This window comes from Nuphar pumila, chromosome 5 (assembly GCF_984573655.1).
Source record: "Nuphar pumila chromosome 5, dmNupPumi1.hap1.1, whole genome shotgun sequence".
Classification (NCBI taxonomy): domain Eukaryota; kingdom Viridiplantae; phylum Streptophyta; class Magnoliopsida; order Nymphaeales; family Nymphaeaceae; genus Nuphar; species Nuphar pumila.
In genome coordinates, this window is record NC_143253.1 from 72,925,402 (window position 1) to 72,997,490 (window position 72,089).

Consider the following 72,089-nt stretch of genomic DNA (forward strand, 5'->3'; position numbering starts at 1 on the left):
TGGGATAAAGAATTAAATTAAATATTTGAAATTGAAAATAAAATTCAAAGTTGGAATGTAAAAATAGAAGTTTAGAAATATAATTGAAAATTGGAAATTGAAAATAGGCACTTAAAATAGGATTTAAAGTTAAAGGGAATTGAAAATGAAATTGAAAATCAGTTTGAATTTATGAAGTAAAACAATGACTTTGAATTTAGGAATGAAAGACATTTTCGAAAATTATTTCAAAATTCACTTTGAAATTTGAAAAATGATTTGAAAAAGATGGAAAATGATGATGCAATTCTATCTTAAGTGATGAATGCATTTAAAGGATTTGAAAATTTCGAATTGAAAAGCATATTTCATTCTTTAGGGGAATCAAAATAAGATTGAAGATATAATACATTCCTAACTATGGTTATAAAATGTATTATAAAATAATCTGTATTTAAATTCAGATAAAGAATAAAACACATTTTGGTGCCTTTATAGGGTTTGAAATGAAATTAACTCTCAATGTATCCTGACTATGGCCATTGATATATATTTTGAGTTAATTTCAAGTTAAACTCTAATAAAGGAAGAAAATTTCAAAAAATATAATGATTTTTGAACGAGATCCAATGTTATTCTATAAAAGATGAAAATCCTAAGTTTTGTTCACATTTTGACTATGGCCATAAATGCAAATCGTCAACTTAGGATTTAATCACCTTTTATTAGAATGGTGCACGTGCTATTCGTGTTCCACCATAGTGTTATTGAAAATGAAAATAAAAATGCAACATATTGATTATAAAAAATGAAAAGTTAAACTACATGCTCGTTCATTTTAAACTAAGCATAAAGTAAACTTCTCATTAATTGATTTGTTACAATCCTTGAATTGATACAATAATTGAAATATTAACAAAGGAAGAATCCTGCAAAATGAACAAACTTGTTAGAAATAAATGTAGTTTTTTTTATGGATTTTTCCTTAATTATTGAAAATTTGAAGAATATAATCCAAAACTAGCCTTTTATGCCTCAGAAATAAAGAAAATTAAACAAAATAAACACATATGATGCATGATTTTGTGAAAGCATTTGAAAGGGCATTTTTGGAGTTTTAGACTTTCAAAATTGGGGTTTGAAATATATAAATCCTTTTTAAAACTTGACTTTAAAATGAACTTAACCTTGAAATTGAGACTTTTGTGAAAATATATTAAAAATGATCAAGATAAAAACAAATGAACTCCAAAGCTTGTTTGAAATGAGGTTAAGGCATTCTAACTTGATAAAATTCATTTTTTATTTATGAAAGACATGAATTAGGTTTAAAAATTGAGTTTAACAATGATAAAATGCCCAATTTAACTTTATTTTAACAAGGCAATGTTTTTTTTATGAAATCGGTTTTTAAAGATGCAATGAATGAATGGTCAATGACCTTAGAAATTTCTAGAAATGATATATAGATGCCTAAAAATCTTATGAATGTCATGGAATTGACAATCCTAAGCAATTATTTGAGAAAAATCTGAATTTGGGTTCTTTTATCCAGATAAGACAGGATTTTACAGAATCAGGACTTTGTAGGCGAACCTGTTAGAGCATTCCGAACAGATGAAAGAACTAAATAACTTGGTTTTAGCTCAAATTGAATCCATGGATTCACAACACATCAGGAAAGCATTCCCTTTTTACAGAATATCAAAATTACTCTTGAAACTAGAGTTATGATCAAAACATCAGAATATTAATTTCAGAAACAGGAAATTGGATTTTAACAGATAGGTTTTAGTAATTTTGAGTGTTTCAGAGGCTAAATAGACCCAATTTCTCCCAAATTTGAGGGATAAGATTTTTAATTTAATCAGAAAACTAACCCAATTTACAGATTTTAAAAATCTATTTTGGTTTGAAAATGGTGACTTCGGGAAGTCATTGTTTCCAAACAGGAAATGAACCTGTTACAGAATTTGAAGTTTTGTAACCAGTCCCGATTTGTAACATGTTTAAAATATCAAATGAATATAAAAAGTTACAAATATTTCTAGATATAAACTAGATAAATAAAGAAAGAAAACCCTTTTTACAGATTTAGAAAATGATCTCACGTTAGGGAGATATGACTCTTGCAAAATGAGCTAAAAACCTGAGTAACTCAAATGATATAGAGTGTGATAGGATCTTAGTTTTCGACCAAAAATTGGTATGAAATGACCATAGAAATTTCTGAAAATTGGCATAACAAAGTAGACTCAATAACAAAGACACTAATTTTTACGGATTGGAAATCCGATCTTTGGTTAGGGAGATACGCCCCCGACAAGTTGGTCTTGATTCAAATAGCGATTTACTCGTAACGACTTACTGAATAACACTACAAATCGTTATAGTGATTTGTGAAAGGCATTACAAATCACTATAGTGACTCGGTAGAGACTCGACAACACTATAAATTGTTATAGGGGCTCATTTGAGACCCAACAACACTATAAATCGCTGTAGGGACTCGTTGGAGACCCGACAACACTATAAATCGCTGTAGAGACTTGTTGAAGACCCGACAATACTATAAATCGCTGCAAGGACTCGTTGGAGACCCGACAACACTATAAATCGTTGTAGAGACTCATTGGAGACCCGACAACACTATAAATCATTGTAGGGACTCGTTGGAGACCCAACAACACTATAAAACACTCTAGAGACTCGTTGGAGACCCAACAATACTATAAATCGCTATAGGGACTCGTTGGAGATCCGACAACACTGTAAATCGCTGCAGGGACTCGTTGGAGACCCGACAACACTATAAATTGCTATAGTGACTCGTTGGAGACCTGATAAATCACAATAGCAATTTTGCTGAAGAATGTTGCCAATCAGATGGTGATTTATTGAAGGAGTGCAACAACAATCATGACATGGGGGCCAAAATCAGAACATATACAAAATCAGGATACAGAGTTCTGGTATTTAATCAAAATAAAATAGAAATTAGCCATAGAAATTTCTAAAAATTTGCAGAGATGAACTAGACATATAAACAAAGAGAACCCTGTTTACGTAATTGGAAAAGAATCTCCCATTGAGGAGATATAATGCTGACAAAGTGGATAAAGATCTGAACTGGGTGTGAAAGATTTATTTTGAAATCATTATTTTCAGGCTTGACACCTTATCCTGAATGACTTTGGGGAGACAAAATCCTCAAAAATGATATAACTGGATAACAGAGAATGAGGAAATCGTGATGGGACTTTGGGTGAAGATCCCATAATGGTGAAAATAGGAATTTTGATCATGTCTCATGGGTGAGACAGGATCAGCTTTTTAGAATGAAACAGATTTAGCCCTTAACCTGGATGGGACGAAGATATCTCAAGATGAATTTCAGGTTCTACCCTTACCTGACTGGGAAAGGAATACATAAGGACTTTGATGGGACATTTTTGAGAAAAATGCCTCATGAGATGAAGCTCAAGTATGATCCTTTCTTGGATGAATACGAAAAGCATGAAGTTCTTGATGGTAAAAACCACGATGGGACTGAGAGAACTACCTCATCGAAACGAGATTTAGGTTTAACCCTAACCTGAATGGAAGATACCTCATGGAGCAAGGTTCAGGCTTAACCCTTAACCTGAAGGGAATGATACCTCATGGAAAAATGAGGTTCAAGCTTAACCCTTAACCTAAAAGGGGACACCATATGGAATCCTCGAACGAAGAAACCATGATGGGACCTTCGGAGTTTGGATGAACAAATCTGAGAGGGGTTTGCAAAAGGACGAAAATGGGGGTCCTTAAAACTGGAAAACAGATTGATCTTGGGGTCTCATTGCTGAGACTAAAATAGCTTTTAAAATAGGTGACCTTTTGTGATTCAGGTTTTAGCCCTTATCCTGAGTGGGATGATACCTCGAGGAGCGAGGTTCAGGCTTAACCCTTAGCCTTAAGGGGTATAAAATCTTTGAAAGAAGAAACCATGATGGAGCCTTCGGATTTTGCACAACAAATCCGAGAAGGATTTGCAAAAGGAGAGAAATGGGGGTCCCTAAAGGTAGAAAAGGGTTTGATCTTGGGCGTCTCATTGCTGAGACTGAATAGCTTTTAAAATAGATGACCTTTTGCAGAAAATTCAGATTTAACCCTTATCCTGAGCGAGAACTGTCTATGACGGGATAGTGGGGAACATAGGGAAGTGTGCAGATCCGAGTGCCTAAGCACTCAGATCAAAATAGAAGAGGACTTTCCAGTCCTAATGAGGGATGGCGTCAGGATATGTCAAAATGGATATCAAGTTCTTGCTTCATGTTGGGATAACTAGAAAATATTGCCAATAAGATGCCAAAAATTGTAGTTGATTCTGAATGATTGAATTGTGCCCATATGTGTGAAAACATTACCTCTTTCTACCTAGAGTATTGACTCCAATTGGGCTAACTCTGTAGAATCAAGAATCAAATTCAAATTTATTGTTATTGAGTTTCTTTAAAGAAGATATCAATTTCCTTGATATGAAAAGAGATGAAGTATTCTTAACTTCATAAAAGCAATTAAATGGAAAGATATTGATAGAAGAATTTCACATAGATAAAGATGATTCCTGCAGTTTTGGCAGTTTGATATCCTGAGGCTTTTCCCATAATGATCTTTTTGGCACTCTTTTTTAGACATTGAGCTTTCTTGGGTTTGTGGAAAGAAGTTTATTACATCATCCTTCATTTTGGAGATGTCCTGACTTTTCTTTTTTTTTCAAGGAAGGGCACGTCACAAACTCCTTCATCTTGAAGATGCTCCGATCCTTCTTTGTCTCAGGAATTATACTGATGATATTGGCTCATTGATAAAAAATCTCTTGATGATAGCAGAAATCAAATATCTTTTAGGGTTTGTCGGGAGGTTCATCGCAGTCGCCTTCATCTTGACGGTGATCTGAACTTTCTCTGAAAGGATCCATCACAAACTTCTTCATCTTGGAGATGATCCAAATCTTCTTTGGCCCTGGGGGTCTAGCTCGCATATTCGTCTTCAACTTGACGACAATTGAGAGATCCCTTTTGCAGATATTTGATTGCAGCTTAAATGACTGAGAAGATATGGATTGGGTAGATTCTTTTATTGTCCAGAATATTTCCACTGCCTTACTGCCAAAAGAATGGTCTTTAAGAATGCGCCATAGCTATGATCAATATCAATTCACTTATGGCTTTTCAACATCATTGAATTTTCCTTTGCCGGTCATATCAAAGATTTTTCTTCATCATCTTGGTTGACCAACAAAAAAAGCTTGAATTCTCTTCTTTCTTCATAAAAGCTTTGCTCTTTTAGAAGGAATATTGAAGGTAGCTTGAGGCAACATTTTATGCGATAAAATTTTGAGATCAATAACGGTTTTTGATAGAAAATTGGCAAAATATTTTTAAAATCCTTGATGAAAGTAATTGCTTGACATCGAATCAACACATCCATGACAAAATTCTCCTCTATTTTTCCCCAAAAAGAGAGACTCAGGCTTGGCCCTTACCTGAATGGGAAATAGGAAATACTCCTCTCTTCCTTAAAGAGGAGGTGTTTGCAAAACGAAACTTTCAAAGAGAAATTAAGTTTTTATCAAAACTCCCTATCTCTAGGCTTCTCTTATGGAAAGGCGACCGAAAATAAAGATTGAGAAAGTATCACAGAGGAACGAGTCCATCACACTCTCCCTAGAAGAGGGTCCTCCGTGAAGGGGGTGGCCAAAATGAGAAATTGGGGGCCACAAAAAGAAACAAGCTCTCCCTGGAAAAAGGGTTCTTTTGTGTAAAAATTTGGTTGTTGTTTTGTAAATAGTTCACAAAGAAATGAGTCCCTTCAAACTCTCCCTGGAAAAGGGTTCTTGCGAACGATAAAATGATTGCATGTGAAAGGAACAAGCTCCCTCAAACTCTCCCTAGAAGAGGGTCCTTCGCAAGAGAAAATGATTAGTTTTTGATAAAAATGGTAACCCGGAGGTTGAAATTGAGAAAAGGAAACCCAAGTTTGAGAACTTGAATCTTCAAAGCAATGATTGGTTTCAACACAAGCGGTGGATTTAAAAGGAAGTCTGAGTCGGAACCTAGAACTTCAGACGAAATATAAAAGGGAAAACCCGACTCGGAACTCAGATCTTCAAAATAAAAAACTCGAGTTTGAAAACTCGAATCTTCAAAGCAATTATTGGTTCCAATCTGAGCGTTGGATCCGAAAGGAAGTTCAAGTTGGAACTCAGGACTCTAGAAATATAAGATAAAATAAGACTCGAGTCAAAACCCGAATCTTTAAAAAGAAAATAAAAAATCTGAGTCAGAACTCAGATGGGAAGGAAATAATTTCAATCCGGAAATCGAATTCTTGAGGGATCGACAAAGGTTATGAATCAACTTCGACGATGAGGGATTTATTCAAAATTCTTGACCCAAGATGATCTAAGATTTGAATTGTTTATGATGTCTTCAGGATTATCCCTTATCCTGAAGGAGAGATAAAATCGACAAAATTGATAAAAGTTGATAGAGAATCAAAAGAATTGATAAAAATTGATAAAGAATCAATAAAAGTTGATAAAACTTGATGAAGAATAGAATTTTTGATAAAGAATTGACAAAAGTTGATGAAGATTGGTACAATTGGCAGAAAATTGATGGTACTTGAAAGATATGAGAGACATCAGGATTATCCCTTATCCTGAAGGAAGAAGAACCTCGCAAGACGAGGTTCAGGTTTATCCTTTAACCTGAGCAGAAACACTTCGGAGAACGAGGTTCAGGTTTATCCCTTAACCTGAAAGGGGGGATGAATAAAAGATTAACCAAAAAATCATAAAATTGATGGTAAAAGTTGATAAAATTGATGAAAACTGATAAAAAATGGAAAAGATAAAAAATTAATAAAAGTAAGATTGACAAAAGATTAATAAAAATTGATAAAATTGAGGGAAAAAGTTTGTTTGATCCTGCCTGCACATGTTGAAGGGAAGACGAATATATATATACAAAAATGAAATGCCCAGTATTATGGTGAAGAATGTGAGAATGACAGAAGATCATTGTTTATTGAAAAGGCTCTTTAAAGAATACAAAGACTAGAATGAGCACTTCAAGTATAATCTTTTTTCAAGTGCAGAGCAATGATAGGATCTGGCAGTTTCACCCCGTCTGCATTGACCAGACGATAAGAATTGCAAGGAAACACTTCCTTAACCACATAAAGACCTTCCCAATTGGGCGACCATTTGCCACGCGGTCAATGCTTGAGATGAGCCATCAATCTGGGTACTAGATCATTAACTGTGAACACCCCAAATTTTTCAAAATCTTTTAAATATTCCTTTTTTGCCCCTAAATTCATTTTTTGAGCAAATGGGTCATTTCAAATCTAAATTCCAGTTTATTTCTCAAGTCTTATTGAAATCAAATTCATTTCATATGTTTAAATTGATTTCGGATCTGGATCCATTGTCCAGATCCAAGTCTAAGTCTCTTTGTTCAAATTTTAAATTAAAATTATAGAAAATACCAAAAATAGTCTTTAAAAAACTCGGACAGTCCATTCGACATCCGTTTGGATCCATCACATTGTATTTCTCGATTCGAGTGTCAAAACTCGAACATTTTCTCAAAACCAAGGGTCCAAACCCACTTTCTGAAGAAATTTCTCCAAAATGGTATGAAATTTTCGGAAAAACACTCTTTGTAAATATTTCTCAGAAAAATACAAAAATTTAGTGTTTAAACTTTGTTTTTTATAAAATCTTAGTTTTTTACTACAAAAAAATATCAAATATATATATATATATATATATAAAATGAAGAAAAAATAAAAAAATAAAAATATAGAAAAGAAACAAAATTCGGATTTTTGAAAAAAAAAACAAAAAAACTCTTTTTGAAAGCAATCTTTAACTAAAACCAGTTTTCTATGAAAACTTTTGAAAAAGAACCGGCCTTTTGAAAAATCTTTAAGACGGGAGGGTTTTTAACAAAAAAAGAAAAATTTTGCATTTTCTTCAGGGTTACGAAAAGCCCTCTCGTTCCTTCATCGCCACCCTTCACGAAGCTTCCAGTTTTTCTTTTTCCCCCATTGAGCCCCTCCATGGCCGACCACCGATCGCTAACCTCCTCTGCCCACCACGCTCTCTCCTCCACCCATCTTCAACCGAACCTCCTCCTTCTCCCCTATAAAGAAACCTTACAACGAAAACCCTAATGACCCATCTTCACCCCACCATTACCCCTTTCTCCTTCATGCATCGTCACCCCACCATTACCCCTTTCTCCTTCATGCATCGTCACCCCCGGCACCCCCTATTCTCCGTTGGCATCGGCTTCCACCCTCGATTGAAGGAAGGAAATCCTGCAATAAAGAGAAGACCCTGCAAGCAAAAGGAAAATCCGTTATCATCTTCAGACACCCATCTTCGACTTTCATCCGCCATTCACCTCCCCATTGGCCTTCTGAGTCTCTTTCCTCTCGCTCCACAGGTTCTCTCCTTCATCAGGAAAAGATTTTCAACGAAAGAAAAGGGAAGCTCCCTCTCGAAGCCCATCCTGTTGTAGGGACTCCAAGGAATCCGGTAAGTCCTCCTTCTTCCCCCCATTTTTTTTTCCTGATTACTTCTGAGCCTTCTTGATTTGTTGTCTCATTAACGCACCTTTGGGGGATCATGATTGCTCATGGCAATACCCGTCCCTCTTCTGTGCAACATTAAAGGAATGTTCATTCCAACATCTCCCGTTAAGATTAATTGACTTTCTCTTTGTTTTTCTTTTGTTATTTTTGTCTCTCAACCAGAGATCTGTTTATGGTCGACTCTCTTGCTTTCGTTTATATTTTCTCCTTTTCATTTTGTTTTTATTATTATTTTATTGTCATCCATGTTTTAATTTTCCAGTTTTGAATAGCATCGACTCTGGAATTGCTACCTCTGTCCATTTCCCTTTCCCTCTTTCTCTTAATTTTCTTTTTCTTCTCATGAATCCCCTTTAGTTTTATCATGTTGTTGGCATTCAGATGAGGTGGATGGGTATCGAATGCTCATTTACCAATGAACCATGTGGTATGTGCTGATTGCTTGACTGGATAGCCTCTGTTTGTCTCTTCATCTTGCATTTCTATTCAGATTTACACTTTGCCCCATTACTTTTTTTTTAGACATCACATCTCATGGTTGTTGTATCATTTGAGATTTTCATCCATATTCAGCTATGATCAATCATGCCTTGTGATTTCATGTTTGAGTATCCCTGGCATTTTCCCTCTGCATTTCCTGATTCATAATGTGTTTCTTTTCCTGTAATTTTTTTTTTATATAAGCTCACCTCTGTTTTGTACAGTTTAACTATAACATGTTAATCATTCTCCTGTTAATGAAGTGATCAGTGCTCACATGCCTAAAACTTGCATGGTCTTGATATATCTTGTGGCCTATACATTTCATGGGAGTCCGACAGATTACCACTGCCAACAAATCAGAAGGTGCACGGTGGTGAACAGCTGAGTGATTAAAAAAAAAAAAAAAGAGGAACATGTATGAACGAAACTTTAACCCATGGCCCCATATCTCAGAATGGAGTTTTCAATGTTGAATTCGCCATTACAAGAACAATGGGCATCACTGATCTCTGATTCTCTATTAAGCATTTTTTTTTTTGCCTTACCATATAATATCTAAATGCACCTTTCCAGCTTATGTATTTGGTGGATTCACCCTTGCTGGCATAGTAGCCTTCTGAGGTCCCAATATTAAGGGGTAGTATGAGTTTTGTTCCTGGGATCTAAATCCACTCTGGATGACCTAAATAAAGCAATGCAGATCAGAAATGGGGCGTGACGCCAGCTTTAAGTCAAACCTCCAAATGAAAGAGGATTGTAACACAGGATTTGTTTGTCAAGCTGCATAAGGATGGGAACCCACTGAGGAAATGTTGGTATTGTTGTACAAATTGAGCTGGGATAAGTCAATATTCAATTTGTTAAATCAGTCTGGAGCCCCCTTTTTCACAAGAATCAAGCCTGCGAACAGTGGTAGCTTCGCACCATGGGGATGAAATACAAGGTCTCTACATCAGAATCGTGACGACCTACCTCTGTTCTTGAAGGTAAGAGCATTCTACAATTATATCTTTGTTAAGATATGCCGATTTATTGAGTTTCATTTTCTTTTTTCTTTTTTTCTTACTTCTTGTAAATTGAGATTTACATGCATCGTTCATATATACCTTAAATACTGGAGAACATCTGGTAATGGTTGAATTTCATTCAATTCTTCTAAAAAAATTCTTTTGGCCCCTGGGTTCTAAATCCCCTAATGAATATGTCTTATTGAGTGTGATAAGAATGCATGATACAAAAAAAATTGGGAAGCTTCAAGTTGTGGCTGTCAAAGATCTTAGATTCAGGAATCAGACAACTTAATGGCCCATTGGCTTGTGAATATTCAGACAAATTCCCATGTACTGTACTGGGAAAATACCATGCAAAATAGCACCCGATGAAGGGTGCTGAGTTTGAGAATGTTTATTAGTTATCAGGTGGAATACAAAGGGTTCTCGTTAAAATTTTTGATATATATATATATATATATATATATGTGTGTGTGTGTGTGTGTGTGTGTGTGTGTGTGTGTGTGTTGGTTTCGTCTGGTTATAGCACTTCTGGATTTACTACAACTAAGATGATGCCTACACTTGAAAAGTTCGGGAAGATACGTAAGGCTTAATAAATTTGAAAGTCTTAAGCCCCAGTCCATATACCCGTATGCCCCTCCTGCATTTTTTTTTGTAGTCATAGCTTACTGTTTATTCTTAATATTGCTCATATTCTTCTTGGTTAGTCATTATAATGTATCATTTTTTTTTTTGATTTGTGACATTCACACTGGTTATTTAATAAGTCTAATAGTTAATGTTGATCAAATAGTTTGTTCACATTCATTAGTTTCTTTCATATAGTACATCAGTTGATAGGTTAGATGGTAGGTTGCATAAAAACCTGCTTTTGTATTTGCATTAGGTATTGAGTAGACTCTTGGATTACACTAATATTGTTGTTACGTATCTCTTTTAACCAAATATCAGTGTGTTGGTCCACCTGATTTACCAGAATCTCCCTTCCATATTTTCTCTGTTCAACGTCTGTTTCATTCTTCTCTTTTCTTCTTCTTTTTAGGTTGATTACACATTAGTCATTCAAAATTCATCCAGCACAACCACCATTTGCCTCCTTCCCTATTACAGCCACAGTGCTGTTTGCAACAGCCTAAGCGTACCTGTTTCTTCACAACAAAACCCTCACGCTCAGCCCCAACCACAAGCCAAAGCCCTGCTATACCTATTGCAACCCCTCTATACAGCATTTCCACATGTTGTATCCTAACAAGGTGTTGGCGTTTGTATTAAATTCACCTACCATCCACAGTAATCACTTCATCATGTTCACTCCCTGCATCTGTTAACTCCAAATCTACCAACCATCTTCTATATTCCCCTTGCACATCCTTCATATGTCATAGCATATCAACACCCTTATTCCACATTGCTGTGGCCATTTTTTTTACCTTACAGTACCACCACTTTCCATACCTACAGTACCATGTTCAATCTTCATAGTCATCTCTTAAAACACTTACAGATCCCTTTCCTTGTTACAGCAATGCATAAACCTTACTATGTATCATTTGTGGGGAGCTCATTTCCAGTGCCATTTTTTATGGCTGTACCCCCTCATGCATCTACAGTAGTGCCTATGTACTGTTGTAGTCTTTCCACATAACTATTGCAGTGTTTAGACACTACTATAGCTTCACTTTAGGTGTCCACATAGGTATCAACCTTCTACTCCCTTTATTCCACCTATTGTATACTTCTCTATCTACAAGCACTCAACTCTATCACTGTTAGCATGTTACCACCTGTGAATTCCTACTCATAACATCCAATGCCTCATAACACTTGGTGTGTTATTAATAGATTATACCTACCTGTATATCCTTTCCATTGATAGCAACACCTTGCTGCCTTTCATGGCATCTTCACTAGTCAGCTCTACCTACACACATTTCTTACATTTCCTGTATATATATTTTTAATATTGCATAATATCACCCCCCCCCCCTTTAGGTGTTAGTTTCATAGATATCATTTATATCTGTATATATATATATATATCTATATGTATATACATATATATGTATGCATGAATATATGTACATAGACATATATCATTTTTTTATCTTTCCCCACTTTAGTTCTTAAATACCTTGGCATGCAAGCATCTTTTACCATTGATATCCACATGATATATACAAATTTCCTCTATGTTCACACTAATCAAGTGTTTTGCAGGGAATATGTGGAAAACGTCATTATTTGGGATTTGTATTTTAAATGTTGTAATAGTTAGATCTTAATGAGAATTTACATTTCCTGTCTTAGATAGAATGAATGAGCATTATAAATGTCATAAATAGCTTATTTTCCATGCATTTTTGCCTTTTATTTCTCAAATTCTCACAAATGGTGAAACACGAATGGCACGTGCACCATTTCGTAAGAGGTAAATTAATCCTAAATTGATGATCCATATCAATCGCCATAGTCAGGGTATGGACAAAACTTAGTATTTTTATCTTTTACAAAATAACACTAGATCCACACTGGATCCGTTTTTCAAAATTCATCATATTTTCTCAAAACATTTTCTTCTATTATCAGAATTTAACTTAAAATTAATTCAAAATATATAACAATGGCCATAGTCAGGGTATATTGAGAGTTAATTTCATTTTAAATTCTATAAAAGCACCAAATGTGTTTCATTCTTCACCTGAATTTAAATATAGATTATTATATAATACATTCAATGACCATAGTCAAGGATGTATTATATCTTCAATCTTATTTTAACTCATTTAAAGAATGGAATAGCTTTTCAAAAACCAATTTCAAAATTCTTCAAATCCACTCATCATTTAGGATAGAATTGCATCATATTTCTGAAATTTTCTTTTTCAGAAACTCCAAGTGATGTAAATATCTTCCTCAATCTATCTTCAATTCTTATAAAATCCAATTCATCCTTTCATTTTCAATTTCAATTTCATTTTCAATCTCAAAGTTCAAATTCAAATTCAAATCAGATTTCAAAGTTCAATTCGACTTTGAAATTCCAAATTCATTTTATACTCAAAACTCTAAATCAAACTCAAAGTTCAATTTTAATTTTGAGACTCTTGATTCATCTTTTAAATTCCAAATTCAAAAATTCAAGGTCTAATTTGACTTTGAAATTCGTTTGTATATTTAAATTCTAAATTTCAAGTTCAATTTAAAAGTTCTTGATTCATCTTCTGAATTTAACTTCAGATCCAATTTCCTTATAGGATCCAGAATCCAATTTCACTTTGGATCTTAGACTTTAGATCCAAATCCATTTTTAGGATCCAGACTCCAACTCTATATTGGATCTCAGACTTCAGATCCAAATCTATTTTAGGATCCAGAACTCAATTTCACTTTTGGATCTCAGCTTTCAGATCCAAAATCCATTTTAGGATCCAGAATCCAAACTTCTACTTTGGATCTTAGACTTCAGATCCAATTCTGTTTTAGGATCCAGAATCCAACTTCACCTTGGATCTCAAATTACAAATCCAAAATCCATCCTAGGATCCGAAATCCAATTCTACTTCGGATCTTAAACTTCAGATCCAAATCCATTCTAGGATCCAGAACCCAATTCTACATTTGGATCTCAGACTTCAAATCCAAATCCATCTTAGGATCCAGAACCCAATTTTATATCGGATCTCAGATCTTAAATCCATCTTTAGATCCAATTCCATTCCCAATTCTAGATTTCAAATCCAATTCCATTTTCAGATCTCATCTGAACTCCCTAAATCCATTTCTATTCTTAAATATCATTTGATTATCTCAGATCCATTCCAAACTTAAAAATCCAAATTCAATTCCATCTCAAGTATTCATTTCCTTTTCTAAATTCAAATTCAAATTCAAAGTCGATTTTTGACTTTGAAACTTCATTTCAAAGCTTCAAGTCATTCTTTCTCATTTATTCTTCCAAATCCCGATTTACTTCAAAAACTTAGAACTTCTCTGATCTATCTCAAGTTCTAAGTTAGATTAAATCATTTCTTCACTCCTTTACCAAGTTCATCTCAGAATACTTGGAAATTTCTAAATCAATTTTCGAAAGAGCATACATTCTTGCATTGCACAAGCATGATTCTTTGTGCATTTAGAGTTAGAATAAATTCTTAGATTATATTTAGGCAAAGCAAAAGGCATAGATTCGATCCTTGGTTCGATTACCCCTGGTAAAGACGCCAGGAACGGTCGAACCTCGTACCGACGAGCGAATCCCGTCTCTCCATTTTCCCGCAAACATTTTCAAAATGGAGGCGAGTTATTTGCTAAATATTTTTTTTCAAATCAAGGTCAAGTGAAAACCCGCAAAAGAATTCCTCTTCTTTCTCTCTTTCTTTCTTTTCTTTCTTTTATTTTTCTCCCTTCAAAAAGGAGGAAAATAGAGGTTAGAAAAGGGAAAGAGAAGGAAGAGAGAGAAACCAACGAGAGAGGAAAATTTTTGCGATGATCACAGTTTTGGCGACCGAGATGGGACTCGTCTTCGTCCGGTTGAGTCTATGCCTTTGCTTTGCTTTTATATAATCTAAGTCTTTATTCTAACATATGTCAGCTTCATTTCCGTGCAAACCTTAGGAGCCTAGACTCTGTCCTAAGCTTACATTATTTGCATATAGGATCTAAGTATGGTTTGGTAGGACCATATTGAGGAGATTTTATCCATGTTCATATTAGATTTAGGTTGAAATACAACTCTCCTCAATTCTAGGGATTGAATGCAAAATAATGTATGCAAGTGTATGCTTCTCTTTATTTAAATCTATCTCTTTAGGACTTGCATTAGAGCCTTCTGATTTTATTGCATGTTGATCATATTTTAAAAACATCTTTACCTATATTGTTTCGGTCTTCACGTTGCTGGGCTGTCTCACTGAACCATAGTTCGGGAGAGAGCCTCACAACTGGACCACTTATTCGGGTTTGCGCCCCCCTACCACGTACCTAAGAGCCATAGTCTGAGGTATATCGGTAGGTGCTCAAGGATGTTGGGAAGCCTTTACCTTAGAACCGGAGTAAATATCTTATATGCCACATACTTCGAGCTTCGGCTTGAGTATATCAGCATACCTTGATTGAAATCAGATGATCTAAATCTTAGAGTTAGGATTAAGGTCTTATCAGCCATTTCAAATATTGCATATAGAGTCAGCTTTAGGGAATGCTGCTTGTACATCCTTGTTTGTATATCTGTGATTGTATGATATTTTATATCTTCCATACATTCTTCAAAACCCTGGGTATATATTATTCAAAATTTTCTCTTTTTAAACCCAGGTGTATCTTCCCTTTATTCTTCTGATTTCTTCAAATTCTTTGATCCTGCCTGCAATTCTTTAAATATCCTCTTTTAAATTCTTTTGTGATAAAATAAATTTTTGTCAGGATATGTCCCTTTCAAAATTAAATATTTGTTTATCCTTTTGTAGAAAAACAATGTGGTTGTCACAAATTTTTGGGTGACAACCCAATCCCTTGTAATGGGATATTTTCATTATCAGACTTTGATTTCCTCCTTTATCATAATTTCCTCCAAAATTTTTCTAAATATCCCATTCTTACCTTCAGAGAGGACATTGACATTTCATCATGGTTCGGACGAGGACTGGAAAGGAAACAGTGCCCCAGCAAAGTGACAGTGAAGGAGAAGAAATGAACTCCATCGGGTCATCCAAGCAGCAGGGCCAAGAAGCAAAAAGCAATGTTGATTCAGCTACATACAAGTTGTTTCAGAAAGTGATGGCCAATATGATGTCTGAACAGGCTGAGGAAAACCCTGAGAAAACATCTTCTAAAAGCAAAGCCAAGGGAAAAGTCAGCAAGAAGCAAGTTCAGTATGACAGCACTTCAGAGTCAGCAGAGGAGGACTTAGAGGAAGAGCAGCCGACATATTTTTACAATCCCTTATATCGGCCCAAGAAAGTCAATGAGGGGCACGAGTCAGCAAGCAAAGCCAAAGGTCAGATCCCAGCAGAAGATCCGATGCAGGAGAAAATGAGAGAAATGACTCGTGCGATCAAAGACTTACAAGCCCAGGACAAAAGCAAAAAGGTCTACACTGGTGCAGATTTCTATGACGGCCTAGAAGGAGATGACAACTGGGAAGACCTTCCTCGTAAATTCATAAAGTTTGATGGGACCGGCAACCCCAAGGCTCATCTGGCTACATTTTTCGTCGAATGCAACCGATTCAGAAAGAACAATAGGGCTTTATTCTTATGCTTTCCACGCAGTTTGGAAGGAGTTGCAGCAAGATGGTATGCCGACCACATCAACCCGATTGAACTGCGAGAATTTGACAAGGTCATCAACTTGTTCATTGAAAGGTTTCTCTTCAATACTGAGGCTCTGCCTACCCTCAACCATCTTTTCAACCTAAAGCAAAATGAAAATGAGAGGGCAAAAGATTTCATTCATAGATGAAGATCCACCTGCAACCGCATGAAAGATTCGATATCAGAGGGGCATGCACTCTCAATAATTTTGAACAATTTCTCTCAACCTCTGAAGGGTCTGATCTCTACTTCTTCGTCTAAATCTTTCATCAAGTTAATAGAGCGAGTCGAATGGCTCGAAATGGGATTAGAGAATGGAACCTATCATGGCATCACCTTGGCAGAAGGCAGTCAGGATGTGAAAAAGAAAACCAACTTTACCTTTTCTACCAGTTCCTCCAACAATAATGGCAAAAACAAAAGAGGTGGCAGAAAGAACCACACTGGCGGGTCAGGCAGAGATGATTGTTCCAGTCAAAAGAGTGGGATCGGCAGACAGAATGGAAGCCCTCCCTCGAGCATCTAGTTAGAATCAAAGCCTCAAGGAAAACCAAAGCACGATGGTTGGGGATATGACCGTGAGTTTACACCCTTAGAGCAAACACTTGAGGAAGTTCTTGAGTATATGACAACAAAAGAGATGGTTAAACTTCCCAAGGTAGCAGATCCACCTGTGACTATGGGAAGGTTCAAAGACCAGTTCTGCAAATTCCATCGGGCGATGGGGCATGACATCGAGCACTGCTTTGTTTTCAAAAACATCGTCCAAGACTGCATTGATAAGCAACTGCTGGTGGAAGATCAAGAAAAAGAGTAGCTACCCGTCCCGGCCTAGCTTCCCGAACCATGTCAATATTTTTCTGCTTTCTCTCTTTTTCAGTCACCTAATAGGGACAACTCAGTCCCAGTCTTTTGAGACCTTTGGTCAACAAGCTTGTAAATATTTCAGTCGTTGTTATCAATGTTTTCCTATCAATGAAAATGTCAAAATTTTCTTCATACCTGTTGATATCAAATACCTCTATCCTTCGCCACCATGGGGCATTTATTTTGGAAAAAATTGTATTTCTCCTATTCTTTTTAAATTAAGGGACAATCCTAAAAACATCATCATGAGAGAAATGATATTACCTATGAGGATTTTCGAAATCCTAAAAATCTTGAGAATTTCTGCAAAAACTTCTTCATGATCACCAAAAATTCAATATTTTTGATCAAATCTTCTTCAAAGTAAACTATTACATTGATTTTTCTTAAAATGGGTTTTTAAACCATTATCTTCAAAATTAACCCTCATGATGATCTCTCATGATGATTCCTTTTAAAAGGATCAGATCTCACACTGATCATTCTCCTTATAGTAGACTTTCTTCCCAAAAATGATTTTTCACCTATCTTTTAAATAAACATTTTCCCATATGCAGGCAGGATCAGAAAAACTCCTTTTTCCTTTTAAATCTTGTAAATTTGGATATCTTTATCAGTTTCATTCATGTTATTCATATTTTGTCAAAGTTTACATCAATTTTATCATGTTTTATCAAGTTTATCAATATTTCCTTAAATTCTATTAAAATTTTATCAATTTTACCCTTTCAGGTTAAGGGATAAACCTGATGCCTCTTTCCCATGAGGTATTCTTTTATTCTTGTTCCCCTCAAGTTAAGGGATAAACCTGACCCTCGTTGTCCGAGGTGTTCCCCCTTCAGGTTAAGGGATAAATCTGACCCTCGTTGTCCGAGGTGTTCCCATTCAGGACAAGGGATAATCCTGAGACCCCTCGTAGGAACAATAACGCTATCTATGAGGATTCTTTTGTAAATACAAGTTTCGTAAACCTTCATTTGATTTTCTAAAATTATATCAATTTTTCTTCATTTAAATTCCTTAAATTCTTTTTCCATTCAGGTTAAGGGATAAACCTGAACCTCGACATTCGAGGTATTCTTTCTCAGGATAAGGGATAATCCTGAGATCACTCATAGGAGCAATAAATGCTACCTGTGAGAATTCTTTTATAAAGTAAATAAATTTCCTCAAAATTTTCTCTATTTTTTATCAATATTTCATCAAATTTTATTTTCCTTCTATCTGTTTAAATTTTATTCAGGACAAGGGGTTAATCCTGAAAATTGGACCGCATACATCCAAATGTGCTGGTCCATCTAAATCCTAAATCCTAAATCTTGTTATATCTCTTCTAAATTCAAGTCTCAAGTATATCCTCAAAAATCTCTCTTTTCCCTTTCAGGTTAAGGGATAAACCTGAATCATTGTCTATTATATCCTAAATTCTCACCAAATGTTTATCAATCTCATCAAATGTCTATCAATCTTATCAAATGTCTTTTATTTTCAAAGCCTTCGGGTTACAATTTCATCAATGTATATCCTTGTCAAGCCTTGAGGGTTACAATTTCATCAATGTATATCCTTTTCAAGCCTTTGGGTTACAATTTCATCAATGTATTTCAAAGTCTAAAGCCTTCGGGTCACAATTTCATCAAATATCCATCATTTCCAAGCCTTCGGGTCACAGCTATATCAATACCAATCATTTTACCAAACAAATCCTGCTTTCGAGCTGGTCGGGCAATCAAATCCTCCTTTCGAGCTGGTCGGTCAAACAAATCCTGCTTTCGAGCTGGTCGGACAACCAAAATCCTGCTTTCGAGCTGGTCGGTCAAACAAATCCTGCTTTCGAGTTGGTCGGTCAATCAAATCCTGCTTTCGAGCTGGTCGAGCAACCAAAATCCTGCTTTCGAGCTGGTACTTCCATCAAATCCTGCTTTCGAGCTGGTCGGTCAATCAAATCCTGCTTTCGAGCTGGTCGGTCAAACAAATCCTTCTTTCGAGCTGGTCGGGCAACCAAAATCCTGCTTTCGAGCTGGTCGGTCAATCAAATCCTGCTTTCAAGCTGGTCGGGCAACAAAATCCTGCTTTCGAGCTGGTACTTCCATCAAAATCCTGCTTTCGAGCTGGTACTTCCAAAAAATCTTGCTTTCGAGCTGGTCGGGCAACAAAATCCTGCTTTCGAGCTGGTACTTCCAAAAAATCCTGCTTTCGAGCTGGTCGGGCAAACAAATCCTGCTTTCGAGCTGGTCGGTCAATCAAAATCCTGCTTTCGAGCTGGTACTTCTAAAAATCCTGCTTTCGAGCTGGTACTTAAAAAAATCCTGCTTTCAAGCTGGTCGGTCAAAACAAAAATCTAAATATTCCTTCCCAAGTTTCAACTCAAGGTTTCGTCAAAATTTATATTGAGTGATTATTTCACAAAGGATCCTAGAAAACTTTGCCAATTTGCTAAAAATATTTGTTGATTCAAATATTCTTATTACACAAAAGAATCACCTCAGATTACCTCTAGTATTTCTTTCCAAAAAGATGAAACTTTTTGCGAAAAAGAGGTAAAATTCAAATCTTTTCCCTATTGATCAACCAAAAGGATAAGAGAAATATCCTCAGTATGATTGGTGAAAGAAATATTCGATGACGTTGAAAAGCCAGAAACGAATTGATATTGATCATGACTATGGTGCGTGTTTAAAGATGATTTTCTGGCAATCAGACAGTGGAAATATCCTGAGCTATAAAAGAACCCACTTAATCCATATTTTCTCATTCTAAAGTTGCAATCAAATATCTGCAAAAGGGATCTCTCAATTGTCGTCAAGATGAAGACGAATAGGCGAGCAGACCCCCGGGGCCAAAGAAGATTTGGATCATCTACCGAGATGAAGGAGTTTGTGAAGAATCCTTCCAGGGAAAGTTCAGATCACCGTCGAGATGAAGGCGAGTGTGATGAGCCTACCAACAAACCCTAAATTATATTTGATTTCTGCTATCATCTAAAGACCTTTTTGAGCCAATACCATATATAATCTCTGAGAAATTAAAGGATCGGAGCATCTCCGAGATGAAGGAGTTTGTGACGTATCCTTCCCTGAAAAAGAGAGAAAAGTCAGGAACATCCTAAATGAAGGATGATGTAAAAACCCGAGAAAGCTCAATGACTCAAAAAGAGTGCCAGAAGATCATCATGGGAAAAACACTCAGATATCAAACTGCCTAAATTGCCAGAAGTCATCTTCTTCTCATGCAAAATTCTTTTATCAGTGTCTTTTCACTACTTGCCTTTATGAAATTAAGAATATTTCTTCTCTTCTCATATCAGGGAAATGGATAACTTCCTTGAAGAAAATCATCAGTGCTAAAATTTTGAATTTGACTCTTAAAACCGAGGAGTTAACCTTGTTGGAGGAAATACTCTAGGTAAAAGAGGGAATATCTTTACACACATGTGCACATTTTCAAGCGTTGAAGTCAACTATAAATTTATCTTATTGGCAAAATTTTCTAGATATTCTAATAATGAAATAAATATTCAATATCAATTTTGGTGCAACCTAGCGTTGTTTATATCTTCCAGAAGAGTTACCCCATTCAGTTGAAGTATCTCTCCTGTCCCATCACGGTTTCGAGAAATCCGTATGGTTGTTCCCACTCAGGTTAAGGGTCAAAACCTGTACTCCCTGCGAGAGGTCATTAATTTCAAAAGCTGATTTAGTCTCAGCAATGAGACGTCCAAGTTCATCCCTTTTTCAAAGATTTAGGGAACCCCATTTCCTTCCTCCTTTCGCATACCCCTTCGGATTTGTTCGTCCAAACTCCGAAGGTCCCATCATGGTTTCTTCATTCGAGGATTCCGTATGGTCGCCCCCTTCAGGTTAAGGGTTAAGCCTGAATCTCGTGCCTCGAGGTATTTTTCCTTTTTTTTTCAGGTTTGGGTTAAACCTGAATCTCGTTCCAACGAGTTTCCCTCGTTTCGACAAGGTGTTTTCTTCCAGTCCCATCATGGTTCTTCCCATCGAGAAATCCATGCCTTGTATATCCATCCAGGACGTGATCCTATTTGAGCTTCATCTCACAAGGCATTCTCTCATAAATGTCCCATCAAAGTTCTTATATATTCCTTTTCCCATTCAGGTTATCTTGATATATCTTCGTCCCATCCAGGTCAAGGGCTAAACCTGAATCATTCTAAAAAGTTGATCTCGCCTCACTCATAAGACTTGATCAAAATTCTTACCTTTCATTATTTCGAGATCTTCATCCAAAGTCCCATCTCGATTTCCTCATTTCTATTCAGTCTTATCATTTTCGAGGATTTCGTCTCCCCCAAGCCATTTAGGACAATGCTTTAAGCCTAAAAAGTCGTAAATTCTTCCACACCCAGTTCAGATCTGCTGACTGGGCATTTTTCAAAATTTGGAGTGTTTTCTTTGCCACTAAGCTCGGCTTTCAATGGCTTAGTAGCAAAGAGGGGCATCTGTGAACACCCCAAAATTTTCAAAATCTTTTAATATTCCCTTTTTTGCCCCTAAATTCATTTTTTCAGCAAATGGGTCATTTCAAATCTAAATTCCAGTTCATTTCTCAAGTCTTATTGAAATCAAATTCATTTCATATGTTTAAATTGATTTCGGATCTGGATCCATTGTCCAGATCCAAGTCTAAGTCTCCTTGTTCAAATTTTAAATTAAAATTATAGAAAATACCAAAAATAGTCTTTAAAAAGCTCGAACAGTCCATTCGACATCCGTTTGGATCCATCACATTGTATTTCTCGATTCGAGTGTCAAAACTCGAACATTTTCTCAAAACCTCGGGTCCAAACCCACTTTCTGAAGAAATTTCTCCAAAATGGTCTGAAATTTTTGGAAAAACACTCTTTGTAAATATTTCTCAGAAAAATATAAAAATTTAGTGTTTAAACTTTGTTTTTTATAAAATCTTAGTTTTTTACTACAAAAAAATATCAAATATATATATATATATATATATATATATATATAAAATGAAGAAAAAAATAAAAAAATAAAAATATAGAAAAGAAACAAAATTCGGATTTTTGAAAAAAAAAAAACAAAAAAACTCTTTTTGAAAACAATCTTTAACTAAAACCAGTTTTCTATGAAAACTTTTGAAAAAGAACCGACCTTTTGAAAAATCTTTAAGACGGGAGGGTTTTTAACAAAAAAAGAAAAATTTTGCGTTTTCTTCAGGGTTACGAAAAGCCCTCTCGTTCCTTCATCGCCACCCTTCACGAAGCATCCGGTTTTTCTTTTCCCCCCATTGAGCCCCTCCATGGCCGACCACCGATCGCTAACCTCCTCTGCCCACCACGCTCTCTCCTCCACCCATCTTCAACCGAACCTCCTCCTTCTCCCCTATAAAGAAACCTTACAACGAAAACCCTAATGACCCGTCTTCACCCCTCCATTACCCCTTTCTCCTTCATGCATCGTCACCCCACCATTATCCCTTTCTCCTTCATGCATCGTCACCCCTGGCACCCCCTATTCTCCGTTGGCATCGACTTCCACCCTCGATTGAAGGAAGGAAATCCTGCAATAAAGAGAAGACCCTGCAAGCAAAAGGAAAATCCATTATCATCTTCAGACACCCATCTTCGACTTTCATCCGCCATTCACCTCCCCATTGGCGTTCTGAGTCTCTTTCCTCTCGCTCCACGGGTTCTCTCCTTCATCAGGAAAAGATTTTCAACGAAAGAAAAGGGAAGCTCCCTCTCGAAGCCCCATCCTGTTGTAGGGACTCCAAGGAATCCGGTAAGTCCTCCTTCTTCCCCCCATTTTTTTTTCCTGATCACTTCTGAGCCTTCTTGATTTGTTGTCTCGTTAACGCACCTTTGGGGGATCGTGATTGCTAATGGCAATACCCGTCCCTCTTTTGTGCAACATTAAAGGAATGTTCATTCCAACATCTCCCGTTAAGATTAATTGACTTTCTCTTTGTTTTTCTTTTGTTATTTTTGTCTCTCAACCAGAGATCTGTTTATGGTCGACTCTCCTGCTTTCATTTATATTTTATCCTTTTCATTTTGTTTTTATTATTATTTTATTGTCATCCATGTTTTAATTTTCCAGTTTTGAATAGCATCGACTCTGGAATTGCTACCTCTGTCCATTTCCCTTTCCCTCTTTCTCTTAATTTTCTTTTTCTTCTCATGAATCCCCTTTAGTTTTATCATGCTGTTGGCATTCAGATGAGGTGGATGGGTATCGAATGCTCATTTACCAATTAACCATGTGGTATGTGTCGATTCCTTGACTGGATAGCCTCTGTTTGTCTCTTCATCTTGCATTTCTATTCAGATTTACACTTTGCCCCATTACTTTTTTTTTAGACATCACATCTCATGGTTGTTGTATCATTTGAGATTTTCATCCATATTCAGCTATGATCAATCATGCCTTGTGATTTCATGTTTGAGTATCTCTGGCATTTTCCCTTTGCATTTCCTGATTCATAACGTGTTTCTTTTCCTGTAATTTTTTTTTATATAACCTCATCTCTGTTTTGTACAGTTTAACTATAACATCTTAATCATTCTCCTGTTAATGAAGTGATCAATGCTCACACGCCTAAAACTTGCATGGTCTTGATATATCTTGTGGCCTATACATTTCATGGGAGTCTGACAGATTACCACTGCCAACAAATCAGAAGGTGCACGGTGGTGAACAACCGAGTGATTAAAAAAAAAAAAGAGGAACATGTATGAACGAAACTTTAACCCATGGCCCCATATCTCAGAATGGAGTTTTCAATGTTGAATTCGCCATTACAAGAACAATGGGCATCACTGATCTCTGATTCTCTATTAAGCATTTTTTTTTTGCCTTACCATATAATATCTAAATGCACCTTTCCAACTTATGTATTTGGTGGATTCACCCTTGCTGGCATAGTAGCCTTCTGAGGTCCCAATATTAAGGGGTAGTATGAGTTTTGTTCCTGGGATCTAAATCCACTCTGGATGACCTAAATAAAGCAATGCAGATCAGAAATGGGGCGTGACGCCAGCTTTAAGTCAAACCTCCAAATGAAAGAGGATTGTAACACAGGATTTGTTTGTCAAGCTGCGTAAGGATGGGAACCCACTGAGGAAATGTTGGTATTGTTGTACAAATTGAGCTGGGATAAGTCAATATTCAATTTGTTAAATCAGTCTGGAGCCCCCTTTTTCACAAGAATCAAGTCTGCGAACAGTGGTAGCTTCGCACCATGGGGATGAAATACAAGGTCTCTACATCAGAATCGTGACGACCTACCTCTGTTCTTGAAGGTAAGAGCATTCTACAATTATATCTCTGTTAAGATATGCCGATTTATTGAGTTTCATTTTCTTTTTTCTTTTTTTCTTTCTTCTTGTAAATTGAGATTTACATGCATCGTTCATATATACCTTAAATACTGGAGAACATCTGGTAATGGTTGAATTTCATTCAATTCTTCTAAAAAAAATCTTTTGGCCCCTGGGTTCTAAATCCCCTAATGAATATGTCTTATTGAGTGTGATAAGCATGCATGATACAAAAAAAATTGGGAAGCCTCAAGTTGTGGCTGTCAAAGACTTTAGATTCAGAAATCAGACAACTTAATGGCCCATTGGCTTGTGAATATTCAGACAAATTCTCATGTACTGTACTGGGAAAATACCATGCGAAATAGCACCCGATGAAGGGTGCTGAGTTTGAGAATGTTTATTAGTTATCAGGTGAAATACAAAGGGTTCTCGTTGAAATTTTTGATATATATATATATATATATATATATATGTGTGTGTGTGTGTGTGTGTGTGTGTGTGTTGGTTTCGTCTGGTTATAGCACTTATGGATTTACTAAAACTAAGATGATGCCTACACTTGAAAAGTTCGAGAAGATACGTAAGGCTTAATAAATTTGAAAGCCTTAAGCCCCAGTCCATATACCCGTATGCCCCTCCTGCATTTTTTTTGTAGTCATAGCTTACTATTTATTCTTAATATTGCTCATATTCTTCTTGGTTAGTCATTATAATGTATCATTTTTTTTTTTTTGATTTGTGACATTCACGCTGGTTATTTAATAAGTCTAATAGTTAATGTTGATCAAATAGTTTGTTCACATTCATTAGTTTCTTTCATACAGTACATCAGTTGATAGGTTAGATGGTAGGTTGCATAAAAACCTGCTTTTGTATTTGCATTAGGTATTGAGTAGACTCTTGGATTACACTAATACTGTTGTTACGTATCTCTTTTAACCAAATATCAGTGTGTTGGTCCCCCTGATTTACCAGAATCTCTCTTCCATATTTTCTCTGTTCAGCGTCTGTTTCATTCTTCTCTTTTCTTCTTCTTTTTAGGTTGATTACACATTAGTCATTCAAAATTCATCCAGCACAACCACCATTTGCCTCCTTCCCTATTACAGCCACAGTGCTGTTTGCAACAGCCTAAGCGTACCTGTTTCTTCACAACAAAACCCTCACGCTCAGCCCCAACCACAAGCCAAAGCCCTGCTATACCTATTGCAACCCCTCTATACAACATTTCCACATGTTGTATCCTAACAAGGTGTTGGCGTTTGTATTAAATTCACCTGCCATCCACAATAATCACTTCATCATGTTCACTCCCTGCATCTGTTAACTCCAAATCTACCAACCATCTTCTATATTCCCCTTGCACATCCTTCATATGTCATAGCATATCAACACCCTTATTCCACATTGCTGTGGCCATTTTTTTTTACCTTACAGTACCACCACTTTCCATACCTACAGTACCATGTTCAATCTTCATAGTCATCTCTTAAAACACTTACAGATCCCTTTCCTTGTTACAGCAATGCATAAACCTTACTATGTATCATTTGCAGGGAGCTCATTTCCAGTGCCATTTCTTATGGTTGTACCCCCTCATGCATCTACAGTAGTGCCTATGTACTGTTGTAGTCTTTCCACATAACTATTGCAGTGTTTAGACACTACTATAACTTCACTTTAGGTGTCCACATAGGTATCAACCTTCTCCTCCCTTTATTCCACCTATTGTATACTTCTCTATCTACAGGCACTCAACTCTATCTGCTGTTCTACCACCATGACACTCCCTACCAATGGCTTTCCACTGTTAGCATGTTACCACCTGTGAATTCCTACTCATAACATCCAATGCCTCATAACACTTGGTGTGTTATTAATAGATTATACCTACCTGTATATCCTTTCCATTGATAGCAGCACCTTGCTGCCTTTCATGGCATCTTCACTAGTCAGCTCTACCTGCGCACATTTCTTACATTTCCTGTATATATATTTTCAATATTGCATAATATCACACCCCCCCCCCCTCTTTAGATGTTAGTTTCATAGATATCATTTATATCTGTATATATATATTCATATATATATATATATATATATATATATATATATATGTATATACATATATATGTATGCATGAATATATGTACATAGACATATATCATTTTTTTATCTTTCCCCACTTTAGTTCTTAAATGGCATGCGAGCATCTTTTACCATTGATATCCACATGATATATACAAATTTCCTCTATGTTCACACTAATCAAGTGTTTTGCAGGGAATATGTGGAAAATGTCATTATTTGGGATTTGTATTTTAAATGTTGTAATAGTTAGATCTTAATGAGAATTTACATTTCCTGTCTTAGATAGAATGAATGAGCATTATAAATGTCATAAATTGCTTATTTTCCATGCATTTTCGCCTTTTATTTCTCAAACTCTCACAAATGGTGAAACACGAATGGCACGTGCACCATTTCGTAAGAGGTAAATTAATCCTAAGTTGATGATCCATATCAATGACCATAGTCAGGGTATGGACAAAACTTAGTATTTTTATCTTTTACGAAATAACACTGGATCCACATTGGATCCGTTTTTCAAAATTCATCATATTTTCTCAAAATATTTTCTTCTTTTATCAGAATTTAACTTAAAATTAATTCAAAATATATACCAATGGCCATAGTCAGGGTATATTGAGAGTTAATTTCATTTTAAATTTTATAAAAGCACCAAATGTGTTTCATTCTTCACCTGAATTTAAATATAGATTATTATATAATACATTCAATGACCATAGTCTAGGATGTATTATATCTTCAATCTTATTTTAACTCATTTAAAGAATGAAATAGCTTTTCAAAAACCAATTTCAAAATTCTTCAAATCCACTCATCATTTAGGATAGAATTGCATCATATTTCCGAAATTTCCTTTTTCAGAAACTCCAAGTGATGTAAATATCTTCCTCAATCTATGTTCAATTCTTATAAAATCCAATTCATCCTTTCATTTTCAATTTCAATTTCATTTTCAATCTCAAAGTTCAAATTCAAATTCAAATCAGATTTCAAAGTTCAATTCGACTTTGAAATTCCAAATTCATTTTATACTCAAAACTCTAAATCAAACTCAAAGTTCAATTTTAATTTTGAGACTCTTGATTCATCGTTTAAAATCCAAATTCAAAAATTCAAGGTCTAATTTGACTTTGAAATTCGTTTGTATATTTAAATTCTAAATTTCAAGTTCAATTTAAAAGTTCTTGATTCATCTTATGAATTTAACTTCAGATCCAAGTTCCTTATAGGATCCAGAATCCAATTTCACTTTGGATCTTAGACTTCAGATCCAAATCCATTTTTAGGATCCAGACTCCAACTCTACATTGGATCTCAGACTTCAGATCCAAATCTATTTTAGGATCCAGAACTCAATTTCACTTTTGGATCTCAGCTTTCAGATCCAAAATCCATTTTAGGATCCAGAATCCAAACTTCTACTTTGGATCTTAGACTTCAGATCCAATTCCGTTTTAGGATCCAGAATCCAACTTCACCTTGGATCTCAAATTACAAATCCAAAATCCATCCTAGGATCCGGAATCCAATTCTACTTCGGATCTTAAACTTCAGATCCAAATCCATTTTAGGATCCAGAACCCAATTCTACATTTGGATCTTAGACTTCAGATCCAAATCCATCTTAGGATCCAGAACCCAATTTTATATCGGATCTCAGATCTCAGATCTTAAATCCATCTTTAGATCCAATTCCATTCCCAATTCTAGATTTCAAATCCAATTCCATTTTCAGATCTCATCTAAACTCCCTAAATCCATTTCTATTCTTAAATATAATTTGATTATCTCAGATCCATTCCAAAATTAAAAATCCAAATTCAATTCCATCTCAAGTATTCATTTCCTTTTCTAAATTCAAATTCAAATTCAAATTCAAAGTCGATTTTTGACTTTGAAACTTCATTTCATTTCATTTCAAAGCTTCAAGTCATTCTTTCTCATTTATTCTTCCAAATCCCGATTTACTTCAAAAACTTAGAACTTCTCTGATCTATCTCAAGTTCTAAGTTAGATTAAATCATTTCTTCACTCCTTTACCAAGTTCATCTCAGAATACCTGGAAATTTCTAAATCAATTTTCCAAAGAGCATACATTCTTGCATTGCACAAGCATGATTCTTTGTGCATTTAGAGTTAGAATAAATTCTTAGAATATATTTAGGCAAAGCAAAAGGCATAGATTCGATCCTTGGTTCGATTACCCCTGGTAAAGGCGCCAGGAACGGTCGAACCTCGTACCGACGAGAGAATCCCGTCTCTCCATTTTCCCGCAAACATTTTCAAAACGGAGGCGAGTTATTTGCTAAATATTTTTTTTCAAATCAAGGTCAAGTGAAAACCCGCAAAAGAATTCCTCTTCTCTCTCTCTTTCTTTCTTTTCTCTTCTCTCTTTCTTTTCTTTCTTTTATTTTTCTCCCTTCAAAAAGGAGGAAAATAGAGGTTAGAAAAGGGAAAGAGAAGGAAGAGAGAGAAACCAATGAGAGAGGAAAAATATTGCGATGATCACATTAACCCGAAATCTCCTCTCGGTGATGGACTTGGCATAGTGTCGAGCTACCCTCTGTCAATAAGCTTGAGCATGTTCTGCTGCCTTGAGTCCCTTCTCATCTAGCAGATCCAGTTGTATCAACCTCTGCTACTGATACTGATCGAGCATGAGTTCTATGAGCGATGCAAATTTGAATGTGGGCTTCTGAACGTGGAGAGGTAGTACTACCTTGGTCCCATAAATGAGCTTCAAATGAGTAGCATTGGTTGGAGTCTGAATGGTGGTTCAGTATGCCCAAAGCGCATCGTGCATCTTCTCGTGCCAATCACGGTCTGTTTCCACAGTTCTTTCCAGAATGCATATCAAAATCTTGTTGGTGGCCTCTGCCTGGCCATTCCCTTGAGGATAACAGGGAGCTGAGAAATGATGATGTATTCTGAATCTCAAAAAGAAAATCTTCATCTTCTCATTCTTGAAATGGTTGCCATTGTCTGACACAATATAATGTGGTACGTCGAAACAACATAAAATGTTCTTATGAATAAAAGAAACCACATGTTGGCCTTCTACCATTCATAGAGTTACAACCTCGACCCATTTGGTGAAGTATTCTGTAGTCACAAGAAAATATCTGTGGCCATTAGAGGCAGAAGGAGTAATCGGACCCACCACGTTGAAGGCCCATATTGAAAAAGGCTAAAGAGAAACCACATACTACAAATATGCGACAAACGCATGAATGGAAGGTGCGTGCATTTGATATTTGATGCACTTCCTCACGAAACGATGACAGTCTTGTGTTATCATCGCAAAATTTTTCCCCCTCCCTCTGCAAGAGTGAGAGAACAATTCTGCGAGTAAAACTCGACCAAAGTTTTGAAAATTGATTTTGAAAATTACTCGCCTTCGTTTTGAAAATTTGTGGGAAAATTCCGTGGAATGGGATAAGCCTGGCGGTACGAGGTTCAACCGTTCATGGCGCCTTTACCAGGGGTAATCGAACCAAGGATCAAATGTGTGCTTTGACTAAGTTAAATTATCTAAATTATGCTCTATTTTCCTAGAATGCACAAAGAATCATGCATGTGCTATGAAATTTTGAAAAGATGCAAGTTTTGAAAGGATGATGTTTGCTTGGAAAATTGAAATGGGCTTGGAAAATGCTTGAGAAATACTTGGGAAAATCATTGAATTTCATTGAAAATCAGAATTTGGATTGGAAAATGAAATCTCAGGAAAACTTGAATCTTGGGAAAATCGATTTTTGAGATTTGGAATTGCTTTTCTGAGAAAATGGATTTGAGAATCTAGAGAAAGTCAAGAAGTTCATTGGAAAATGATTTTTGAAATGGAAAATGGGAACTCTGAGAAAATTGATTTTGAGATTGGAAAGCGAAATTGAGAATGTGAAAATCTTGAGAAATCTTGATTTGGACTTGGGAAATACTTTGAAATCTCATTTGAAAATTCAAAGTTCTGAGAAAATCAAATCCTAAGAAAGACTTGGAAATTTTTGAGGAAACTGATTTTTCTGAAATGGAATTGGGAAATGATTTTGAAAAAGATGCCAATTGAATGAATGAATGAATTTGAAAGGGAATTTCATTGAGGAATTGGGAAAATCTTTTTGAGTTTTGAGAAATGGAGTGCATTTTTGAAGTTAGCCTAAGAGTGTATGCTGAATGTGGCTAATATGAAGATCATAAATCTTGGTTTTCTTCATATTCTGATTACGGACATAAATACGAATCCCACCAAGTTCATAAACTCCATAAGAGCTTGTGCACATGTCATCCGTGTCAACCATAGTGAATTTTGGAAAAATGTGCATGAATGATGCATCAGATATCAGAATTTGCAGAAATTAAACTATATGCAATGCAGTCCTATTGTATGCAGGAAATGTAAATTCTTATTCCAATTTATTACATTTGATATTACATTGAATTGAAATGAAATAAGAAAATAAAATCTTCTTCTTGAATGTTCTTGCAAAACTAGAAAACATGTTAGCACAGAAATGTAGGTTTTTCTGAATTTATCCAAAAATATTAGAAATTATCGGATATTATTCAAATATAAACCCAAATTCATACCCCTTTGATATAAACATGAGAAATAATGAATAAATTTTGGAAATTAAACTTGGAAATTCGAAATTGGGGTCAAAATGACCAAAATACCCCTAATGACCTTGAAATCAGGGTTTTCTGAAAGAATTTTTGTAAATTTTGGAATTTTGAAAATCAAATGAAATAAATCAAACATGATATGATGAAATATGATTATATGCATGAAAATTTATGGAATTATAAATTGGAATTTTGAAATTTAGGTCAAAATGACCAAAATACCCCTGATAACAAGACTATGGCCTTGAAACCAGGGTTTTCTGAAATAAATTTTGTAAAAATGAGAACTTGAAATGCAAATGAGATTGAAATTAACGCTAATATGACATGACATGCTTATTTACATGATAAAAACCCTAAAATGACAAAAATATCATAAAATATCAAATTTAACTTGATTTTCGCCTGATTTTAAAAATAAACTAACATACAAAGCAAATGAACTTGGAATTGAGAAAAATTTGGCATGAACACCTATACTAACCCTAAAAACAGAATGGAACTCGAAAATCTATTTTTTTGTATTTTATTAATATGAAAAATAGCTAAAAATCCTAAAAATTAGAATTTTGCCTAAAATGTTGATTCTAAATGGGATTTCGGATATCAAACTTCCATAAAAAATCTCAAATTTTATGGGGTGACATGGGACAATTAGGCAAAGATTTTTTCCTTTTACACATTCTGGTTTTGACCTATGGTCGGAGCTGTACAGCTCTGGCAAGTCGGATCGGAATCTGGCAATTCTAGGATTTAGGCCAAACATACAGGTTTCGAGAGAAAATATGGGAAAAATAGCAGACAGGTGGGAAAATGACTGTAATTGTGAGAAAATGTCTCTGACAAATATATTCAAATTTCATTTTTTTTACAGCATTGAGATTTGGGTTACGGTCTGGAAATGGGCACACTGTTATCAGAGACCCGAATCTCTGGAATTCTAGATACTGGAATCTGTCAGACAGAAAAGATAATTTCAGGAAAAATACTAGGATAATCCCAAACATTCCCAATTATTGGAAAAATGACAAAAAAATGGGTTAGGAACAACTTTCATTTTGAAAGTTTTGACATTTGGGCTACGGGTTGAATGGACACATCACATTAGATTTGGTCTATACCCTGACAATTCATTTTGAAAATTAAGATTTTCCTTGGGGTCTAAGAAAATTGATTTTTAACAGAAGTCAAACCTGTTTGGAAATATCCCAAAATTTCCATATAATTAGTAGATCCCATTGTGAATTCACTGTAATTTTTAAAGGAGCATTCAGATCTTTCATCTAGGGCATCTCAGGGGTTTTTGTCTGCTAAAAACAAAAATTGGAATTTCTGGAGGGTTTGAAACCCAATGTCAATCTTTTATTTTTTTATAAAGTTCTGAATTTCAAGCTAATCCAATTTTTTTACAGAAGTTTAATGACACATAAATATAAAGATCATAAAATCTAAAAAATTTATTGATGAATGAATCCACACAAAATAACATCTGGATCATACCTATAAAGGAAAACTTATATATTTTAAACTATATGTTAACAAAAACCACACAAAGTGAATAAAATGAATAATGAAAATAAATTAAATGCATTACTTAAATATGAAACTACATGGAATATGAGAATAAAATAAAGTTGACGAGGTATGATCCATTTTAATGTTGGCTTATTGGTGGTAGAGGGATCCAATCCATGGATCAGATGGATCACTCTATTTAGCCTGGGTCACCCATTGCATGCATATAAAATAAGCTATTCCATTCGTATGAACCCAATGTTGTGACTGAATTCACGCCAACCCCTTTTTTTTTTTAAATAATAATAATAAGGCATACAAAATGGACTTACCTTGGAAAAACTTGCATCGGCTGAAGGATGGGCTGGATATGAAACCAATGGGACTGTTACTTTGATGGAACCTGGAGCTGCTTCAATTGCAATGGCTGGAGTGGCTGGTAGTAAGGATGTGCTTGCAATTTGAAGGAGATGGACTCAAACAAAGTTGCACCAATTGAGGTTCTTGGAGATTGAAGTAGGGCTGCAAATCACGGGCGTTTTGGTGGTTGAAGAATGGTTGCAACTAAGAGTTGTGGCAGCAATGGAGGTTTGGTCGACGGCTTGGATGTGGAGCATCTGCTGCAGAGCACGAAGATGATGAAGGAAGCTGAAGAAGAAGACTTGCTGCTGGAGCTTGATAGAGATGATTGAAATTCCACTAGAAGGGGGGGGGTGAATAGTGAAATATGATATAGATGGATAAATTAAAATTAAAGACAATAAGGCACAACACAATTAACACATGATTTATACTGGTTTGATCGAGTTACTAACCTACATCCAGTCCCCAAGTAAAACACTTGAGCCTTTCACTATAAAATCTGTGTTACGGGATAAATAGTACAACACCCTCTTCCTCAGAGGTCTACTTCTCTCAATAGAGAAGGAAAATACCCTGTTTCCCAGAGGTCTACTTCTCTCAACAAAGAAGGGAAACACCCTCTTTCACAGAGGTCTACTTCTCTCAACAGAGAAGAGAAAACACCCTCTTTCACAGAGGTCTACTTCTCTCAACAGAGAAGGGATACAGTAGATAACCAAAAGTTACAACACTTTCCTAAAGAACCTTCAAAATGATATGAATGCACGTATGAAGATTCTCAGAATGTTCTCTCTTTGAAAAATGGATAGAATAATCTCTCAAGGGAACAAAATGTTCTTTTCTTTTCACACAGTTGATTCTTTTGTCAAAGAGCTTTTCTTGTCTTTCTCTCTTTCTTTTCTCTTTCTTTTTCTAAGCACTTTTTCGGAATATCGAATAGGAGTTTTTCTCTTTGAAAGCTCACATGTGTCTGCTGAAATACTATTTTGTTTGTATATATATAGTCTTAAGAAAATAGTCGTTGCTTTTTGAAATAATTGTCCTTTTGAGATATGAGGTGTCAGGTCATCTCAAAAAACAACTTTGTGTGAAATGATGTGTACTATATTGCTTTTTCAAAAAGTTGTCATTCATAAATTAACTATTTGAGGTACACTATATGTTGTTGTAATTAAAAATGATATTTAATTTGTAATGAGTCTTTTCACAAAATAAATGCTTTGTAGTACATTGAACGTTGAAGTGTAGTTTTGTTTTTACTCAATTTAATGATTTGTAGTATATTAATAGTTTTCTTACAAATCGTCACTTCTTTGGTTAAATGTATATAAGTACAATGAATGCTTGTTAAGTACTTTATTTATAAATGGTCATTTCTCAAATGCTTTTTGAGATGACATTTAATGTTTACAGAAAGAATGATGGCTTTAAATATGAGTCAACATTCTTGAGTGTGGATTTTATTATATAAATAAATGGTCATTTCTCAAATGCTTTTTGAGGTGGCATTTAATGTTTATAGAAAGAATGATAGCTTCAAGTATAAGTCGACATTCTTGAGTGTGTATTAAATAAATAAAAAGTCTTTTCCAACCTTAATTATCTTGTTTAAACAATAAGTAGTTTTATATATAAAACAATATTTGTTTTCTCAAATCGTCAATTCAAGATAAACGATTGTGTATTATGAGTTAATTTTTTTTGTCTTTTTCTTTCGTATTTGAAATCATTTGCTTTTATATCTTTTCAAGTTGTCTTTTTCATAAATGCTTGTTAGAAGGTACAATTAATGCTTTTGAAATCATGAGCTATTATATCTTGTCAAAATGTCTTTTTCATAAATGCTTGTAAGAAAGTACAATGATTTGTTTCAAAAAAGGTGTTTTTAAAATATCGTATCCTTTTATGAAAGCTTTGCTTTTTGTAAATAGATGGCTTGTATGATATTTAAAGCATATAATGTAATATGAAATATGCATGATTTTGAAGGTTCTGTTACATATGACTCTAAAGAAGAAAAAAGTCTTCATCTTGAAGTAGCCGATCTTCTTGGATAATCTTTATGAATGTATGGCCCATCAAGCTTTTTCTTCAAAGTAGTATGATAGCATCAAATAGTTGTACTTGATCAGGTTGTCTCCATTTTTCTTAGGTGAAATAACCTTGCATCAAATACTCGTTAAATGCATGACATATCATATTCAGTCATAATATAACATATTCATGAAGGCATATCATATTTATCATATCGCATAAAAGCATATCATATATTTATCATGTATGACAGCATATCATATTATGTATCATCAAAACATAGTTTCTCAACATTCTTCTCCTTTTTGATGATGACAATATATGCTCCCCCTGTCAATAAGCCATATGCATAATGATAATTTGAATATGATATCATAAAAAATACATAAAACATAAGTAAAAGTTTAAGTTTAAGAAATCAAATTTCTCCAACATAGGAGAGACAGGTTTTTCTCCTCATTTGTCATAGACAAAAAGAAGGGATCAGAGTAGGAAAGTATTATTACAGACCAAAAAAAATATAGTTCATTCAGAATCAGATGAGAGATGAAATTTTTGAAGGAGAGCATCTTGGTCAATCTTCAATGAGTGAAAGGCTTGCTGCAGAGAGGCTTGATTCTTCAGTAGGAGATCCTGTGTGTTCTGGACATCTAAAAGAGCTGAAAAAATATCTAGTTCAGATGTCGGAGCCGGACCTGCCTCATCAGGGCCTTCGTTGTCAGAATATTGTGAGGGTGACCCTTTTTCGGGGAAGTAGGTGTCATCAAATGCATGTGTATAATAAGAGACAGCATCATTGTGAAGTGGCACATTGAAGTACTTAAGAATATGAGTGATAAAATATCCAAATGGAAGTGAACGAAAGGCACGAAAATTAATCATGTTGTTGAATATGATGCTCGACCAGTTGATTGGAAAGGAACAAAAGATTGTATAGATTAGAAGAGAGATTTCGTTTGACACGAATCCCTTGGATGGTTGTTTGGGAAAGACATTGTGGGATAGGATTTGTGACAAAAGCAGAGCATGAGGTTTCAGATTGCTCATATTCCACAGAAAGTGGGTGGACCGTGTGGAGTGAAGTACCTTTTTAAACACAGTACGATCAATAGGTACTATGTTTGGTAGTTCGATTCCATAGGATGAAAGTTTCAGAATGCAGCCTAATGAATGAATGTTAAAGAAAATTGTTTTACCATGGACCATGGTGGTGATAGTCGTTTGGTCATGGTTTACCGAGAGGTTTGTATAAAAAAACTTGATAAGATGGGGATAATAAGACAGAGTGTTAGAGGATCCTAAAATTTGAACAAAGTCTTGTAGGGAAGTTTCAAGATCAAAGGAGGTGAAGTCCTGGAAGTGGACTAACCTACCTGTTTGGATTGGAAGAGAGCTTACGTAGTGGTAGTTGTGAATGAGATCAGTATATCTCAATTCTGCAGATTCAATCATGTTGACATCATCCGAGAAAGATTTTGAAGAGGAGGCCATGGCGAGTAACTTGAGAGAATAAGAAATGAACTTGGAGAGAATGTAGGTTGATAGAAGTTTTCGAATAGGTGATGAATTCATGAAGAGTGAATCATTTTATTAAATAGAAGGATGAAATTTATTATAATAACAAGTGAATGACAATTGAAGTGAATAAAGTTTGGATTTTAGTTGAGTGGATCACTCGTGAATATCAATTTGTATTTTAAGGCACTCGTGAATGAGAGATCAAATCACTCTTTGGAAGAGTGTGTGGATGAAAATTGATTATATTATGTTAGATGACAAAAAGAACATAGTTTCAAAAATTATTTTTCATTATAAGGAAACTTTAATATAGGCGAGTCCATTGTATTGAGAGAGTAGTCATGGTTTGAGTATGGAGTGCTCTTTGGAATTATTATATGTGATTGAAAACAAATGGTCAAAAGATGAGAGATGAATAGAAACAAGGAAGTGTGTTGCACGATGTAAATAATGACCCACGGATTTTGAAGATTTCCATTAAAGAGGTCATGAGATATGAAGAGCCTTGGAATGAGAGAAAAAAGGATATCGTGAAAAGGGATGTGTGTAAGAATGTTATAAAGTAATATCATGTGAGATAGAAGATTGAATAATGGCCTAATAAGACAAACAACAAGTTGATATATAGAAAATGATTTTACTTAAAGAAGATAGATTCAATATTCGTAAGGGATGCTTTGAGAAAGTGACAAGAGAGACTTAAGAGAGAAGAGTTATGATTGCTTATGTAAAAGTGGTTTTTATGGATAGGCGTGAAAGAAGATAGGTCATTATGTGATGTGTACTTTGAAAGATATGACATATTGAAATAAAAGAGTGACAAAAAGCATTTGTTTTATATTAAAAAGTTTGTGGTTTTTGTGAATATACGTGAATATGTGAATGACTCTTTTTGACTTTAAAGAAGAGGTAAAAGAGATGATGAGACATGAAAAGTAAAAATGATAAAAATAGATGAATGATAAAAATAAATAAAAATCGACAAGAAGGAATCAAATTCAAACAAAACTTAAAATATATAAATAATAAACAAAAAAAAAACATATGATATTGTAAAGTTTTATCTAATTAAAACTATAATTAAGTGTGATTAATTATAAGTCACTTAGTTTACAGATTCCTAATTCTTATAAAGTCTTCATTTTTTAAAGGTTTAGTGAAAATATCTGCTAATTGTTTATTAGTGGGTATAAATTCCAGTTTGATTATGTTGTTTAAGACTTGTTCTCTTAAAAAGTGGTGTCAAATTTGAATGTGCTTTGTACGTGAGTGAAGAATAGAATTTTTAGACAAATTTATAGCACTTGTATTATCACACAAAATAGTTGTATTTTCAAATTTTAAACCAAAATCTTTTAATGTATGTTTCATCCAGATGACTTGTGAACATGCTAGGCTTGCAGCTATATATTCAGCTTCAGTAGTTGATAATGATATACAATTTTGTTTCTTACTGAACCATGAAACTAGTGAGTGCCCTAGCATATGACATGTTCCACTTGTGCTTTTTCTGTCAGGTTTACTTCCAGCAAAGTCAGCATCACTGTATGAGATTAAATCAAATGTAGATGATTTTGAATAAAATAACCCAAAATCAACTATTCCTTTTAGATATCTCATTATTCTTTTTACAGCTTTAAGATGTGATTCCTTTGGATTTGATTGATATCTAGCACATAAGCAAACACTGAACATGATATCTGGACGGCTAGCAGTTAAATAAAGTAGTGATCCTATCATACCTTTGAATAACTTTGTATCCACAGTCTTACCATATTCATCTTTGTCCAATACAGTAGTTGTGCTCATAGGGGTATTCTTTGAAGCAGTTGAGTTCATGTTGAACCTCTTCAGAAGTTCATGAGCATATTTAGACTGATTGATGAAGACTCCATCCTTGGTTTGCTTAATATGCAGTCCAAGAAAGTAGGTGAGTTCTCCCATCATACTCATTTCAAATTCTTTCTGTATGGACATAGAAAAATCTTCACAAAGACTATTGTTAGTAGATCCAAAGATGACATCGTCCACATATATTTGAACGATTAAGGTATGATCATCCACTATTTTTATAAATAAAGTTGAATATGCTTTGCCTACAAAAAATCTGGTTTTTAATAGAAAAGTTTTAAGTCTATCATACCAAGCACGAGGTGCTTGTTTTAAACCATATAAAGCATGTTTTAGTTTGAAAACATGATTAGGAAATTGTTCATTTTCAAAACCTGGAGGTTGTTTTACATAAACTTCTTTATTTATAAAACCATTTAAAAAAACACTTTTAACATCCATTTGGTATAGTTTGAAATCCATATAGCTTGCATATGCCAAAAACATTCTTATAGATTCAAGTCTAGCAACAGGAGCAAATGTTTCATCAAAATCAATACCTTCCTCCTGATTGTATCCTTGAGCCACTAGCCTTGCCTTGTTTCTTATAACATTACCTGTTTCATCCAGCTTGTTTCTGAAGATCCATCTTGTCCCAATGATTTGATGATATTTTGGTCTTGGTACAAGATCCCATACATTATTTCTTTGGAACTGATTCAGTTCTTCAGTCATAGCTAGCATCCAGAACTCGTCAATGATGGATTCATCAATCTTCTTTGGTTCAAGTTGAGAAATGAACACCATATTTGCAATACGTTTCAACTGAGCTCTAGTTTGAACCCCCTTAGATAGGTCTCCCAAAATCTGCTTTTGAGGATGATCTCTAAATTCAGCAAATGTTCTTTGATGATCATCTTCATTAGGTTTAGCTGTGTTATCTAAGAAAAAATTTGTACTTTCAAGATCATCATCGTTAGTCTGCTTATGAACAGATTGATCAATAGATTCACAAAAACTGACATGCATAGATTCTTTAATAGTGTTAGTACTTTTATTAAAAACTCTATATGCTTTACTATGACTTGAATATCCTAAGAATATGCCTTCAACAGATTTAGCATCAAATTTATCAAGGCTATCTTTTGTGTTGAGGTTAAAACATTTACACCCAAAGACTCTGAAGTAGTCTATTCTTGGAGTTTTGTCATAGAATAGTTCATAAGGAGTTTTATTCAATAAGGGCCTGATAAGAACTCTATTTGAGATATAGCATGCAGTGTTAACAGCTTCAGCCCAAAAATATTTAGCAAGATTATTATGTTGGAGCATAGTTCTAGCAGATTCTTGAAGGGTTCTATTATTTCTTTCTACTACACCATTTTGAGGTGCATCTCTAGGAAAGGAAAAGTTATGAGAGATACCATGCAAGTTACAAAAATTGATAAAAATATCATTATCAAATTCTCCTCCATGGTCACTACGAATTTTGATAATTGTAGAAGATTTTTCATTTTGCAACTTTTTACATAAAATTTCAAATTCACAAAACGTATCACTTTTATTTTTTAAAAATATTACCCAAGTAAATCTTGAGTAATCATCTACAATGACAAAAGCATATTTATTATGATTAAGACTAGCTACCCTAGAAGGACCAAAAAGATCCAGGTGGAGAAACTCTAAAGGTCTTTTACTTGACACAATATTTTTTGATTTGAAAGATGATTTTGACAATTTTCCTAATTGACAAGCATCACAAAAATAGTCCTTTTTAAATAAAATTTTAGGTACCCCACGTACCAAGTTGTTCTTAGCTAATTTAGACATATATTTAGAGTTAACATGTCCCATTCTCATATGCCATAAATTTTGAGAGTCATTATTAGCTATAAGATAGTGTTTAGTAATATTCTCTAGGTATAATTCATATATATTATTTTTTCTTATACCTTTTAAAATAATATTTTCGTTAATGTCTGCTATGAGGCATGCATCATGTTTGAAGCTAACGTTATAACCTGTGTCACACATTTGACTTATACTTAAGAGGTTATGTTTTAAACCTTTAACAAGGAGAACGTCTTTAATAAGAGGTTTATCAATGTTACCAATGTTGCCAATCCCAATTATTAATCCTTTGTTGTTATCTCCAAAGGTGACGGTTCCTCCTTCTTTATGATGAAGAACAACAAAAAGATCTGGATGTCCTGTCATATGTTTTGAACATCCACTGTCTAATATCCATCTGTTCTTCTTTTTTAGATTCTGCAAAAGATCAAGTAAAACTTCTTTTTGGTACCCGATCGGGTCCCTTTTTGTTAGACTTTGGAACCCATATCCATTTTGATTTGGGTTTGTCTACAGATTTAGAGGAGTACATGGTATTAAAATTGAAGTTGTAATACTCCTGCTTAGGCTCAGTAGAACCTTTGACAAATGTAGTCCTTTGATTCATACAAGAAGGTTTATTTAGATAAGAGTAACCAATACCATTCTTGTAAAAAGTGAATTTTTGAGAGGATAAGAGTTTGTCCAGGTTCTCTTTCCCTTTGGTAAACTTGAAAACCGTTTTCATAAGGTTTTCAGTTTTGCTTTTTAATTCTGAAATTTCTACTAGAAGATTTTTAGTCTTGGAACTAGTAGAACTAATTTCAGAAGTAAGAACAAAATTTTTCCTTTTCAACTCAGAATTTTCAATACTGAATTTTTCATTTTTCTGGGAAAGCTCTAAATTTTCTGATTTTAAAATTTTGTTTTTGAGAATCGTTTTCCTAGATTCTTCAAAGAGTTCTTGAAATGCATTTAGAAGTTCATCAAAATAGAAATCAGAAGATTCACTTACAGAGCTCTCTTCTGCCATGAAACACATATTTGCAGTTTCAACTTCATCGTCACTTGACTTTTCACTGGTGGATGGTTCTGAATCATCCCATTGAGCATGTAGAGCCTTTTTCTTGAAGAACCTTTTCTTTGGTTCTTCGATTTTGGATTTTCTTTTTAGAAGAGGACAGTCACGTCTCATGTGACCTAGCTTATTACATTGATAGTACATGGTATCTTCCTTAGAATCTTTCTTTTACTTGTGCTTATTTGATAGCATGTTCTTTCTCATGAAGCGCTAAAATTTTCGAGTAAGCAGCGCAATTTCAGATTCCTATTCTGAGTCCTCATTCTCAGAAATGGCTGAAAAGGCTAGATTTTTCTTCGTAGGTTCTTCCTCTTCCCTTCTTTCCTTCATATGAACTTCATAGGCCATAAGATTGCCTATTAAGTCATCCAGAGTAAGCTTGGATAAGTCTTGAGCTTCTTCAATAGTTGTGGTCTTTTTCTCCCAATCAGTTGTAAGTGATCTCAAGATCATCTTCACCTTATCAGTTTGGGAATAGGTTTATTTCAGAGATTTAAGATCGTTGGTGATGTTGGTGAATCTGGTAAACATCTCTATGATGGGCTCATCTTTATTCATTTTGAATAGCTCATATTTTTGAACCAAAAATAAGATCTTAGCATCTTTTACTCTATTAGTTCCTTTATGAATAACCTCCAGAGAGTGCCAAATATCATATGCAGATTCACAAACTGATATTCTGTTAAATTCATTTTGATCAATGGTGCAATACAAAGCATTCATAGCCTTTGCATTTAGATTAACCATCTTCTTTTCTTCATCAGACCATAAGCTATAGTTTGAAGATAGAGATGTGTATGGACTTTCAACAATTTTCCATACAACAAAGTCTATAGATTTTAGGAATATGACCATCCTGCATTTCCAATATCCGTAGTTGGTGCCATTGAAGAAAGGAGGGTGAGATGCGTGTTGACCTTCGATGTCATGAACATAAGATGTTGATGCCATTTGTGCTGGAAGACTTGTTATGTCGAAACCAGCAAAACCTGCTTTGATACCAAATGAAATTCCACTAGAGGGGGGGTGAATAGTGAAATATGATATAGATCGATAAATTCAAATTAAATACAATAAGACACAACACAATAAACACAAGAATTATACTGGTTCGGTTGAGTTACTGACCTACATCCAGTCCCTAAGTAAAACACTTGAGCCTTTCACTATAAAATCCATGTTACAAGATAAATAGTACAACACCCTCTTCCTCAGAGGTCTACTTCTCTTAACAGAGAAGGAAAACACTCTCTTTCCCAGAGGTCTACTTCTCTCAATAGAGAAGGGAAACACTCTCTTTCACAGAGGTCTACTTCTCTCAACAGAGAAGGGGAAACACCCTTTTCACATAGGTCTACTTCTCTCAACAGAGAAGGGATACAGTAGATAACAGAAAGTTACAACACTTTCCTAAAGAACCTTCAGAATGATATGAATGCATGTATGAAGATTCTCAAAATGTGCTCTCTTTGAAAAATGGATAGAATAATCTCTCAGAGGAACAGAATGTTCTTTTCTTTTCACACACAGTTGATTCTTTTGTCAAAGAGTTTTTCTTGTCTTTTTCTCTTTCTTTTCTCTTTCTTTTTCTAAGTTCTTTTTCAGAATATCGAATAGGAGTTTTTCTCTTTGAAAGCTCACATGTGTCTGCTGAAATACTATTTTGTTTGTATATATATAGTCTTAAGAAAATAGTCATTGCTTTTTGAAATAATTTTCCTTTTGAGATATGAGGTGTCAGGTCATCTCAAAAAACAACTTTGTGTGAAATGATGTGTACTATATTGCTTTTCAAAAAGTCATCATTCATAAATTAACTATTTGAGGTACACTATACATTGTTGTAATAAATATGATATTTAATTTGTAATGAGTCTTTTCACAAAATAAATGCTTTGTAGTACATTGAACGTTGAAGTGTAGTTTTGTTTTTACTCAATTTAATGATTTGTAGTATATTAATAGTTTTCTTACAAATCGTCACTTCTTTGGTTAAATGTATGTAAGTACAATAAATGCTTGTTTAGTACTTTATTTATAAATGGTCATTTCTCAAATGCTTTTTGAGATGACATTTAATGTTTACAGAAAGAATGATGGCTTTAAATATGAGTCAACATTCTTGAGTGTAGATTTTATTATTTAAATAAATGGTCATTTCTCAAATGCTTTTTGAGGTGGCATTTAATGTTTACAGAAAGAATGATAGCTTTTAGTATAAGTCAACATTCTTGAGTGTGTATTAAATAAAAAAAAAGTTTTTTCCAACCTTAATTGTCTTGTTTAAACCATAAGTAGTTTTATATATAAAACAATATTTGTTTTCTCAAATCATCAATTCAAGATAAACGATTGTGTATTATGAGTTAATTCTTTTTGTCTTTTTCTTTCGTATTTGAAATCATTTGCTTTTATATCTTTTCAAGTTGTCTTTTTCATAAATGCTTGTTAGAAGGTACAATTAATGCTTTTGAAATCATGAGCTATTATATCTTGTCAAAATGTCTTTTTCATAAATGCTTGTAAGAAAGTACAATGATTTGTTTCAAAAAAGGTGTTTTTGAAATATCGTATCCTTTTATGAAAGCTTTGCTTTTTGTAAATAGATGGCTTGTATGATATTTAAAGCATATAATGTAATATGAAATATGCATGATTTTGAAGGTTCTGTTACATATGACTCTAAAGAAGAAAAAAGTCTTCATCTTGAAGTAGCCGATCTTCTTGGATAATCTTTATGAATGTATGGCCCATCAAGCTTTTTCTTCAAAGTAGTATGATAGAATCAAATAGTTGTACTTGATCAGGTTGTCTCCATTCTTCTTAGGTGAAATAACCTTGCATCAAATACTCGTTAAATGCATGACATATCATATTCAGTCATAATATAACATATTCATGAAGGCATATCATATATTTATTGCAAAAGAATTCCTCTCTCTTCTTCATTTTCTCATTCTCTCTTCTTTTGTATCTTTTATTCTCCTTCAAAAAAAGGGAATAGATGTTAGAAAGGTGATGATTAAGGAAAAGAGGAATGAAAGGAAAAATTTTGCGATGATCACACTATCCTCCTCTCTCTCTTATCACCCTACCTTCTCCCATTAGATGCAGCCCTCTTCAACACATCAAGGGCAGCCACTACAGCCACCTTCATCAAGGCATCACAACAACACTTTCCACTCTCCAACATCCTCAAAGCCTTGTTGCAGTCGGCTCCAGCCTCTTCTTGGTTGCAGCTGATCGCCTCCAGCAGTCTTCAGCCTACGGTTCCAACAGGCCTTGGAGTGGCATCATCTCTATCAAGCTCCAGCAGCAAGTCTTCTTCTTGAGCTTCCTTCATCATCTTCGTGCTTTGCTGCAGCTGCTCCACATCCAAGTCGTCGACCACACCTCCATTGCTACCACAACTCTTAGTTGCAACCATTCTTCAACCACCAAAACGCCCAACGATTTGCAGCCCTACTTCAATCTTCAAGAACCTCAATTGGTGCAGCCTTTTTTGAGTCCATCTCCTTCAAATTGCAAGCACATCCTTGCTACCAGCCACTCCAGCCATTGCAATTGAAGCAGCTCCAGGTTCCATCAAAGTAACAGTCCCATGGGTTTCATCTCCAGCCCATCCTTCAGTCGGTGCAAGTTTTTCCAAGGTAAGTCCATTTTGTATGCCTTATTATTATTATTTTTTTAAAAAAAAGAAAGGGGTTGGAGTGAATCCAGTCACAACATTGAGTTCATACGGATGTAATAACTTATTTTATATGCATGCAATGGGTGATCCGGGCTAAATAGAGTGATCCATCTGATCCATGGATCGGATCCCTCTACCACCAATAAGCCAACATTAAAATGGATCATACCCCGTCAACTTTATTTTATTCTCATATTCCATGTAGTTTCATATTTAAGTAATGCATTTAATTTATTTTCATTATTCATTTTATTCACTTTGTGTGGTTTTTGTTAACATATAGTTTAGAATATATAAGTTTTCCTTTACAGGTATGATCCATATGTTATTTTGTGTGGATTCCTTCGTCAATAAATTTTATAGATTTTATGATCTTTATATTTATGTGTCATTAAACTTCTGTAAAAAAATTGGATTAGCTTGAAATTCGAAACTTCATAAAAAAAATTAAAGATTGACATTGGGTTTTGAACCCTCCAAAAATTCCAATTTTTTTTTTTAGCAGACAAAAACCCATGAGATCCCCTAGATGGGAGATCCGAATGCTCCCCTAAAAATTACAGTGGATTCACGATGGATCAATGGAATCTACTAATTATCTGGAAATTTTGGGATTTTTCCAAACAGGTTTGACCTCTGTTAAAAATCGATTTTCCCAGACCCCAGGGAAAATCTCAAATTTTCCTTGTTAGAGTATAGACCGAACCTAATGTGTTTTGTCCATTCAACCCGTAGCCCGAATGTGCCTTGGAGTGGCATCATCTCTATCAAGCTCCAGCAGCAAGTCTTCTTCTTCAGCTTCCTTCATCATCTTCGTGCTTTGGAGCAGTTGCTCCACATCCAAGCTATCGGCCACATCTCCATTGCTGCCACAGCTCTTAGTTGCAGCCATTCTTCAACCACCAAAACGCCCAGCGATTTGCAGCCCTACTTCAATCTTCAAGAACCTCAATCGGTGCAGCCTTGTTTGAGTCCATCTCCTTCAAATTGCAAGCACATCCTTGCTACCAGCCACTCCAGCCATTGCAATTGAAGCAGCTCCAGCCATGTCATGTCATACTAGGATTAATTTCAATCTCATTTGCATTTCAATTTATTGATGAAGGAATCCACACAAAATAACATCTGGATCATACCTATAAAGGAAAACTTATATATTCTAAACTATATGTTAACAAAAACCACACAAAGTGAATAAAATGAATAATGAAAATAAATTAAATGCATTACTTAAATATGAAACTACATGGAATATGAGAATAAAATAAAGTTGACGGGGTATGATCCATTTTAATGTTGGCTTATTGGTGGTAGATGGATCTGATCCATGGATTAGATGGATCACTCTATTTAGCCCGGGTCACCCATTGCATGCATATAAAATAAGTTATTCTATCCGTATGAACCCAATGTTGTGACTGGATTCACTCCAACCCCTTTCTTTTTTTTTTTAAATAATAATAATAAGGCATACAAAATGGACTTACCTTGGAAAAGCTTGCACCGACTGAAGGATGGGCTGGAGATGAAACCCATGGGACTGTTACTTTGATGGAACCTGAAGCTGCTTCAATTGCAATGGCTAGAGTGGCTGGTAGCAAGGATGTGCTTGCAATTTTAAGGAGATGGACTCAAAAAAGGCTGCACCGATTGAGGTTCTTGAAGATTGAAGTAGGGCTGCAAATCGCTGGGCGTTTTGGTGGTTGAAGAATGGTTGCAACTAAGAGCTGTGGTAGCAATGGAGGTGTGGTCGACGACTTGGATGTGGAGCAGCTGCTGCAAAGCACGAAGATGATGAAGGAAGCTGAAGAAGAAGACTTGCTGCTGGAGCTTGATAGAGATGATGCCACTCCAAGGCTTGCTGGAACCGTAGGCTGAAGACTGTTGGAGGCGATCAGCTGCAACCAAGAAGGGGCTGGAGCCGACTGTAACAAGGCTTTGAGGATGTTGTAGAGTGGAAAGTGCTGTTGTGATGCCTTGATGAAGGTGGCTGTGGTGGCTGCCCTTGATGTGTTGAAGAGGGCTGCATCTAATGGGAGAAGGTAGGGTGATAAGAGAGAGAGAGAGAGGAGGATAGTGTGATCATCGCAAAATTTTTCCTTTCATTCTTCTTTTCCTTTTTCTTCGCCTTTCTAACCTCTATTCTCCTTTTTTGAAGGAGAATAAAAGATAGAAAAGAAGAAAGAATGAGAAAAGGAAGAAGAGAGAGGAATTCTTTTGCAAGGTCTCACTTGACCTTAATTTTGAAAATGTTTTAGGAAATTACTCGCCTCCGTTTTAAAATATTTGCGGGAAAATTGGGAGACGGGATTCGCTCGTCGGTACGAGGTTCGACCGTTCCTGGCGCCTTTACCAGGGGTAATTAAACCAAGGATCGAATTTATGCCTTCTTGGTTTGCTAAAATATCATCTAAGAATTTATCCTAAATTTAAATGCACAAAGAGTCATGCTTCTGCATTGCAAGGATGTATGCTCTTTTGAGAAGAATTTGAAAATTTTATCCAAGTATTTTGAAGTTATGAAGAATATGATGAAGAAATGGTTTTTGAAAGTTGAAGGCGAACTTGGAGAAGTTAGATTTTCTAACTTAAGGCTTTAGAATAGATCTTGAGTTTTGAAATAATCAAAGATTGAGATGAACCTGAATTTGAAGAAGGGAGTTTAGGAAGAATTGAGAGTTGATGGACTTCAAAATGGATCTCGAATTGAGAGTCAAGATGGAATTTGAAGATAGAGTGGAACTCTAGAGTTAAAATTTTGAAAATCAGAATGAAAGGTGGAAGAGATCTAGATGGGATTTGGAATTTTAGAATTCTAGGTGTGAAATCCGGAATCCACGAAAAAATTAGCTCAGAAATCCGAAATTTGAGATGGAATTGGATCCAGAATCCAAGATGGGATTTGAAAAGTAGAATTGGGTCTAAAATCTAGAGTCCTAGATGGAGTTGGATCCGAAGTCTAGAATTCAAGATGGAGTTGAATATGGGATCTAGAATCCTAAAGGGGGTTGGATCCGAAGTCTGGAATCCAAGATAGAGTTGAGTCCTAAATCGAGAATCCTAAATGGAGTTGGATCTGAATTATGGGTTTTGAACATGTATTTGAATTTCAAGATCTAAATTGGATTTGGATTGGGATTTTTAAAATATCCAATATTGAAAAAGTGGAAAATCAAATTTTGAGAGATCCGAAATTGAATTTGAGAATCCATATTGAATCTGAAATAGATTTGAGAAATTCTCATGGAATTTGAAGATAGGATTGGATTTTGGAATTACAGATGGAATCTGGAATTGGATCTGAGGGATCTAATTTGACTTTTGAGATTTGAAAGGAACGACAGAAAATGAAATTTGAATCAGGACATGAATCTGAAAACTGCAAAATTAAATTGACTTTGAATTTTGATCTCAAATGTTGAATTGAATTTGAATTCTAAAGATGAATTTGGAATTTCAAAGTTGAATTGAACTTTGAAATTTGATTTGAATAGGAAATTGAATTTTTGAATGTAAAAATGAATTTGAAATTTTAAAGTCAAATTGGACTTTGAAATTGGAATTTGAATTTTAAAACAAGATAGAATTAAGAAAAAGAATTTGAATTTACGAATAAGAATTGATTTAAGAAATGAAGTTGGTATTTAAATAATTATCTCAAAATCACTTGGATTTTGAAAAAAATAAATTTTGAAAATATGATGTAATTTTATCCTAAATGATGAATGAATTAAAGAATTTTGAAATTGAATTTTGAAAAGTATATTTCATTCTTTAAGTGAATTGAAATAAGATTGAAGATATAATACATCTCTGACTATGGTCATAAAATGTATCATATAATAATCGTATTTAAATTCAAGTGAAGAATAAAACACATTTTTGATGCCTTTATAGAGTTTAAAATGAAATTAACTCTCAATATATCCTGACTATGGCCATTGATATATATTTTTTTGAGTTAATTTTAAGTTAAACTTTGATAAAGGAAGAAAATATTTAGAAAAATATGATGATTTTTTAAAAAGATCCAGTGTGGATCCAATGTTATTCCATGAAAAATGAAAATCCGAAGTTTTATTCACATCCTGACTATGGCCATTGATGCAAATCATCAACTTAGGATTTAATCACCTCTTATAAAATAGTGCACGTGCCATACGTGTTTCACCATTTGAGGATTTTGAAAATAAAAAATGACATGAAAACAGGTAATTCATGATATTTACATGCTCATACATTCTACCCTAATGTTAGAAATGTGAAATTCTTATTGATATCTAGTCATTGCAGCATTGATTCAAATTCCTAGACTAAGAAGAAAAACAAAATTTTCTATATAACCCCTGCAAAACCAAGTTAGCCAAACATGAGCATAGGAGGAAATGAAGGAAGTCATATTATAAAAGCAAATGTATATGTATATACTGCTAGGATGAGAGAGATTGCATATGCTATTAGTATCTATATGCTGCTAAAATGAGAATTGTCTACACCATTGGACCGAAGCATGATGTATACATCAAGTGAAATTACTACAAACAGGATGCACAAGTGGGAACCATTTGCATGGGCAGCGAATATACAGAGGTGGCGATGTGATGTGTGCAAGTGCAGGTGGGGAAAATGGGATGTGTTGCTCTAGTGACAACATTGGATGGAGCTTTTCAATAGTGGGTTGATATGGTAAAAGGGTGTTGCAGTATAGGATATATAGGGGATGCTACAGTATATTGAGGAGATGTATAAGGAGAAAGGAGAAGGTGGTAGCTACATAGGTAACAGGTGGCAGGGCATTGACTTTGCAGTAAAGGGATGTTATTATGGTAATCGATGGCCAAAAGAGGAGATAATGCTATCGGTGGAGTTTTGGACTGTGTAAAGGATGAGAAAGGTAAGGTGGGCATATGCAGGGCAAGTACATAGCCGTGTAAAGGTGCAGGGAAAGAAGGCAGGGTGCTGTATGGTGAAGGAGGTGATGGCATGGTGACTGAAAAAATGGGTTTTGCGCATCTTCAATATGTAGATGTGAGCAACGATAGGCAAGTAGGAAAGATCTGATGTATTGGAAGTAAAAGGATATAAATCTTGAGCTTCTTTAATAGCTGTTGTCTTTTTCTCTCAATCAGATGTGAGAGATCTCAAGATTTTCTTCACCTTATCGGTCTGGAAATAGGTTTCTCCCAGAGATTTAAGATCGATGGTGATGTTGGTGAATCTTGTAAACATCTCTGTTATGGGTTCATCTTTATTCATTTTGAATAGCTCATATTTTTTAACCAGAGATGAAATCTTAGTTTTCTTTACTTTGTTGGTTCCTTCATGGATAACCTCCAGAGAGTGCCAAATATCATATGCAGATTCGCAGACTGATATTCTGTTGAATTCACTTTGATCAATGGCACAGTACAAAGCATTCATGGCCTTTGCATTAAGATTAGCCATCTTCTTTTCTTCATCAAACCATAAACTATAGTCTAAAGATGGAGATATGTATGGACTTTCAACAATTTTCCATACACCAAAGTCTATAGATTTGAGAAATATGGCCATCCTGCATTTTCAATATCCATAGTTGGAGCCGTAGAAGAAAGGAGGGCGAGATGAATGTTGTCCTTCGATGTCATGAGCATAAGAAGTTGATGTCATTAGTGCTGGAAGACTTGTTAGGTCGAAACCAGCAAAACCTGCTCTGATACCAAATGAAATTCCACTAGAGGGGGAGGTGAATAGTGAAATAAGATAAAGATCGATAGTATAACAATTAAAGGCAATAAGGCACAACACAGAAAACACAGGATTTATACTGGTTCGGTCGAGTTACTGACCTACATCCAGTCCCCAAGTAAAACACTTGAGCTTTTCACTATAACATCTGTGTTATGGGATAAATAGTACAATCACCCTCTTTCTCAGAGGTCTACTTCTCTCACAGAGAAGGGAAACACCCTCTTTCACAGAGGTCTACTTCTCTCAACAGAGAAGGGAACACCCTCTTTCACAGAGGTTGACTTCTCTCAACAGAGAAGAGAACACCCTCTTACACGAAGGTCTACTTCTCTCAACAGAGAAGGGAACACCCTCTTTCACAAAGGTCTACTTCTCTCAATAGAGAAGGGATACAGTGAATAACAAAAAGTTACAATACTTCCTAAAGAACCTTCAGAATGATATGAATGCACGAATGAATATTCTCAGAATGTTCTTTTCTTTTCACACAGATGATTCTTTTGTCAAAGAGCTTTTCTTGACTTTTTGTCTTTCTTCTTTTTCTTTTTCTAGGCTCTCTTTTTTCAAATATTGAATAGGAGTTTTTCTCTTTGTAAGCTCACGTATGTATATCTCTTGTTTTGAAAGACTATTTGTTTGTATATATATAGTCTTAAAAAATAGTCGTTTCCCTTTTTTAAATGATTGTCCTTTTGAGATATGAGGTGTCAGGTCATTTCAAAAAACAACTTTGTGTGAAATGATAAGTGTACTATGTTGCTCTTTTTTTAAAAAGTCTTTTTTCCATAAGTGTATCATTTGGGGTGCACTATTCGTTTGTTTGCTTTTTAAATAAGATATAATTTATAATAGGTCTTTTCTCATAATAAATGATTTGTAGTACATTGAATGTTGGAGTGTAATCTATCATGTTATTTTATTTTTACTCAATTTAATGATTTGTAGTATTTAATATTTTTCTTACAAATCGTCACTTCTTTAGTTAAATACATGTAAGTACAATAAATGCTTTGTTAAGTACTTTATTTATAAATGGTCATTTCTCAAATGCTTTTTGAGATGACATTTAATGTTTACAGAAAGAATGATGGCTTTAAATAAGTCGACATTCTTGAGTGTGAATTTTTATCATTAAATAAATAGTCATTTCTCAAATGCTTTTTGAGATGGCATTTAATGTTTATAGAAAAAATGATGACTTTAAGTAAGTCGACATTCTTGAGTGTATATTAAATACATAAAAGCTCTTTTCAAAACTTAATTGACTTGTTTAAACAATAAGTAGTTTTGTATATAAAATAGTATTTGTTTTCTCAATTTGTCAATTCAAGATAGACGATTGTATATTTTGTCTTTTTCTTTTATATTTGAAATCATTAGCTTTTATATCATTTCAAGTTTTCTTTTTCATAAATGCATGTAAGAAAGTACAATGATTTGTTTCAAAAAGATGTTTTTGAAATATCGTATTCTTTTTATGAAAGCTTTACTTTTTGTAACTAGATGGCTTGTATGATATTTAAAGCATGTAATATGAAATATGCAATATGTATGCTTCTGAAGGTTCTGTTACATGTGACTCTAAAGATAAAGATCGATAGTATAACAATTAAAGGCAATAAGGCACAACACAGAAAACACAGGATTTATACTGGTTCGGTCGAGTTACTGACCTACATCCAGTCCCCAATTAAAACACTTGAGCTTTTCACTATAACATTTGTGTTATGGGATAAATAGTACAATCACCCTCTTTCTCAGAGGTCTACTTCTCTCACAGAGAAGGGAAACACCCCCTTTCGCAGAGGTCTACTTCTCTCAACAGAGAAGGGAACACCCTCTTTCACAGAGGTCTACTTCTCTCAACAGAGAAGAGAACACCCTCTTACACGAAGGTCTACTTCTCTCAACAGAGAAGGGAACACCCTCTTTCACAGAGGTCTACTTCTCTCAATAGAGAAGGGATACAGTGAATAACAGAAAGTTACAATACTTCCTAAAGAACCTTCAGAATGATATGAATGCACGAATGAATATTCTCAGAATGTTCTTTTCTTTTCACACAGATGATTCTTTTGTCAAAGAGCTTTTCTTGACTTTTTGTCTTTCTTCTTTTTCTTTTTCTAGGCTCTCTTTTTTCGAATATTGAATAGGAGTTTTTCTCTTTGTAAGCTCACGTATGTATATCTCTTGTTTTGAAAGACTATTTGTTTATATATATATAGTCTTAAAAAATAGTCGTTTCCCTTTTTGAAATGATTGTCCTTTTGAGATATGAGGTGTCAGGTCATTTCAAAAAACAACTTTGTGTGAAATGATAAGTGTACTATGTTGCTCTTTTTTTAAAAAGTCTTCTTTCCATAAGTGTAGCATTTGGGGTGCACTATTCGTTTGTTTGCTTTTTAAATAAGATATAATTTATAATAGGTCTTTTCTCATAATAAATGATTTGTAGTACATTGAATGTTGGAGTGTAATCTATCATGTTATTTTGTCTTTACTCAATTTAATGATTTGTAGTATTTAATATTTTTCTTACAAATCGTCACTTCTTTAGTTAAATACATGTAAGTACAATAAATGCTTTGTTAAGTACTTTATTTATAAATGGTCATTTCTCAAATGCTTTTTGAGATGACATTTAATGTTTACAGAAAGAATGATGGCTTTAAATAAGTCGACATTCTTGAGTGTGAATTTTTATTATTAAATAAATAGTCATTTCTCAAATGCTTTTTGAGATGACATTTAATGTTTACAGAAAAAATGATGACTTTAAGTAAGTCGACATTCTTGAGTGTATATTAAATACATAAAAGCTCTTTTCAAAACTTAATTGACTTGTTTAAACAATAAGTAGTTTTGTATATAAAATAGTATTTGTTTTCTCAATTTGTCAATTCAAGATAGACGATTGTATATTTTGTCTTTTTCTTTTATATTTGAAATCATTAGCTTTTATATCATTTCAAGTTTTCTTTTTCATAAATGCATGTAAGAAAGTACAATGATTTGTTTCAAAAAGATGTTTTTGAAATATCGTATTCTTTTTATGAAAGCTTTACTTTTTGTAACTAGATGGCTTGTATGATATTTAAAGCATGTAATATGAAATATGCAATATGTATGCTTCTGAAGGTTCTGTTACATGTGACTCTAAAGAAGAAAAAAGTCTTCATATTGAAGTAGCCGAACTTCTTGGATAGACTTTATGAATGTATGGCCCATCAACCTTTTTTTTCAGAGAGTATGATTCCATCAACTAGTTGTACTTGATCAGGTTGTCTCCATTCTTCTTAGGGGAAATAACCTTGCATCAAATACTCGTTAAATGTATGACAAATCATATTCAGTCATAATATAACATTTTCATGAAGGCATATCATTATATCATATTAAGGCATGTATGACAGCATATCATATTATGTATCATCAAAGCATAGTTTCTCAACAAGTAGTTCCAAGCAACAACTTGATGCAAAATTCGATTTCTCGCTTCGGAGGTAAACCAGGCAATTCCTCTAAAAACACATCAAAAAATTCTTGAACCACGTCCAAGTCATCAATCGAAACCATCTCATGTTCGACTGGGGCAATACTAACCAAAAATGCAGTACCCCCATTCCGCATATACTTCTGGGCCTTGAAGGAAGAAATCATACTGCTATCACGCAAGGGTCGAGGAAGGTTGATCTCCAAGACAAGACGATTAGGCTGAAAAAGAACAACCTTGCCTTCCCGACAGAAAACTTGCGCGTGATACTCAAAAAGACAATCCATGCCTAAAATGACATCGAACTCAGTCATGTCTAGCAGGATCACATCAAATGACATGTCCTGCTCTGCCACTGACACCTTGATGCTCGAAATGCATGAATCACAAAAGGACTGATCACCTATCGAAGTACGGACCTCCAACGGGTAATTCAAGGACTCTACGGTCAAAGGTAAAGTACTGGAAAATCTAGCAGCTATTAAAGAATGTGAAGCACCACAATCAAATAACGTAAAAGTTGCATGTCCTGCGACTGAAATAGTACCTTGGACCAATTCACCCTTGGTCACTTGCTCTACAGTTGCCGCGTAAGCACGTCTGGCAATGACCTTCTAGTTGCCTTGCTTTGGTTGATGTTGTTGTTGTTGCTGATATGGCTGAGGCTGCCTCAGTTGCGCCTGCTGAGATGTCCCTGGCATGTTTCTTCATTGATCATCTGCTTGCTTCTTCCTGCAGTCCTTGATATAGTGGCCCATCTTGCCACAGTAAAGACATACGCCTGTGTCACGTGGGCAAGGTTGTCCTGGATGATCGACGGTGAACTTCGGACAATCCGCCGCTGTGATCTGCCTCTGCGGCTGCTGGTACTTGCGTTGTTGTTTTGCTGATTCTGGGGTTGTCGGTTTTGGTATTGCAGCTGGTTGTTGTTGCTTCTATTCTTCTTTGAAGGGGGATGAAACTTCTTTCCACCCTGATTCCTCTGAAACTGACGCTTTCTAGGCCAACTCTTTTGGCCTTGTTGTTGTTGTTGCTGTCCTCGGAATGCTGGTGCCTTCTGGGATTCCGTCCAATTTTGTTCTAGAAGGGAGGCTGTCTCCAGAGCCTCGTCCACTATTGTAGGTGCATGCATATACACCTTTGTTCGCAGAACAGGCTTCAGACCTCGAGCAAACTTCAGTACTCGCTCCTTCTCGGTCATATACAAGTTAGGGCAGTATCTTTTTAGACTGCGGAAATGAGTGACGTACTCCGCTAGTGTCAAACTTCCTTGTTGTAGATCGAGAAATTCTTACATCTTTCTGGTCCTCTCATGAGTCGGGAAATATGCAGCATAGAAAGCCTCAACAAACTGCTCCCACTCGATCGGCTGGTTGTCGAACTTGATCTCCCAGGTGGTAGCCCACCACCTCTCAGCATCCTTTTGGAGACGATACGTCCCGAAGTCAACCTTACGATCGTCGCTCACCTGTAGGACACGAATCTTCTGCTGCTTTTGGTGTCGCTTTTCCATCAAATGAAGGAGGATTCATGCTCTTAAACTGTTTATACAGAACTACTGCGGCAGGAACCTGGGCAGGAGCTCCCTGACCCTGGGTAGTCTGTTGAATGTGCTCGCCCATGTCCTCATTGTCTCGTCCTGGCGTCCAACCACCTCAGGTTGTTGAGTGTCTCTATGAAATCGTCACATCGTGTACGCCACGCCATCTAATAAGCAAAATTACACAAGCAACTGGGCAAGTACTCAAATGTAAGAAATTCATTGCATTAATAGGAAAATTGCATGCATTACAGAAACACCCTTCATCCAGATAGGGTTAACCAAAACATTGCTAACAACTTAAGCAAAAACTCAGAAATGAAACACTGACTCAGTGCTTCTAACAATATAACACAACATTCTCATGACTGGCTAGTGTAAAAATCTCGGTAGTCCTTTCGACTTCCACAACATCGTGGCCTGATACGAGGAAAAGAAGTAGGAGTTCTCAACGGCGTATCAGATATCTCTTGGACTTCCATAAGTACTAGCGACACAGGAGGTTCTGGCATGTATTCCGATAAAACAGAGTAAGGATACAATTTAGGAGAATACTGAGGAGAGTCTGGCGCTCCACGCCTGTCTCCATTTTGACTATCGACTTCGACTACCATAGGTCCAGTGATCGAAGACACATCATCAATATCATCAGCATTGCTCTTCCAGAGCTCATCTCACAGCTTCATCTGGCATTCTTCCTCAATATGCCCCCGAAGACCACAATAAGGGCAATCAGACAATTCACGGGGACAATTTGTCCCGCGTGATCTACTAAACACGTGGCACAAGGAGGTGCCAACATATGCACTCTATGAGCTAAGTGCTGCACAGCTCCACCCAAGGCCTCCTCGCCTCGGACCAAGTTCTGAAGAGCTTCCAAAATCTTCTCGAAACTTGGGTTTGTCATCATCTAACCCACACACAGAACCAAGCACACAATGCTAACTAAGTAGTAAAGAATGAACAAATAAATAAAGTTTAATCATACTTACAGTGCAATGGACGATGCACGATGAAGCTTTGGACCACACTTAACATTGCTCTGATACCAAGCTCTGTGGCGCTCCAAACCCCGACCTTGGAAAAACCTTAGATTCTCTATAAAATTTTTTTTTGAAAGGTTTTACTAAAAATAGCGGAAACAAGGTGTAAAGAAGGTGGCAAGGCCGCAAGTCTGGACGGCCACAGGTAAGTACAACAAGAGTAACTAACAACATAAAATAAAGATACAACCACAAATATCAAGGGGGTATACAACCCGACAGTTTAAAAGTTACAAACTATAATAGTACGAAATCTCAAAAATAGGGAATGTATCCCAACCAAAACCCAAAACCAACTGGGACAGGATCTGCAGCTAAGTGTGGGTCCCCAAGCCTCCACCGTGTATCGTCGCATCAACATTGTATCTGTTCGTCACCTACATCCCCATAAAACGGGGCCATTCCTCTTGCGAGGTGGTGAAGAAACAACAACGATATATATATCATTTTTAAGAGGAAGAACAAGGAAACATAAACAAGAACCAACAAGTGTATGTGTCTGTGTCAGGTAAGTGCGTATGTGACAAGTGCTAGTCAAGTGAAACAGGTAACAAAACTGAAGTAACTGTAAGACAAGTAACTAATAACAGTAACAGAACTATAACAAGTACTGAACAAGTAAAGTAACTGAAATAACTACTGAACAAGTAAAGTAACTAAAACAACTACAGTACGTCAACTGTGATTTATTAGTCTTTAAGTTCTTCTTGTTACTCCTTCGGATACGCGAAGGAACCGCACATTCTGTGAGACATGTACCCACGAGAGAGACCGATCGTTGTGGGATATGTTAATTGTTGAAAATCTGTTTCATATATTTGCTTCTACATTATTTCCTTTAGTATTCAGCAATACATTTCACTTCGTTGAATCATGGTTATTCAATATTGCTTGCTTCATTTTTTTTTATTTTTAGGAATAGTAATGGCATGAATCATCGGTTGTTACCATTTGTAGCTTCCCCAGCACAGGAAGTTCGAGGCAACTGGTCCATGTCTGAGAACTCGCATCAGTTAGCCGAATTTCCAATCAACCATCAGTGTCATAGCATAGCAGTATCTCAATAATATTTCATAATGTGAGGTCTAGTATGTCCACCCAAGGAAGCATATCGAGTGCTCCACAGAAAGCTTCACTCAATTTTGCAATAGCCAGAGCTTTGTTAGGAATAGTAATAGCAGAAACAAGAATCAATTCATCCTGTGCTCGAATAGCAGAAATTCATGTATTGTTTAGAATTTCGAGAATCCAATGTCAAGAGTTTGTGCATCTGTTCTCCCAAGTCCATCTTCTGGTACCCCATAGAGTATAGAATAAAGTCTTGAGGACAATTCATATGTAAAGTACTGCGTTCCGCTTCACTAACAGATATAATATCCATATTTTTTTTTTGTGAAGAGAATGAATCCAGGCAGCTTAGTTTAGATTTACACAGCATGTATATACTGTAGTATCCAGTTGTTTTCTAATGAAAATTTCTATGGCATGAAGCATGTTTGTGCCATTCTGGCATCCCTATTTTTGCAAATCATGTACCTTTAGCTTACATAATAGCTTTATTGGTTGTTATTGTTAAAATATAAATTGACAGGCAGGTGAGACAATGTCCCTTGATAATATGGGTGGTAGCCTCTAAAAGGTGGATCAAATAATTATATCGATGGTTGCCATCGATGGGGAGAGACATTTCAATAGAAATCTAGATTTGCTGCTCATCGATCTTCAGGCGAGGGAGATTGTCATATGACATGCACTTTGAAGAATATCGAAGACTAGAGGATAAAAAGCATTTGAATATCTGTAGATCCAATTCAGTTTGGCGCATCACTTCCTCTTCATTTACAATCTCACTTACTACAAATGCGTTCCACCTCACCATTCCATTTGTTACATACCACTTAGCACACCTGCCATATTCACCAGCCAACGCCCCAGTTTCGATACACATCCCCTGTAGCCTACACCATATACCTACATCACATTCACTCACTGTTACTGCAACACCTCACAGTAACTTCACTTCAGCCTTCACATTGCTTCATTTCACCTACACAGCGGCACACTATGCTGCTCCTCACCTCTTATCCACTGCTTTAGCAGCTTCGAGCTTCCAGTCACCATCTGCAGCATGAAGCTCCTACCTGTTATAACACACAGCCCCTTCATTCCTTCACTTAACATCCCACCCTGCTACATCATCCATTTACTCTATGCACAGTTGCTGCAAAACCCCTTTGCCCTGTGCATAACCTCCAACACTTAAAGCAATGCCACGCATTGCTGCAACATTCGTTTACCTGCAGCAATGCTGGGCATTGCTGAAATCCACCTGTCACCATCAGCCCTCACCGTGCATAGCTGCCACCATGCACTGCACATCTCCTGGCTTCTATCTTATTGCTCACTCCATCCATACCAAGCAGTATCCTAAGTTGCGGTTGTGACCAACCATCACTTTTCCATTGAATTTTTGTGTAAAATGCACAGTCCATCATCCATCATGCATATCTCTCATCGACCTAAAAGTCTTGTGTATATCCCTTTACATGTGGATTTTGTTTACCTATGGCATGGCTTGTATATACATACACATATATACATATATATATATATATATATATATATATATATATATATATATATATATATATATATATATATATATATATATATATATATATATATATATATATATATATATATATATATATATATATATATACACACGTGTATATACACATTCTCTCATAAATGCAGAATATGCCATATATCTCTTCTTAGCATGAGTATAGCCTCTTATTATAGAATTAGCATAATCATCTACTTTTACATTTTTTTTTTCAAAATAAATTCTTCTACTTCCCTTTATCTTGGCTTAGTACTAACTCTTTTCTTGCAAGAATCTCTAGAAATGTTGTGTTCTCTCTTAGATTAGGATTTCAAAATTCAGTTCAAGTTGTAATAGACAGCTATTAATGAGAATCTACGTTTTTCTGCATTAGATAGAATGAATGAGCATTGTAAATATCATAAATTGCTTATTTTCATACTTTTTGCCTTTATTTTCCAAAATCTCACAAATGGGAACATGAATGGCACGTGCACCATTTCGTAAGAGGTAATTAATCCTAAGTTGATGATTTACATCAATGGCCATAGTCAGAATGTAAACAAGACTTAGGATTATTATCTTTTATAAAATAACACTGGATCCACACCGAATCCTCTTCAAAAATCATCATATTTTCAAATATTTCCTTCTTTTATTAGAGTTTAACTTAAAATTGACTCAAAATATATATCAATGGCCATAGTCAGGATATATTGAGAGTTAATTTCACTTTAAACTCTATAAAAGCACCAAAAATGTATTTTATTCTTCACTTGAATTTAAATATAAATTATTATATAATACATTCAATGACCATAGTCAATGATGTATTATATTTTCAATCTTGTTTTAATTCATTTAAAGAATGGAATAACTTTTCAAAACCCCAATTTCAAGATTCTTTAAATTCATTTCATCATTTAGGATAGAATTACATCATATTTTCAAAATTCTTTTTCATAAATCCAAGTGATTTCCTTCATATATCTTCTTCACTTCTCAAATCAATTTTTCTCTTGTAAATTCAAATATCATTTTCAGATTCTAACTTTAAATTCGAAGTCCAATTTGACTTTGAATATCCAAAATTCAAATTATAATTCAAAACAAATTTCAAGGTTTAATTTAACTTTGAAATTTCTGATTCATCTTCTGATTCCCAATTCAAAATTCAAAGTCCAAATTGACTTAGAAATTCATTTATATGCTCAAAATTCAATTTTCAAATCAAATTCCGAATTCATTATCAAGATTCAAATTCAATTCAATATCTCAAAATTCCATTTTCAAAGAAAACCTCTGATTCATCTTATGATTTCAAATTCAAAATCAAGTTTATTTTCTTATCTTCAAAATTCGAGCTTTGAGATTGATTCCAAATTCAAATCTTTTTCTAAATTTTAAATTTAATCTAGGATTTCAAAATCCAGATCTATCTTCAAAAGTCCCCTTTGGACTTTCAGAATCCACGAGAGAGGAAAATTTTTGCGATGATCATAGTTTTGGCCAAAACTGTGATCATCGCCCAAAGGGGACTTTTGAAGATGGATCTGGATTTTGAAATCCTAGATTAAATTTAAAATTTAGAAAAAGATTTGAATTTGGAATCAATCTCAAAGCTCGGATTTTGAAGATAAGAAAATAAACTTGATTTTGAATTTGAAATCATAAGATGAATCAGAGGTTTTCTTTGAAAATGGAATTTTGAGATATTGAATTGAATTTGAATCTTGATAATGAATTCGGAATTTGATTTGAAAATTGAATTTTGAGCATATAAATGAATTTCAAAGTCAATTTGGACTTTGAATTTTGAATTGGGAATCAGAAGATGAATCAGAAATTTCAAAGTTAAATTAAACCTTGAAATTTGTTTTGAATTATAATTTGAATTTTGGATATTCAAAGTCAAATTGGACTTCGAATTTAAAGTTAGAATCTGAAAATGATATTTGAATTTACAAGAGAAAAATTGATTTGAGAAGTGAAGAAGATATATGAAGGAAATCACTTGGATTTATGAAAAAGAATTTTGAAAATATGATGTAATTCTATCCTAAATGATGAAATGAATTTAAAGAATCTTGAAATTGGGTTTTTGAAAAGTTATTCCATTCTTTAAATGAATTAAAACAAGATTGAAAATATAATACATCCTTGACTATGGTCATTGAATGTATTATATAATAATTTATATTTAAATTCAAGTGAAGAATAAAATACATTTTTGGTGCTTTTATAGAGTTTAAAGTGAAATTAACTCTCAATATATCCTGACTATGGCCATTGATATATATTTTGAGTCAATTTTAAGTTAAACTCTAATAAAAGAAGGAAATATTTGAAAATATGATGATTTTTGAAGAGGATCCGGTGTGGATCTAGTGTTATTTTATAAAAGATAATAATCCTAAGTCTTGTTTACATCCTGACTATGACCATTGATGTAAATCATCAACTTAGGATTAATTACCTCTTACGAAATGGTGCACGTGCCATTCGTGTTCCCATTTGTGAGATTTTGAAAAATAAAGGCAAAAAGTATGAAAATAAGCAATTTATGATATTTACAATGCTCATTCATTCTATCTAATGCAGAAAAACGTAGATTCTCATTAATAGCTATCTATTACAACTTGAACTGAATTTTGAAATCCTAATCTAAGAGAGAACACAACATTTCTAGAGATTCCTGCAAGAAAAGAGTTAGTACTAACTCAAGATAAAGGGAAGTAGAAGAATTTATTTTGAAAAAAAAAAAAATGTTAAAGTAGATGATTATGCTAATTCTATAATAAGAGGCTATACTCATACTAAGAAGAGATATATGGCATATTCTGCATTTAGGAGAGAATGTGTATATACACGTGTACATGTAGATATATATATATATATATATATATATATATATATATATATATATATGTATATATATATATATATATATATATATATATATATATATATATATATATATATATATATATATATGCACATATATATATGTATATATGTGTATATATATACAAGCCATGCCATAGGTAAAAAAAATTCACATGTAAAGGGATATACACAAGACTTTTAGGCCGATGAGAGATATGCATGATGGATGATGGACTCTGCTATTTGCACAGAAATTCAATGGAAAAGTGATGGTTGGTCACAACCGCAACTCAGGATACTGCTTGGTATGGATGGAGTGAGCAATAAGATAGAAGCCAGGAGATGTGCAGTGCATGGTGGCAGCTATGCACGGTGAGGGCTGATGGTGACAGGTGGATTTCAGCAATGCCCAACATTGCTGCAGGTAAACGAATGTTGCAGCAATGTGTGGCATTGCTGTAAGTGTTTGTTGTGTTACAGCAATGCTAAGCATTGTTGTAAGTGATGGAGGTTGTGCACAGGGCAATGGGGTTTTGCAGCAGCTGTGGATAGAGTAAATGGATGATGTAGCAGGATGGGATGTTAAGTGAAGGAATGAAGGGGCTGTGTGTTATAACAGGTAGGAGCTTCATGCTGCAGATGGTGACTGGAAGCTGGAAGCTGCTAAAGCAGTGGATAAGAGGTGAGGAGCTGCATAGTGTGCCGCTGTGTAGGTGAAATGAAGCAATGTGAAGGCTGAAGTGAAGTTACTGTGAGGTGTTGCAGTAACAGTGAGTGAATGTGATGTAGGTATATGGTGTAGGCTACAGGGGGGTGTATCAGAACTGGGGCGTTGGCTGGTGAATATGGCAGGTGTGCTAAGTGGTATATAACAAATGGAATGGTGAGGTGGAATGCATTTGTAGTAAGTGAGATTGTAAATGAAGAGGAAGTGATGGGCCAAACTGAATTGGATCTACAGATATTCAAATGCTTTTTATCCTCTAGTCTTCGATATTCTTCAAAGTGCATGTCATATGACAATCTCCCTCGCCTGAAGATTGATGAGCAGCAGATCTAGATTTCTATTGAAATGGCTATCCCCATCGATGGTAACCATCAATATAATTATTTGATCTACCTTTTAGAGGCTACCACCCGTATTATCAAGGGACATTGTCTCAGCTGCCTGTCAATTTATATTTTAACAATAACAACCAATAAAGCTATTATGTAAGCTAAAGGTACATGATTTGCAAAAATAGGGATGCCAGAATGGCACAAACATGCTTCATGCCAGAGAAATTTTCATTAGAAAAGAACTGGATACTACAGTATATACATGCTGTGTAAATCTAAACTAAGCTGCCTGGATTCATTCTCTTCACAAAAAAAAAATATGGATATTATATCTGTTAGTGAAGCGGAACGCAGTACTTTACATATGAATTGTCCTCAAGACTTTATTCCATACTCTATGGGGTACCAGAAGCTGGACTTGGGAGAACAGATGCACAAACTCTTGACATTGGATTCTCGAAATTCTAAACAGTACATGAATTTCTGCTATTCGAGCACAGGATGAATTGATTCCTATTTCTGCTATTACTATTCCTAACACAGCTCTGGCTATTGCAAGGTTAAGTGAAGCTTCCCGTGGAGCACTCGATATGATTCCTTGGGTGGACATACTAGACCTCACATTATGAAATATTATTGAGATACTGCTATGCTATGACATTGATGGTTGATTGGAAATTCGGCTAACTGATGCGAGTTATGAGGCATGGACAAGTTGCCTCGAACTTCCTGTGTTGGGGAAGCTACAAAGGGTAACAACCGATGATTCATGCCATTACTATTCCTAAAAATAAAAAAAAATGAAGCAAGCAATATTGAATAACCATGATTCAGTGAAGTGAAATGTATTGTTGAATACTAAAGGAAATAATGTAGAAGCAAATTTTCACCAATTAACATATCCCACAACGATCAACCTCTGTATTTTCATGGTTATAGATAAACAAGTCTCATTCAATCGATCGATTTTGGGGATCGATCTCCATGCCTGATCTTTAGCAGGTCGAACCCATCAAGCCCTCCAGCTTAAAAAAAGGACTCGTGTTTTCATATTCAGCAAATCAAGGATAACACGAATATACCTCAAGATTGTTATGCATGACATAATAGTGATAAAAGATCTGACGTTTTGCCATTGCAGTCGCCACTGCTTCTGAATACATTTAAGTATCTGCAGATTTATAAGATTAATTGCCATACAAGGAATAAATGTGGCAAACTATACCAGCACCCCTCTGTATGAAAAAAATGCTGGAAAACAGATGAGCTTGAAAGGCGAATTCTGGATTAACATAGAGGGAGATATGATGCTGCATGCCATGACACTGATGGGTGAAAAGGGAAGATGAGACAGATTTTGTTGCAAAATCTAGGTGCTAAAACAGAGATGAAAGTATGAAACAGATTAAACGATACATGTATTGTGATGAATTGAAGAATGCACACACATTATCAACTTAGAACAGGAGTGCCAAATCGAGGTAAACAACATAATAGTTAAATACATTTATGCAGCGTAACACATTATCAATTTAGAACAGGAAATTGGGACTGAAGTGTAAACTAAATATGCTAAACAAATAACAATAAAAATAAATAAATAAATTAAACAGAGCTAACGAGATATAGGATGGTAATCGAAAGCATAAAACAAAGGAAAGAATCTAAGCATTAAATCGAAACTTAACCATTAAAATAGGAAATTGAAGCTTCCTTGATCATCCAGATCAACTATTCAAATGGAAATTCGCTAATCACAGGGAACAAAGGAATTGAGAATGCCAACAAAAGGGGGAAAACATGGAAATGGCAAAAAAAAAAGTAATAATAAAAGGAAATAACAGAGAATGTTGGAGTTCTACTACTCTATTGATATTGCATAGAAGTAGATCGACATTGCTATAGGCAATCTGATGCTACCGAACATGCTTTAAAGGGGATAAAGATGGAAGAATTCGGAAAAATCACTAAGAAAGGGGGTGAAGAATATTTACTTACAGTTGCAGATGAATTTCAGGAGGAGGGGCCTCGGGTTGCCGATGTATTGGCAGAAAAGGAGAGATGAAGAACAGATCCCTCTCCCTTCTGCGTGTTCCTCTTTTAAGGAGCAAAAGGAGGATTTCAGAGAGGGAGGCTGTTGGAGATGGATGGCCACTCAGCAGGGAGGAGAACGATGGATGGTGCGAATGGGAGTGGCTGTTGCAAATCTTTTCAAATTCCCAATAGGGGATCCCTTTTTAGGATTTTTCTAAAAAGTGGCTTTTGGTTTTCAAAAGGGGGGTTTCTTTTGAGAAATTTTCTAAAAAATAGTTTAAGATGAGGTTTTTAGTAAAGGATAACTTCAAAAGTTAGAAATTATTTGTTATTCTCGTAACTTTTTTCAATTTTTTTTTTGTTTTGTGCTATTTTTCCATTTTTTTGTATTTTTGGAACAAAATCTAAGATTTTACAGGAAAACAAAGATTAAACACTAAATTTTTGTATTTTTTTGAGAAATATTTACAAAAGTGTTTTTCCGAGAATTTCAGACCATTTTTGGAGAAAAATTTTCAGGAGAATGGGTTTGGACCCAAGTTTTGAGAAAATGTTTGAGTTTTGAAACTCGAATCGAGAAATATAACGCAATGGATCCATAAGGAGGTCAGATGGACTGTTCGAGCTATTCAAAAACTATTTTTGGTATTTTTTGTAATTTTAATTAAAAGTTGGACAACGAGACTCAGATTTGGATCTGGACAATAGATCCGGATCCGAAATCAAGTTAGGCATATAAAATGAATTTAGTTTTAATAAAACTTGAGAAGTGAACTGGAATTTAGATTTAAAAGTGACTCAATTGCTCAGAAAATGATATCAGGGGCAAAAGGGGGATATTTAAAAGATTTTGAAAAATTTGGGGTGTTCACACTTTCCCATCTTCATAAAAGTTGTATTGTCTTGATATCAACATAGTTTTGTCCATCTTGAAAGAAGGCTAGTCCTACTATACACAAGATCATTGCATGTTGTACTCTTTCTCGAGCTGTTTGGGATAAAGAATTGACTTCTTCAAAGGTTTCATACTGTTGGTATAGCTCAAACAGATCGACATATTGGCTCTCATATGCCTCTATCAGCGGGCAAGATCTATGTCCGGTCATACGGGCCAAGGCATCTTGGGGGTCCAATCCCTTGACGTTGATCAAAAATTGCTGCTCTACGGGATCATTTGGCTGACCAACTGGCTCGGGTAGACCCATGATGTCTGAGAATTCGTCTAGTAGTATAGTCATCTCTACCTATGGGAACCAAAAGGTATAGGTATGCAGGTTTCACCGCTCTACTAAAGCTTGAATCAAACTGTCGTTGATGATCTTTTCTCCCACTGATGATGTCAGTTCCAATCCGCAGTCACTCAGATGGTCCGGAAACATATGGGAGAAGTTCTTGTGCCAAGAATAGTACCATCGGGGAATGAAAGGTTCAGTGTTTAGAGTTTGGTAATCGAGAAGACCTTGCCGCACCTCATAGGAGATATGGCCCTCAAGAAAGACTCAATCAAGCTGACTAGATGCCATTGGGACAAACTGGAAAATAAAGAAGAAGTAAGGACAAGTTTTGAGAGAAAAAACATACGATCTTTGAAGAAAAACATGCAGGCAGGATAAAAACAAGGTGGGAAATTCGAGATCCAGAAGAAAGGAGGGATGAAAATCACCTACAGTTTTGAAGAAAATAGAGGTTTGGAAAAATCGTCCAGGGTTTGAATAAAATAGGGTTTTAAATAGTATATGGAAAAATTGGAGATTTTGAAAATCGTCTAATATTTTAAAAAAATCATAGAAAATATGAGAAAATAAAAAGAATAAAGAAAAATAACCACAGTACATTCAATCACATCCTGTACAAACAAGTGTGCACATACAACATTCCCTAAAAGCTGACTCTAGATGCATAAGTTTTGAAATAGTTGTAAGACTCTAATCCTAACTCTAAGGCTCAGATCATCTGTGTCCAATCATGCTATGCTGATATATTCAAGTCGAGGCTCGATGTACGTAGCATAAAATCAATTTCTCTGGTTCTAGGCTCATGTTGTTCAACATCCTTGAGCGCCTGCCGATATACTTTGGACTATGACCCTCGGTACATGACAGGGGGTTTGACCCAAATAGGTGGTCCAGTTGTGAGGCTTTATCCCGAATTATGATTCTGGAAGAAAGCCCAGCAACGTGGTGGCCAGGTAAAAATAGGTGGGGTTGTTTTTGAAATATGATCAACATGCAAGAAAACAGAAGGCTCTAATGACCTAAAGAAGTAGAATTTTGAAAAATTTATGAGAAGCAAACATTGTTTTCAATCAAACCTTAGATTGAGGAGGATTGTATTTGACCTAAGTCTGAGTGAGCATGAATAATGCCTCCTCAATTGGTCTTACCAAACCATGCCTAGGTCTAGATGCACTCCATGTCAGCTGGGTTTGAGTCTAGGCTCCTAGGTTCACATGATATCATGAAATAAAAGCTGACATTTGTAGAACATGATTTTGACAAGTTGAATAGAGCAAAGCATAAGATTGATCAAGCGAAGATAGGTCCCATCACGGTTGCCAAACCTGTTATCATTGCAAAATTTTACTTTTGCAAGTCAAACTGACCTTTGAAAAAGATTTTTAAAATAACTTGCCTCTATTTTAAAATGCAGGATAATTCTGAAGAATGGGACTCGCCTGTCGGTATGAGGTTCAACCATTCATGGCACCTTTAACAGGGGTAATTGAACCAATGATCAATCCGGGCTTTGCTTTGCTTTGCTCAACTTGTCTAAATCATGTTCTATTTCCTAAATGCACAAAGAATCAGGCAAGTGCTATGGATTTCTGAAAATGCAGGTTTGAAAACATGATGTTTGCCTTAAAGATTAAAAATATTTAGGAAATCCTTGGAAAAGATAATACTTTGAAAATCGTGAGCCTTGTTGGGAGAATATTTTTGAAGAAAAGAAGATTGATTTCTGGAGAAATCTTGAAATTTTGAAGAAATTGATTTCTGCTAAAACTCAAAATGACTTAGAGAAAATTGATTTCTCTGAATTTGAACTTTGAAATTGAGAATATAACTTGGAAAATCATGAATTGAGCTTGAGAAATACTTGAGAAATCCTTGAAAAACCAAAGGTTTTTGAGAAAATTGATTTTGAGGAAAATCAGGGCAAATTTAAGGAAAATTGATTTTCTGAAGTGTGGTTGAGAAATAAATTAAAAGGAGGGGAATGTGGCCTTGTGAAATATGTTCATGATGTAATATAGACTTACATGAATGAATGAATGCACTTTGAGAAAATATTTTCTGAAGAAATTTTGAGAAATCATTGATAAAACAATTTTTGTGCCTTATAGAACTTAGATGAAATACATTCTTTACATATCCCTAACTATGGCCACGAATACGTATTAAATATATCTCATTTGATTGTAAAAGGAGAAAATATTTAGAAAAGATTGAAATATGCGATGGTTTTGAAGATAGCCTAAGAGTGTAGGCTGATTGTGGCTTAAAAGAAGTTAAATCTAGATTTCATTCGTATTCTGACTATGGCCATAAATATGAACTCAATCGAGTTTACCAACTCCCTAGAAGCTAGTGCATGTGTCATTCGTGTAGACCATGGTGAGTTTGAACATGCATGAATCATCATCCATCACACATTAGCATTTATATAAAGAAATAAACTATATGCACATGCAAACCCTAATCTAAGCAGAAATTTAAATTCTTATTCCAAATTTATTTACAATTTACATCACTAATTGAATTTAAATAAAGAAAAATAAAAGAAAATAGAGTCTTGAGTGTCCTTGCAAAACTACAAAACTTGTTAGTGAAGATATGTTGGCTTTTCTGGATTTATCTAGTAATATCTAGAAATTACTGGATTTATCCGGATATAAGCCTTTTCTATATTTTTCATGATATAAACATAATAAAATAGGATGTAAAATTAAAGAAATAATAAAGATAAATAACTTTGAAATTCAAAATTTGGAGGAAATTGACAAAAATACCCCTAAAAACAAGACTATCGCCTTGAAATCAGGGTTTTCAGAAAATATTTTGGTAAAATTTTGGATTTAATGATAAAAAAAGACTCAAATCAAAGTCAAATCAAATATGAGGTGTCCTAGCATGACTCTAAACATGAACAAACCCTAAAAATATGAACTTTTATGAAAAAAATTAAAAATAACATAAAATCATAATTTTTTGCTTGGATTGGGACTCTGCAGGCATCCCTTTTCATATTTTCATCAAATAGGATATCAAATGAATTAAAAAATTAACACCAAAATTGACATGGACAGTTATCATAACCCTAAAATTGATATAGAATAAAAAAAATTTATTTTTGACATGATTTTAATATAAATATTGCATAATAACTCTAAAATATGTGATTTTTACTCGCGGGCACGTACCTGTCACAGTGTTAGACACGAATCAGGGATCAAATCACCATAGAAATTTATAAAATTTTATAGAGAGATATTAAACAAAAAACAAAAATTTCCTTTTTTACAGATCGGAAAAATCATCTCCGGTTAGAGAGATATCGTTCTTGCAATATACACTTAAATTTAACGAATATAAAATATGTTAAAACAAGTACTTCTGATTTTAGGTACACCGAAAAATAGCAGATCTTAGTCAAAATTTGTGAAATCTTAGAAGTGAATATAAGACATACATATAAAGAGTTTTATTTTTACAGATCATCAATCAGATCTTCGGTTAGGGAGATACAATTGTCACAAGTTGAACTAAGGTTTAAACAAAGCTTAACAAGTTTTGAGAAGCTGATCCTACTTTTTGATAGAGGAAAAATAGCAGACACTAACAAAAAATTTTGAGAAAAAATACAATAAATAATAGACACCAATACAAAGCTACTGCAGTTTACGGATTGTAAATTGGACCTCGGATGACATAAATATTGCATCTGCAAGTTGTGCATGAATCTCAATAGCGATTTCAAAGGTTGGAAATCACGGTTCAACTTCTATTTTTTTGACAAGGTTTCCGAACCTAAAACCATCTGATTTGTTTACAGGGAGTCACTGACAAATCTGTGAGCCTACCCTAAAACAATCAGATTTTTTTAATAAATATTTATGCATGAAATAATACAATTTCTACAGATCGAGAATCAAAACACATGAATATCCAATAAAACACTGAAAAACCCTAATTTGAACATGCAAGTTAATGAAAAAAATATGCAAAAAGCATAACAAAATTGAAATAGATGTCGTAACATGTGAAATAAACAATAATACCATAAGAAAATAAATAAAAAATCTAGGGAATCTATGGTTAGATTTGATTTACCCTTTGAAAAGATGGATTTAGCCCATTTAACGGGCAAATCTCATCTTTTATTGGTTAAAAACAAAAAAATAGAGTTCTTAACGATTCTAATGGATTAAAATCCTAGAAAACACAATGAAACAGAGATAGATCATCTTCTTGAACCAATTTTAAGGTTCTTGAATAAAAAACATGTTTAAAATCCATGAACAAAGGGGGAGGCAATGATAGAATATATGAAACACAATAAAAAATTAATAAAAACTATGAAATAAGGTTAAAGGGATTTACCTTGGGGGCTGCAGCTGCAATGAAAAAAGGAGAGGGTGCTGGGAGGAGAGAGAAGCTCCACAAAAGTGAGAGAGGGAGAGTAGGGATCAACCCCCCCTTATGGCTACTATTTATAGAAATAAATTAGGTTTAGTTAAAGAGTTTTGAAAAATCCAAAATCTTTCTTAATTGGACTTCTTAGGGGGGCATTTTTTTATAAAGGATTACTAAACTAACCCTAACCCTAACTAACCTAATTAACATCTAATTAAACTCCTAATTGACCTAAAAGACCTCCAAATGTGGTGCCACCTAATGTGGGCCCACATTGGGTTTTTTTTTAACTCTAATTTTAAAACTTTAAAAACCACTAGTTAAAAACTAAAATAAAATGGATTTTTGAAATCAATCTGGACTCTTCTAAACCCCTAACTTAACTCAAACACTGACTAACCCTAGTTTAACCCTAACTTTATCAAATGTGGCGCCACCCAGAGTGGGCCCCATTTGATTTTTCAAAAGCGATTTTAAAACTTGAAAATGAGAGGTTTTTAAAAGAGATTTGAAATTAGAATGAGAATTGAAAGTTTTCAAAATAACACAGAGTCCAGCCTGAATCAAAACTCCTCCAGATATGGCACCAACTGAGTGGGCTCCACATCAAAGTTTTGAAAAAGTCAAAATAAAGACTGAAAATGACTTTGAAAAGGAGTTAAAATCAGTAGATGAAATTCAAAGGTTTTGAAACTAGAGTCCTAAGCGAACTGAAACTCTGGACCAGAGTTTTGAACCAACTAGGACTCTGAGATTTTAGATTTTTGAAAGCCAAATGAAGAAGTTTTTGAAGAATTTTATCAAAACTGGTAAAAATAAGTCAGAAAATGCAGTCAGGGTTAGAGTCCTAACTCAACCAAAACTCTGAAATAGAGTCCC